This window comes from Ascaphus truei, chromosome 10, assembly GCF_040206685.1.
Source record: "Ascaphus truei isolate aAscTru1 chromosome 10, aAscTru1.hap1, whole genome shotgun sequence".
Classification (NCBI taxonomy): domain Eukaryota; kingdom Metazoa; phylum Chordata; class Amphibia; order Anura; family Ascaphidae; genus Ascaphus; species Ascaphus truei.
Window position 1 is genome coordinate 30,951,427 of NC_134492.1, and position 72,089 is coordinate 31,023,515.

A 72,089-nucleotide genomic window follows, 5' to 3' on the forward strand; every position below is an offset into this window, starting at 1 on the left:
ATCTGCTGCTTTTTTATCCCAAACCTGCAACCCAACATTACATGAATGAACGGAGTGGTATAGTACATGACAGAAACGAATTAATAGAGCTTTAAGAAAAAACACCTGCAGAAGTTTGGATATCAGCAGGTGTTATCCTGTTTTAGGCATATGATAAACCCCAACCAGTCTATAGATCTGATTCTGATGTAGTTACATTTTACAAGTGCCATGTGTGTTAGCTATGAGTTTAACCCATAATGTTGTAAATTAAAGGCTGTGTCCTTGTTAATAATCATACTATGATCTATATATTTATCAGGTCATTATGTGGCCTCCAACAAACAGAACTGGTAGAGAATTGAATTACTTTGCATTATAGCAGGAGGTAGAGTAGTTGAATGGGAATATAGTAATGGGAATAAAGTCATGATAAGGCCATGAAAATATTCAGTATTTTAATAATCTGGCACAAATAGTTAATTTGAGTTACAAGTTACATCTTAAAAATACCTCCCTGTTTCCACGATCACTCATTCCACCTTTTTAATTGCAGTTCTTGCAGAGCACCTGTGAATGACCAGTCATTCCAAGCTAGCTCTCCCTCAATAAGGGAGGTTATCAGAGCATTTTGCAGGCGCAGCAGTGTTAGGACCTACAGATGGGCCATACTGTGACATGGTTGTAGGCTTAAATGCTTTGGCCAAAGATTTGAACTAAATGACCCTTGCTTATAAACAGATACGTATTTCACTATATAATATAGATAACATGCCAAGTTAGTTGTAGCATTAGGCCTTTTTGTCTGTTAAAAATATTTGTATTTTTTTTTATTGGATGTCAAGCTAGCCTGAACCCAGTCTGTTTTGATGTGTTTATCTAGAAGTGGGGTTATCCATGAGCACACCTGGTTTGGGAGAGTGTGGTGATTAAAATCTGGAGTCACAACTCTTTCTGACAGTAGAAATAAAAAATAAAAAAACTTTTAATGCAACTTTAAATTACTATGTGTTCTGAGGAACACCAGAGGATGTGGTCAGGGAGAGCTCCACAATAGTGTGTAAATTTACTAAATATAAAGATATCGGGGATCTGACAATGATTCACAAGAATAACAAATAGATCTTGTGAGGGTACAAAGGTCAGATATCCGATTGGTTTCTCTAGCTTCGAATTTAATAATATCACGTTCAATAGCCACTTGTGTATTTTAATTATACCAATGCAACAGTGAAAGTGGCATCCTTCCAGATGTGGTGGAATTAAAGTTATGGGGTATTTTCTATATTCAGGCATCATTTTGATTTAAAATGAAAGCTATTTTTTTCTCCACATGCCATAAAGGTGTCACTGGAGATTGATATGGGGGATTAATTAATTTATTTATAAAATGTTTTACCAGGAAATACATTGAGAGTAGCCTCTCATTTTCATGTATGTCCTGCGCACAGAGGTATGATAACAATACATGGTTAAATATACACCCAAAAGGTAGTCTTAAGCTGTTCTCAATGCACAGGATTTTTAGGATAAAAAAACATGCATTTAGGATAATAATCTATAATTTAAGAGGTGTGTTCTGATATGCATCAGACACGGGAATCCTCATCTTCCATGCTCCAAAGACCTCTTTTGGGAGGAATCTGATATTGTTCTGTGCTAACGTATAGGAATCCTGCTCTTTTTGTTTTTTTTTAATGAAAATGTCTGCATATATTGTATTGTATGTTTCTTGCAACCTTATTTTCTGTAACTAAGCCATGTACTAATTTGGTATATTAAATCTAATAAGTATTGCTTTGGGCTCTAATTGAACGTTACCTGCTTTGAAGACACCGATTGCATTTTCTGACACGTTTTTTTGACAATAGATTTTTGTGTTAATTACATATTTTTCTTCGTAAGCAGAGACCAGACGCTCTGCGGGTATGGCTTGCAACTATTTTTAGTGGTGGCAGCTTTTTAAGGTGACATTTGTGACGGATTGAGGGGAGATATTGCTCCTTTGAGGGGACCCTGCTGTGGAGAAAAGTGGACCAGCTAGATAGTTGTGTGAATGAACCCTGGTCACACATACATGTCCCGTGTCGTGCTCAGAGTTGTGCTGTTGGTGACAGTAACCAAAAGAGCCAGAGACAACAAATAGGAAATAGAACAACCGGCGAGGGAATGGGCGAGGAGAGAGAGACTGCAAACACGCATGGTAATCCCTTCTGTGACAAATGGGTCAACCAGCCATTGTTTATCCCTGTAGCAGACAATGGATTAACCCCTTACCCATCAGACATGGAGTTTACAAAAAAACATATCTTGTTTCAATTGACGCTTGAATCATTGTTTAATCAAATGTGGGGGTTTTTTTTGTGTTGCTCTGAAATAAGGAATTTTGTTGGTTGGGGATTGAGAAGCCTGAACCAATCCTGCTGATTGTCTAATGTGAAGTGTATTCTATACCAGGCGTGGTCAACTCCAGTCTTCAAGCCCACCTCCCCCCCCCCCCCCTCCCCCAACAGGTCAGGTTTTAAGGATATCCCAGCTTCAGCACAGGTGGCACAGTCAGTGGCTCAGAGGGAGGGAAAGGGGGGGGGGGGGGGAGTTGAGCACCTCTGTTCTATACTTTGCAAAAACAAAATGAAACAAATTGCCAATATGTACTTATCTGTCTGTTCACTGAAGGATGACGCTGCTTGTTGGAGATTCTTGAAATTCTCGAGGGCAGAGTTAAGCAAGTCAAAGGACAGCATGCTTTAATTACAGCATCTCTCATTTCACTTCCCTTATGAGTGTGTTTAAAGCTTTTAAGATGAAAATCGGCCTTGAGCTAAACATGAAAGACTTGCCCGGGCGCTATTACTACCCTACTAGTATTCCAAAGAATCTCTCCATTAACTCACCTATACACCATATTAGTTTTAAGGGTTGCCACTGTACAAAGTAAAGTCACCCATGCAAGGTATCGCATTGCGGTCACACATTATTGCCCATGCAAATCAATGGCAGTTGATGCAGGGTCGCAGTGCAATGACCCTTATCGGCACTTGGTGAATCACGGCATATGTAGCCGTTTCCTCTCCAACACAATCCCCTGCTTTTCTCAATAAGTCGCTCTCCCTTTATACCTGCCATCTTTTTTATCCCAGGCAACAAGAATTTCAGAGTGACTTTCTCCCACTTAGAAAAGTTAAGGGTAGTTTAGGAGAAGGTAGTAGAGCCATGACTTTCCAAATAAGGCTGCGTCCCCCTTACCACGGATCGCGCTCATGCTTGAGAGTGGTGACATCACTAAATCTCCAAGCATGAGCGTTGGAGTGTCCTGCAACTTTTCCGGCAAGTGTGAGTAGGGGGGGCATGGCCTAAACCGTGACTGGTGCTGATTGGCTGAGGTCATGTGACCCCACAAAGTCAATTTCATCTGTCTCGGCAAGCGCCCGCGAGCGTACGTGCGCGCACGCTGCGTGAGCATGGCCAGACAGATTTAAATTGATTGCGCTGAGCGCACCAAGCTGTCACTGAGAACTCCTGGGCTGAAGACGGTGGGATCATATTGCTATGTACATAAACACATGTATGTTTATTTAATGTTTGTGTGTATATGTTATGCTTAGGTTTACTTATGTTTGATAAAGTTATATATATTGTTCACTCCCTCGCCATGTGTGTGTTTATTGCATAAAATATAGTTGTCTAAGAGGGATTATCCCTGTTCTTAGGCAGGGCCCGTCAGGTGGAGGCACTGCCTAATTCATTACCTCAATCTCTCATTCAGCGGAGGCTCAGGATCATCCTAATTACCACAGGTGAGCAACAGGTACACCTTTCCTCACCTCTGTGGGATTACTCGGGAAAAGGGTGTTATATATACACACAGCTGAACCCCATTATAACGCGGTGCTCGGGATCCACATAATGAGACCGCGTTATAACCAGGATTGCGTCCCTGTGCGTGGCACTTGCGTACCTTTCGAGCGCAGAGGAGGGTCACATGACCCTTCTCTGACCAATGACAGCCCAACAGTGACTACATTTTCTACAGTTCTATAATACACATGCAGGAATCGAACACATGACCTTACGTATGCTAGTGCAATTCTCTAGCTGCCACGTGTGTGTGTGTGTGTGTGTGTGTGTGTGTGTGTGTGTGTGTGTGTGTGTGTGTGTGTGTGTGTGTGTGTGTGTGTGTGTGTGTGTGTGTGTGTGTGTGTGTGTGTGTCAAAGAATCACTAGCACTCCAATAAAAATTCAATAATGAATAGGTGCATGTCCCATATAAATAATAAAAGTATACATTACCGCATAGCAGCAAAAAGGAGACAGCACTCAGGTGAATGAAAATAAATGTATTAAATACAGCACATAACTCCAACGTTTCGATCCCACAGGGGGATCTTCCTCAGGGGGGTGCAGGGACACACCATCATTCTATCAATTGTCACTTTTTTTGAGTTCCAAAAAAACTGGGTCGAAACTGAATATAAATAATTTTAATTTTATTTTCACACTTACAATTCATGTTATCTTAACTGTTTGTACATGTACTGTAATTGTAACATTCAGATGGCACCCTGGTTGAGAAACTATCCATTAGTTACCTGTGTTATCTCTGGATCCAGGGGGTCTCTGCGGCTGAAAATGGCAAGGTTCAACTCCGGTGGATATATATATTATTAAGGTTATGGTGGGTAAAAAAAGTGACAAAAACCCTCCACAGTAAAGCATATAGCAAATTGAAATATTACTGTATGCTCATTTGCATGTCTTAGGTCTGCAACCCCACCTTTCACCATTATCACTCGGCACACAACACTTCCGCTGCAGCAAGGGATTCTGGGGAATGACATGCATTGTCTTAAGGGTTGTTCATGTAATGTGAGCTTGAGACAAAAGGTGGCACTGTGTTCTCATTAGCATGTCATTCCCCAGAATACCTTGCTGCAGTGGAAGTGCTGGGTGATAATGGTGAAAGGCAGGGTTGCAGACCTGTCTGACATGCAAATGAGCATACAGTAATATTTCCATTTGCTACACACACATGCTGCTTTAATTGTGCATGTTATACTTTGCATGTATTTTAATAGATTGTGACCTATTCTTACTGGGATTCCTTTGTATGTCTCCTAACATTGTCCAGCAGCACTACATTCAAACTGTTTGCTTTTGCTCAGTGGGTTCTCTTGCACATAATGTGTTGGATGCAAACAGTTTCCTTTTTAGTCTCTGTTCTGTTTTAGTACTAAAATGGTAGCCGAATAATAAATGTAAGGTTAAGTCTGCAGTTCTAGAAGAAGCAGGTGTCCAAGTTAGAAACCACATTGAATTGTAGATCCTTTTGCTTGGTGAGAATGTTCGTACTGAAAGGTCACACACACACACACACACACACACACACACACACACACACACACACACACACGTCACCTTTCCCGAAGCTATTTCTTCCCAACTAATCTGTGCAAGAAGCCTTTTGTCCAACGCTGCATCGCAATCACAAGGGCAGCGATTCCAGTAAATCCATTAATCGCATTATTAACAATACGTGGCCTGTGCTAATATCCCATTGTTCAGAAGGGCTGAGTGTGCTGCTGTCACCAAACCGTCATCTGACACCAATCAGGCCCGGAAGAAACGGCACAGCAATTCTTTACAGGATCTTCAGCAGGACAGGAGTTAGAGGTAGAAAAATCTTTAGCTACATTGTATTCAAATTGAAACAGTTTTGCTCCACATGCGGTGGGGGCAGTTATCCGAATGCTGAAGATAAAAGGCTTTCAGATTAGGCCTGCAGAATAATTTTGCGGACCAGTGAAAGACAGCATTGTCTGATCACACATTTAAAGCATTGTCTGATCACACATTTAAAACAATGTGAAGTGATGGTGGTGATGGCGGCTTTAATGAGTTATGTCATCTTGGTGGTTGAAGATCTTTGAAAGGAAATGTAAAAAACGTAACGTGAAACCATTTGCCATCGGAGACCTGGTTTGTTCAGGCCATAAAACGGCATACACCCCACTCACACTGACCATTAGCTGCAGGCCAAGTAGGAATGCAACTTTAAAGCAACACTGTGACTACAGTGCAGTATTTAACGGAAATAGCCGTGTTAGTCCAGTTGCGAGTGCAGAATAAACTAGTTCTTCAGTATTAGGTGATACCTTTTTTATTTGGACTAACAATTTATGTCCCATCTAATTAATCTCTCTCTCAAAATAGCTAAATTATTGTAATCTAGTTCAGATTCACAATGGCTGCAATATCCTAAAGGCAAGAACAAAGAATAGAAAGCAAATACTGTATCAATAAACCATAAGGTAAAGAGTGAATATTACATAAATAGGCGTACTGTCCTGTATTGGGTGGATTCAGTCCAGATCCACTATGGAAATCACAGCAAAGAGGCCAGAAGCGCATCCTCATCCAGGTGGGTATTTGAAAAAATAGTGTAACAGTAAAATAAATTAATTGCAACAGTAAAAAAATTATAATATTACATTTTATGTGAGTAATATAGGCTTTTCGGTTGTTCAGAGTGACCAACTCAGGTAATGGATCATCCACTGGAGGAAACTAATACTCCAGGTATATAAGCAAATGTAGGCAATGGGACCCCCTGGGTCCCAGAGTGGGGGGGAAAAATCAGGAGAAGCCCTTCTTGCAGCAAACCCTCATGGTGGCCATCCACAGAAAGACACTGTATTTAGGGGTCCAAACGGCCTTGACAGTCCACAGTACCTCTGCTCAATTAGATTAGCTTGACCTCCTGTGTTGCCCTACGCATTTAGTCCAAAAGACTTCCTCAAGGGGCATAAAAATGGCTTTTTTTTTTGTTTAAAGATTACTGCATAGGAGTAAACTGCAATTGACGCTGACAGTATTTGAAGTGAATCATTCAGTATATGTCTGTAACACTCTATCATCTGAATAATGACAAAAAGATTGAAAGTATTCTTCCCATTCACCTTTATTTCGATAATAAAGCCCATGAAAAATAAGTTACTCCAATATATACATAGAAATGTAAAAATATTACTCCGTATAAACACGTCTTATAAAATCATACATATATAAATAAGAATACCCTTGATTGTTCTTGCATAAAAGTCATCCCAAAGTATGACAGCATTAAATCCGTCTGCAATAGTTCCGTTATAAAAATATAATATTAATCTGACAAGTGCTCTTTCCCCAGTATTCAAACCAAATGTTTGCTAAGTAGACACAAAAATAAAACTACTCCATACAGTATGTTCCAAGCAGAGGTATCATGTAAAAGTGGCGTCTATGAGAAGTGTAGAAAAGCAGCAAGAACATTGAATGTGTTCGTTGTAGAGAAGAACGAGCTGACTTCAGTGTGATTAGAAATTAGTGTTTGTCTTTCTATACAGAACGTCTTTTTTTTGTAGTGGTTAGTGTGTAGTGATTCTCCGTATCGCTTCAACATTAAATGAAACCCTATCACCAGTCCTAATGTTTGTACCTCCCAGCCTCTCCCGAATCTATTGGAATTAGCCGTTCTAGTATTCTCTGAAATAGATTAGATTTAGGGAAAGAAAGAATATAGTACCGTTTACACAAGACTTTACACAGTAATATACACTACAGAATTTATCTGACACACATATATTCTGTTACCATCGGATGATGTCCATGCCTTATAAGTGCAAAAATATGCAAGTGGTATATCCAGGTTTGTCTACCAAGTTGTCTAGAAGAATCCTTGTAGTTATATCACAGGCCTCTGCAGTGGGAATCTGCTACTCAGTAACCAGCTATTTCTGTCTACCTAGTACTTTTTGTACCTTGAGTAATGTACATGGGTAGTGCTTTAGAAGTTTGATAATATTATTATTACTACAACTACTGTATTATTAACCAACCCCATTCACTGCAGGGGAGGATTGCAAAGCATTGTGCTACAATGCATTGTCAGTTCTCTTAGCAGAGAAACGGGGAATGCCCATCCTGATTAATATGTCAGTCTGCTATTTAAATACATTTCCTAGGGTTCCAAAATATACATCAATGCATACCGCAGCATAAAAAAAAATTTAAGCAATTTCGACTAATAACCCAAGTCAAAATTGGACCTGAATAAAAATATTTTTTTCTTGACTCTGAAATGTTTCACAGAAACAAAAAGATTTCTTTCACTGCGCAGTAAATGAATATAAAACGCCATCATATCCCGCTAATAGCAGCCAGTGCAGTGTGCGGTCACAGTTCGCAGTAGTAAAGATAGTACAGGGAGGTTCTTGTGCTTCTCTTCAGACATCATTCAGTGGCATGTTTTCTTTTGCCTTTTCTTCTTTGTTTGCCTTTTTGCGCTTGCAGAGCATCACAGACAGAGCTATGATAATCACGATGATAACAAACACTGCTATTATCACAGCAATAAATACAGTATAGTCGTACTCTGAAAAGAGAGAACAAATGAGTTTAACTCAGCACCCAGCTATATAAATTGACATACCCTGACAAACAGAAGCATATACAGATAGATATATATGCATAATAAATATGCATATTGCATGTTATTGGCTTCCCGCAAAAGCAATGGCTATGCCCGTTGGTGCCAGAGAGGCCAGGTTATTGTGTCCGACTGCAGGTCACCCAGGAAAAGAAACTACAAGCCAGTGGCTGGAGTGGGATAGTAGTGTAACCAGCTACTGTAGTAAAGGAGAACCCAATATCCTTGCAAACCCAAAGGGAAATGTTTTTTGGGAAACCATGTTTAAAAGGATTCAAACAAAAAGTGAAAGTTTAGATTGGTCAATAAAGACAGAAAACCCTGTAGACTTCATCTATGTCTCACGTTGAGTCCCCAAATGTTTTTCCTAGATCAGGGGTGCGCAAACTTTTTCCTCTGCGCCCCCTGCCTGCTCGCCCTTGTCTACGGCGTTCTGACGTCACAACGTCATTTTGCCATAGCAACGTGCCGTAATTTGACGACGCATCACCAGCAGTCACCGGAGACATGGTAAGGGACCTTACAGAGGCCTCGCGCGCGATCCCTGGCATTTAATTTAAATGCTTTGGGGAAGAGCACAGGTGGCTCAATTGGGCCCAGTCTTTGACTGAGCCGCTGATTGGGCCACCTGTGCTGAAGCTGGGATATCCTGAAAACCTGACCTGTTGGGGGTTGGCGGGCTTGATAACTGGAGTTGAGCACCGCTGATGTAGCTCACAGAGTTAGTTTGTAGCTCACAGATTCCCTTTAAAACAAGAAATGTCCTTAAAACCCACCCTGCTGCAGTACACAGCGTGTGCAGTTGTATTACTCTGACTTATTAGTTTGTTTGGATGCAGATGGTAGTTTGGAAAGAAAAAATGACCACCTTATCCACTCCCACTGCTATTAACCCACGTAGTGCCAGAGAAAGTTCCAACACATTCCTCTGCAATGTGTTGTTACAGTAGTTAAAACCGACAAACAGGAGAAGATAAGTTATGAGAACAGTGCAGAGTTTAGAAGTATCAACACTTGTATTCTTCACCCCCGACTGCAAAGCATTAACGAGAGTGTCACACAAGAACAACCATTTCCCACATGTTCAGTAAAGTCAGACTGGGCTCAACTTACACAGAGGTACAAATATGCAATGGAGGAATACACACCACTGGGTACTGAAATGCAAAAGTAAGTTCAGACACATATTCGCTGATTGGCAAAGAGCATTTGGAATGCAAAACGTGTTAATAAAAAGGTTGCACTACACAATACTTGTGACATTATCATTAGTTGTCATTGGCAAAAACAATAGATTTATCAGGCAATTAGAAGCTTGTAAATGCTGTAATTATTTCACAGGCCCTATCGGATGCTCCTGTTCAACCACAACATTAACCCCTCTGCTACAAGGTGTAATAGCTTCAAGTTCAATCATATTGGACAGTCAGCCTTTCCAGGGGCCTATGCTTTAAAGTCTTCCAGCTGCAAACTTGGAGCAGGAAAAAAAAAAACAAGACAAACTGCACCAGGTTTCTAATAGAAAAGGGACACCATTGAAAGAAATAGGATTTATTTGCTTTGAAAAATCTGGTGCCATTTTTTTTTTTTGCTCCACATTTTCCTGGATTTGCAGCCATTTACTAGCCTCCCAGCTGCAAAGCTAGCACAAGAGAACAGCCCCAGATTTATCAGAGGAACGCACCTCATTGCTTTCAATGGAATTCTATTTCTTTGCTAAATCTGGTGCTGTTTTTTTGCACTTATGTCTCAGTTTTGCAGCGGCGCGACTTAAGCAAATAGGCCCCTTTAATACACAGTCCCCTTCTTCCTTTATAGACTTATTCCCATCATCAAATCCTAGTTGTTTGTTTAGCACAGGGGTGGCCAACTCCAGTCCTCGAGGGCCACCAACAAGCCAGGTATCAGGGATATCCCTGCTTCCGCACAGGTGGCTGTCATTCCTGTGCTGAAGCAGGGATATCCCCAATACTTGGCTTGTTGATGGCCCTTGAGCACTGGAGTTGCCCACCCCCGATTTAGCCTGTCCACCCGGCAATGTCTTGCGATACATACCCCTCCCTTCATTAGTTGTGCAGTGTGCTTCGCTTTCTTGGCTCTCGCGGTTGAGTTTACGAGACATGATTGTCGCCTGCACGTAAAAACAATAGCTCTCCCCTTTGTCCACACGGATTACAAGCTCATTACTCTGTGTTGTCGCCGACTTCTACAAACAAAAAAGAGACAGCAGTTTTATGAAATGTACTAGACTTGCAAAACAACATTATTCTCCCGCCCTCTTTCTTGAATATTGAGGTGAATTCAGTTTAATTCCACCGGTGGTATTAAATCATTAAGCCAAATCGTAAAGGGACCAAAGTCATAATTATTCCATTAAAGTGTATTTGGTAAATAATAATAGTCACGTGTTTAAACCTCTCTAGGAAAATAGACTACAATATTTCAAATGTATAGATTTCCTCTTCCTTCAGTAACATCTCTGAGTTCTTGTCCTGGGTTCTGTTAATCATTTTTATAGCATTTAATGCAAGAACCCTGTATCTTGTCTCTGTATTCCTCAATTGTTCCATCAGCACGATTTACTATTGATCCATCTTAAATTCTGTTTAGTTACCTGTTTATTTAACGTTGCTGACTGTCTTCCTTCCATTATTATACTTTTTCCCTACTAATCACTTTCTCTATTCTGTTCCCTGCACTCCTACCCCTAAAAAGCAATTGTTCTTTGACCCACAAACGTCTCCTTTTTGGTCCAATTGACAGTTAATGAGGATATTAAATGGATGTATAACTTAAAAATCAACCATTAAAAAGGCAAGGGTTTCAACCTTCAGTTTATATGTAAGGATGTATGGAATAATGTTTTATTTTGGGAAGTGATATATGGGAGAAGTGCTTCCAATAATCCTACTTTAGGCCCCCAAATCCTAAATACGCCAGTGTTTGGTTCAATAGTGTGATAGCGCAGAATATAAGTAACACAAGCAATTGAAGGGGTTGGTGATGGGGGCCTCTCAATACCTGAAGGTAGCTTTGGTTTCATGCCAAACGAGTCTCCACGTACCTTGCCTGTGCTCGAAGCTTTCCAGAAATAGACGGTATATCTCAAGTCATCTTTAAAAATGTCTCGAATACTTTGCAAACTGTTGTTGGGGAATCGATACGGTGTAAGTGGATCGACAATGGTGACTTGGAGTGTGTCATTTTCTGTGTATAACTTGTATTGTTCGATGCCTGGCTTTCCGATGATTGCTAAAGCAAAGAAAGGGGACAAAAAAAATCCCGAGATTTTAAGATACGCTAAAGACAGTGGGATCACTGCCAAGAAATGTCACAGAAAGGTCTTTGCCAATTATGGGGACTTGCAAATATCTAAGGCATTTAATGAAGATAACGAGAAACAGAACTCATGTAAATAAACCACGAAATCAGTAGATAATTCTCCCAGGGAAGCAAATTCAATGGGACACAAAACGCATAGGACCCTAATAACTACACAGTGCTATGCCACAAACCACTGTCGGCATTGGAAGACACCTTATGGCCCATTCAAGTTAATAGGCTAGAAAGTGTCCTCCAGCACCAGGAAATGTCTTATGGCTTAGCACTGCTTAGCAAATATGGCCATACTGCTTTGGTTTGGTTCCCAAATACAGAAGTTGTGTTGCAGGAATTCCAAAGTTGCAAAGAACCATCCTGACATCTTAAACCAGTTCTTAGAAAAATAGCAACGATGTTTGAATAGAATAAAACGTTTCACAATTTCACAGAAGGATTTCGCAATGAAGCATGTTATCACTAACATTGAAAGTATAGGACGGCACCCGAAACACTTTGAAATCACCAAAGTCTCATTATTTTGTGGGCGCTTTCAGGACTTTGCTAACTCAGACATGGATCAAGATCAAATCTTTATTAATTAACTTCACCCTTCCATTGACAGGGCCCCCCCCCCCCCGGAAGTTAATTGGTTTACAACCAACAAGAGCATAAGCTAAATGATGTTTCTGGACCAGCCTAGCATGCCCACCTGTTCAGCCGCCTGTTCTGTATGCTGCTTTGCGCTGTTATATACAGTAGTGTTAAAGTAGGAAATATATATTTTCTTATTAACTTTACCGTATCAGAACAAACAAATATTCTGAGAATTGGCAGGGAAAGGCCATGTTCTTGCTACAAGGATGAGATCAAATCCAATCCTTGCATTTCTCATAACGCCATGGTTTACAGGTACAATAAATACTTATATGTACCAACCCCCCAACAGGTCATGTTTTCAGGACATCCCAGCTTCAGCACAGGTGGCTCAATCAGAGGCTCAGACAAAGACTGAGCCTCTGATTGAGCCACCTGTGCTGAAGCAGGGACTGATTGAGACTGTTTGTCTAATGTGAGGTCTAACGCAGTCATGAATGCCACATCAGCCATATTTTGTGCGATTAAAAAGTATTGCAATGTTTACACAAATTCCCCTATGATGATAAAACTGTTACATAAATATCACACGCAGTAATGTGGTTAGTTTAACGCAGGAGTGGCCAACTCCAGTCCTCAAGGGCCACCAGCAGGTCAGGTTTTAAGGCTATCCCTACTTCAGCACAGCTGGCCCAGTCTTTTGAGTCACCTGTGCTGAAGCAGGGATAGCCTTAAAACCTGACCTGTTGGTGGCCCTATCGGACTGAAGTTGGCCACTCCTGTTTAACCCTTGCATCACTTCCCAGGCCCCTCATATTTCCAGTCTCTCTATGTGACTTACTCTCTTCGTAAGGTACGAACGGAGGGCTGACACTGAAAGGAAACTCCTCTGTGATGTCATCATTCACTTGTATTGTCGAGATGATTCGGGCATGGTATGTGTCCTTTGGGTTGTCTAACAAATCCGTGACGTCACACTCTGTGCTCATAGTATATATACATTTCTTTTTCCAGTCAGATTTCTTTCTAGAGAGGGAATAAAACACATACTGTTATTTATTTATTTATTTATGTTATCCATTGGCCCATTGAAGCCACATACATTACATAATAATAATAATAAAAATCAAATGCTTTTACAAAATAGCTGTTTATATTCCATGTGCAGATGACAAAGTGTAAACTAATCAGACTATGCAACGATTAATTTCCGTTAGACAGAATAGGAAATAAGTTGTCAGTTGTGCACAAGCTAATTAAGAGGCAATCCAAGCAGCCCTTTTTTAATTTTTGAATAGGATTGTAGCATGGGGTCCCCGGAGCTGAACCCCATTTATTTCAGCTCTGGGGACCCCCTACTTCCCAAAATACTTATCTCCATAGAGGGTGCCGGTGGCCCATCCGGCTCTCTAGCTGGGGTTCACGTAATGGCTGCATTTCAAAGCTCCTGCGAGCCAATAGGAAGCTGTGACGTCATCCGGTGCGGATTCCTATTGGCTCACTGATGCGGGAGCTTTAAAAATGAGGCGATACCGCCTCCCTTTCCTTTGGAGATAAGTATCACGGGAAACAGGGAGTCCCTGAAGATAAAATGAATGGGGTTAATCTCCAGAGACCCCCCCTACTTCAAGCCTACGTTGGGGGAAATAAAGGGCAGCTTGTAGTGCTCCTTTAACAAAAGCATGAGGGGGTTGGGGGCTGCAATGACATATGAGAGAACATAGGATATCAAAATATTTATAATGATAATGAATAACACAGAATTAGATTATTGTTGCTTCCTAGGAGCAACATGAGCCAAGGGCGTGACCTGTTTAATTGTTTACATTTGGGTTGTTTGCACCTTATGTACAAAAATGTTTTAAAGATAGTTTGTAAACCTGGTGAACTGACACTCTGGAGGGGTTTCATTGGCTATGGCTGTGCCGTTTGTGTGTACAGTACTGGAAAGGAGTTAGCAGAGACAAAAGCCCCCCTCCTCCCTCCTTATCGGCCCCTAGCAGGGAGGGCTAGAGTAGACTAGCTTTAGAAATCATTACATTTGTTAAAGAAGATAACTATATTGTTACATTATTGCATTCATTGCAATGTGAAGAATTTGCAGCCATTTTAAAAGAAGTCACATTTTATTTATGGCATCAATGAGAAATGTGTATTATAGAACCAAATAGAGTAGACTGTACCCTTACAATGAATAATCTCCTATATACTCTGATGCAAAAGAACAATTCCCTTCTATAACCTTAAAATCAGTGTCCAAATAGTGCGATTGTGTTTGAAATATGATCTTATACACACAAATATAGAACACATGCAACCGCTTCAGTGTAATACAGGCCTATAATGCATTACTTTGACATGGAATATTGACGCCTTCACTAAGGGGCAAATACTGCACCTCAAAATAAAGCAAAAAGGCACTGCAAATTATTTGACATAACATGGAAATATGGACCAATGTCCTCTACGGCTCTCGCGCCTTAAACCCTTTCCCCTCACTGCCCCTCACCTGTGGAACTCCCTCACTCAGAATACAACAAGCAACTTCTCTCCCCACCTTTAAGACAAACCTTAAAACTAACCTCTTAAATGAAATGTTTCATTAGCCTGGACTCATGGCTACTGTGCCACAGCCACCGTCGCTCCTACCAACAACTGCCATGTACAGCACTGCTCTTATTCCCTCTCCTGCTTGTCCCTGTAAATTTCCCAACATACCACTTAGATTGTACGCTTGGGGCAGGGATTTCCTTTCCCATTGTCTCATCTTATTTGTTGCACTTATTGTACGGTAGGGCCCTGCTTCTCGGCGATCCGCCAATAAGGTGGTACCGAGAAGGGGCAGCCATGCCTGCGCAGAATGGGGATGGCCGGGTTTGCGAATGCGCAGAAAGGGGACGGCCGAGGTCACGCATACGCAGAACGGGGGAGCGGCTGAGTTCGCGCATGAGCAAAAGGGGGACTGCAAGTCTGCGCAGAAGCCGAAAATCGCCGGTTCCGCTTTTCGACGAATTTTGCTTGGCGGCGGCGCCAGGGAATGGAACCCGCCGTACGAGCGGGGCCCTCCTGTACTATAATTCCCTGTACTGTATTGTCTCTCTTGTAAAGAGCTAAGTACAGCTGTGGGCACTATACAAAAAGATATACATACATATCAATGCTTCAGTCCCCCAAGGAACCCCTAAGACAATCCCATAGAGACGAAAACTTTTTAGTCCATATCTCCATGTAAAACATATTTATGTCAAATCATTTCCTGTGCCTTTTTTACTTTATTTTTGATGTAAAATGCAGCCTTATGCTGGGGGTGATTTATTTAGGTACACAAAATAAAACGTTTTTCTTTCAAATGGACAACACATCGCCCTTTATCATGGGTAGCCAACTTCAGCCATCAAGAGGTCAGGTTTAAATGATATCCCTGCTTCATTCAGCACAGGTGGCTCAATCAGAGGCTCAGTCGAAGACTAAATTAATCTGACTGAGCCACCTGTGCTGAAGCAGGGATATCCTTAAAGCCTGGCATGTTGGTGGCCCTTGAGCACTGGAGTTGGCCACCCTTGCTATACCATTAAAACTATATCTCCATTTCTGTGTGTGTATATATATATATATATATATATATATATATATATATATATATATATATATATATATATATATATATATATATATATATATATATATATATATATATATATATATATCTCCATTCTGTATATATATACCCTGGCTGTGCTCAAAGCAGTGACCATGTAGCAAGCTTAAGCCTATAGGAAACCATGTTAAAAATGGTTTTTGAAGCAAAAAGTGGCACTGTGTGCTCATTTGCATGTCATTTCCCAGAATCCCTTGCTGCAGTGGAAGTGCTGTATGCTGGGTGATAATGGGGAAAGGCGGGGTTGCAGACCTGCCTAAGACATGCAGATGAGCATACAGTAATATTTGCATATTTGCTTTCCTGTGGAGGGTTTTTGTCACTTTTTTTACTCACCATAACTTAACTCAGTATTATGGTTGGCCCATCCTTTAGCTTCTTTGCATACCCAGTTAATCAACCCCACACTGATGAGACCCATTAAGGTCGAAACAGCTGTCTGTGGGTGGTTTTCTGGGTATGCACCTTAACCCTGGCTGTGCTCAAAGCTGTGACCATGCAGCAAGCTTAAGCCTATAGGGAACCATGTTGTATTTGTAACCATGTATTATTTGTTTTACTCTGTGCCCAGGACATACTTGAAAACGAGAGGTAACTCTCAATGTATTACTTCCTGGTAAAATATTTTATAAATAAATAAATAAATAATAAATGTTAAAATGGTTTTTGAAGCAAAAAGTGGCACTGTGTGCTCATTTGCATGTCATTTCACAGAATCCCTTGCTGCAGTGGAAGTGCTGTGTGCTGGGTGATAATGGGGAAAGGCGGGGTTGCAGACCTGCCTAAGACATGCAGATGAGCATACAGTTGTATTTACATTTATATATGTAGGATTTATATGTGCCTGCTTTTTTTCAAATGGATTTATATGTGCCTGCTTTTTTTCAAACGGATTTATATGTGCCTGCTTTTTTTCAAATACACTTTTGCAATATAGCTTGAGTGCTGTTTTTTGTCTCCTTGGTGGGACACCTGGTTTCATATACATATATATATATATATATATATATATATATATATATATATATATATATATATATATATATATATATTTAAAAAAATATATACAATTCTTTACGCCTCTGTTTAACATGAGAATTCTAAACCTTCACAGCTCTGTGTTATGCAGAATTCTGTGCGTGCAGGAACATAACTGCTACACATCCATTAACACCATAATCAGCTAATCTTTCTGTCTGCAGTGTACACTTAAATAGAGAAGGAAATTCCACACCTGTCCAGGACAAATGCAATAAAAGAAGACGTGTTATTCTGCATGTTTAAGAATACATAGAGATTATATTGCATGTTTTTGGTATTTGCTGCCAGGTGCCCTAGCCATGGGAACATGTTACCTTTCTGACTGTAGCTGAAGGTGTCACGTTACTTTTACTACTACACCCTAAGACAAAAAATAGGTGGAAAGATGAGACATGAGGGCTGACACGGGAACAAATGTGCAATAGGTACATTTTTAACACCTTTGATGCCAAAATGATTACTGCTAGTAATGTCAATGGTGTAACTTCCAGCTACGAGCTCAACTTTCAAACGTAAAAAAAAAAATGAAAGGTGGAGATCAATAAAATAGAAGAAACTGTTTTTAGGAACTCATATCTGAAATGACTTGTCACCAGGTGAAACTATATTTTGCAAACGCATCAGGTTTATGAGAAAATTCCAAAGTTGCTAATTGCTTGTTCCAGGGTGAGTAATATTAGATACCAGACAAAGTATCAGTGGTGTTTAACCCTTTCATTGTGAGACTTTGGGGGAAGAATTGTTTTGCAGTCTATAGATATTAAACTTGATATTTTATCAATCTAATGACAAATGTAAAAGTACTGATGTTTCTGCCATGTATAAATTAAAATGTAATATTCTCAGTGAGGCACAATATTTACTATGATTAGTTGACATGGAATTACAAATCTTTTATGGAAGTATCACAGTTTAAAATATTATTACCAAATACCATTTTCACATTTTGGAATATACATTTCTGACACACCGTTTCCATTCTTTGGGTCCCTCTACATACAAAGTAAATACACTACAATACTTTTATTGCAGCATAATGTAAAATATAACAATGTAAGCAAGATCAAAGTGTGTATCTGTCCTAGATCGCCAAAGATAACAAGTCACACAAATAAATCTATAGGTGATAAACTTGAAATCTCACTCACCCAGACACTTCAACTGTATAGGAATAATTTGTAGGTTCAGGCTGCCACTCAAGTATAGTCTTAAAGTTGATAGATGACCATTTAATGTTTACAGCAGTTGTTAAGTTTAGATTGTCTGCATATAAATAAATAAAACATGACATTATTTCGATAAAACAACCCAGTGCTGTTTATACATAAACATAACCGGTTTTCACAAAGATCCCATGTTACATACATATCAGTCAGTAGCCCCCTTGTAAATCGTTTCAATCTGTGAATATTGTATTTATTTATATTATCCGGATGTGAATGCATAAAAATAAAATGCATATAAATTACAACATATTTATTTTATGAAGTGAAGAGTAAGTACACCCATTATAAAAACAAAAATGCACAACCATGCATATTGTCTCCTGGAAGAAAGTTATTTCCTGCATTTATTCGGATACATCTAATTGTTATATATTTCGTCCTCAATGTAATTATTTTTATTGCACAATCTAACCTCTACCTGCAGTTTTTACCTGTTAAAACAGCACATATATTCATGGTAGAAATACATTTAACACTAGATTTTGTTGGAGAAATCATAATTTAACCACAGTATGTACAGTGTGTGTGTGTGTGTGTATATATATATTGTGATTTGTTTTTGTAGTATATATTAAGAGGTAGCTTCAATAAACTAGCTAGTGACTAACTATTGGAAATTATTTGATTTTAGAGAACCTAGTAGTGAAATTGTAATGCATGTTACCATGGAAATCTCAATATAAGACCTTCATAATTTTATTACATGGAGAAGAACAATTCACGCTTAGAGCGAAATACAGTAGAAATTATCCTAAACATCAAAAGTCCCTCTATTAATGTTCATAGAAGACGATCCCACCAGCTAAAAGTACATATTAAATGCATTCCTTATATGTATCACTGTACTAAAATGATGTAATAAAATGAGATAGGAATTATAATTGATAGGTTGTTGGTATAGCTCTTCCAAACTGATTTGGTTACAGATCAATAAATGGCAAATAGATGATCTGCAAACTTTAAAGTCTTGCAGATGTGTACATTCAAATTCTGCTTATAGTCTGCACACAGAATGTAAGACCTTGAGCATATCTATACATCTACCATGGGCCATACACATCGGCCTGCAGTGAATACATAGCACGGTGGTACATATTTTGTAGTATTACATTTGATATCAAATACGTATTTTCCCATTTATCAGTGGGTTCCCAGTAAAGCTAGCAGGGCTGGGTACTGCTGAGGATAGATATGTGGGTTGGTTTATTGAGTAATTTACCCATGTATGTGCTTAACATTATATACACAGAGCCATTATGGAAAACAGACCATACATTTGTGTGTCATTAGCAGGTCCCACACAAAATTAGTCCCATATTGTGTGGGACCTGCTAATCATTATAAGTATACATCCTGCTGTTACACTTCTGTACTAGTGAAGATCAGACCCTGTAAGGACAATCACTACATTGGATGTGAGGGCAGAGGGCAGAGGATCTCTTACCTGAGGCTGGGGCCCTGTGCCAGCAGAGGACAGAGAAGCACACCGCAGCTTGGAGGAGCAGAGAGAGGCTGCACATGGTCCTTGTATTATCCGGATACAAACAATGTGAATTATTTCCCCCTGTTTATGACCTGCTTGCTCTTCCAAAACACCAGAGCTAATCTTCCAGACCTCCAGCAGAGCGATAATCCCCAATCACCAGGCAGTGTGTAGAAGACAATATGTTGACGGGGTCAGTGACAGTAACTCCACTCCTCTTTGTGTTACTGTCCTGTGTAGATCCGGTGTGTGCCTCCTGCAGTTTCCCCTTTCTGAGTGGTTGATCTGGAGGACTCCTGGCTATTTATCTGCTGCCCGGGCGGGAGGAAAGTCCGGGAGCTGCTCTTGTAGGTGAGAGGAGGGAGGGAGGGAGGGGGAGAGATTGCTGGGTGGTGGAGTCACTGCCAGAGACTCTGATTACATTCCTCCAGCACTCCGCCTATAGGGGCTGCTCATGCTGTACTCCGCCGCTAGGGGCCGCTCGTGCTGCACTCCTCGCACAGCCCTGTCTATTATCTCACATGCGGGCTACGTTGAACAACTCTTCTGTGACGTCATACACGCTGCACATCATTTGTATCCGTCTTGTTCCTATTGAAAATAAGAAAGATTCATATTGAATATAATAAAGACTTAAGATTGTCAGCTCTTTGGGACAGGGAGGTTCACTTTTATTTTGGAAGCTATTATTCCCACAATAGTGCCTATTATTTTGTTGCAACTATTACTGCTGTGAAGCGCTAGTTACATGGTTATATATAATTACATAGTTACATAGTAGATGAGGTAGAAAAAAAAGAAATAAGTCCACCCAGTTCAACATATGCTAAATTTAGTTCGACAGATACTTTATCCTATATTTGTACTTACAGTATTTTGATCTAGAGAAAGACAAACAAAAACCCCAGTGACATATCAACTAATGATATCTCATAATGGAAAAATAAACTCCTTCCTGACTTCAAATATTGTTATCAGATTACTCCCTGGATCAACATCCTTGTCATGTTTACTTATTTTTTTTTATATCCCTAGTTATATGGATGGCGCTATACAAATAGACATAGATATACAAGATATACATGCATACACGTCATACTACTACTATGACTAATATATGTTAATATAGTAGTTACATAATTCAGTGCATATTAATGATTACAGGTACTATGTGTCTGATCCAAAGAGCTTGCAATCTAATGTTTGATTCTGGATACACAGGGCATTAATGTGACTTGCCCACAAGGAGCTAGCGGCAAAACTCCCAGTCAAGGTTAGTGTCTTTATCACTACATCAGGTACCACTCTTCATGTGTGTGACTCTCGCAGTATTATTTTTATGTAAACTGGAGTAATATTTCCCCACAAAACTTCCCCCCCCCCTCTTTTTTTTTTTTTAGATCACTTACTGTTTTGATCAGAGATTGCTGAGTCTGGAAATATTGTTACTTTATTGTAATAAACCTTTATTCGTACATCTCCTCTGGTCAGTGCTGCAGACATGGTTGGAGTGAGAAGATACTGTATGTGCTGGGCTATGTGAACAGGGAACTCTTCAACTGGTATAAATACAGTCATTTAAATGAGTTTTCAGTCTTGCACACACGGGGTTATTAATATACCAATATGAGTATAAGTGTGGGAAACAGGGGAAGTCAAATCAATCTGACATTTCAAAGTACTGACATCAACATTGCTGTGAATAATCAGAGGTTCTGTAAATTAATAACAAGTCATATTTATTAGGGGAAATAATAATATGCAGTTTGCAGTGAAGGAAAATGTTCTTTTTGTGCAGGTGTTTCAGTGTCAGAGCTAAAAATATAAGACAACTTTACTTGTGAAGTATTTAATCAAGGAGCACTCCTAAATAATCTCATTGGAACTTGGAAAAGTAATATCACACTTAGGCGTTCAGAAATAGCTTTCTCCTCAATGGGAAATTAATTACACAAGCTTTCGTCTTTTCTTTTTTTTTTGTTTAATTCTTTATGTTGAGTTACAAGTGAAACATTTCTACAATAATTGATGTCAAACCAAAGAGACAATATACATTTGTAAGGTGAAGAAATAAACAATTCTGTAACGGTTTTCAAAAAATGTGCGTAAAGTATAAGCATAGTATAATAATTAGAAATGATCCGCGTAACTGGAATAAAAATCAATGTTATTAATTAAAATAAATGAACATATGTTAACACTGAAAATTAAAATAAGGTACATATTATTCGTGGTTGTGAGGTCGGAGGGAGGGACGATCTCGGAACAATCTCCGCCATCACCCCATTGACTGATTATTTTTTTAAGCATCAGTTCATGTGTAGAACATGATATAGTGAAAGTTGACATCTCTTCATCAGCTAAAGCACGGGCGCCAACTCCACGCCAGTCCATTCCAATATTTTTATGGCGCGCTGTACTCAATACAAAGAAAGCTGTGAATGGTGGATGTGTGTAGTCAAACCATACCGTTGTATACTGTATGTTCTCCTAACATGAAAAGTTGGTTTAACCTTTGCTGCCAGAGTTGCCCACAATGCATTGCAAAACAGTGTGTCGGTGAACTCTGGCAGTAAAATGGTTAAACGGGTTATCAGTATAGCATGGAAATAAGAAATGTCCTTATCTTTGTGCAGAATGACTTCTTCTCAACCACTTACTACCTCACCTTGCTTATCACAACTGACAAGCAGCCTGTGGATGCTTTGCATAATTTTCTTGTGTGTCTCTGAGATTCCTGTGAGTCAAAGTGTAAAATAGTCTGGTTGGTTTTTGTTGCTAGATACCAACAGGAGAATTACCATAAATAACCCGCAGTGAAAAGCTGCTCAGTCATAACGTCAATCTGCCTGCAGAAAAAGATACATAGACATATTTCAGTGTATGACGGCATTATTTATAGTATTGCTTGGCTTTTTAATACCAAACAAGCAGAATAACTGATATATTGCTTGGTATTTCTGTGCAACATGAATTAAATAGTTTGCATGTTTAAAGGGCGCTTTTAATCCTAATACACACACACACACACACACACACACACACACACACACACACACACACACACACACACACACACACACACACACACACACACACACACACACACACACACACACATATATACAGTATATATATATATATATATATATATATATATATATATATATATATATATACATACATACATACATACATACATACATACATACATACATACATACACACACACACATTAATATATACAGTTCCAGTCAGCACTCCAGGTATTGTCTTAGTTGCAGAGGCCCTGGACTCTTACCGTAGCCATTTAAATGAATTGGGGGCAGCGAAGGCCTCTGTAACTCCCCTTACCATGGCTCTGGCGGCTCCTGACAATGCATCGCCATGGCAACACAGCGTCAAATCTGAACCCCGGAGACATGGTAAGGAGGTTAGTGACGGAACTAGGGATCCGGATGACTCTGTATCTCGATAGCAAAGGCAGAGAACAGCTGTGCACATTGAAGGGACACCGTGGAATAACAGCGTGCAAAATCAATCCAACGCGTTTCACTCTAACAAAGAGTAAGCATTTTATCTAAGCACCTCATGTAAGCATTTTATATTTCTATGTCTCATATATTCACAATTTTTTGGACATTTTTTTTCACCACTAATTAGTTATTGTGTTTGCAACCCATTTTTCGTGTTTTTCCTATTTTTAAAGACGAGTGAAAACTTGGCCTTCTGGGAGCTAGCTGCACCACATTCACTTCCTATATTTATTCACCATTGCACGTCTAATATTAATTTGCACTTGTTTTCACCCCACTCTTATTGACTTAGTTGCGATTGGGTGCACACGGAACTAACGATCCCCAGCTTCAGCGTTCTTCAGAAGCAGTAAATCCGAGAGATCTTTCTTATTAGCATAGGCTCCATGTTAAGTTAGCACTGCCTGGCGATAGGCTCAGATAACATGGTCTTAAGCGCGTCTTACCTAAAGGAGGCGTCACTCCCACCCAGACCCTGAAATAAGGGGTGGGGGAGAGATACCTGTGCACTGAGAGGAGCACGCCTAAGATACCTGAGTTATACACTAATTTGGGTCTACACAGTATATTTCAAAGACTTAAATTAGCATATTTTCCATGTTTGCGCCTTTTTGTGCACAGGTGTCTCAGCATGTGGTGTTGACGTTTTGGGGGGGTAAATAAGCAACATGGGACTCTAGCAAAGAAAAGTAAGTCTCACTCACACTCACTGTCTCTCTAACTCTTACTCATTTCATCACTTCAATCAGGGGTGCGCAAAGTTTTTACCCTGTGCCCCCCTGCCTGCTCGTGCCGCCTGTCCTGTTTGGGTCCGGCGTCAAAAGTCGCTGCGGGGGTCATGTGATGCCACGTAACCCTGTGGTGTCATTTGACACCAGTTACCATGGCGATGTATCGCCGAAGATCAGGTAGGAGAAGCTGCAGAGACCTTGCGCGGTACCACACCCCCGGCAGTTAATTTAAGTGCCTTGGGGGAGAGCGCGGGACCAATGTAGCCGCTGCGCCCCCCCTAGAAATTGTCCCGCCTCCCCTGGGGGGCACGCACCCCACTTTGCGCACCCCTGACTTAAATCACGTATAGAACGTATAAGAACTGAACTAATAAGATGCATTTGGTTCGTACTTTTCATTTAATTAAATTCTTTGGAAAAACATTTGTTCCAACAACATACTAGCCCACACACTGCATTTTTTGCAGCTCACTGGCTGACACTCCCACAGATTAACCCCTATACTTCAGGTCTCAGCATGAACAGGCATAGCTGGCAGATGAAGCATGTCAGGTGCTTGTTCCTCTGGCTGAAAGAATACTTTTATTATCACCTTGATGCTTCATGGATCATGGGAAAGTTGACATTAGCTTCATCTAGTTTTGATTTTAATTTCCTCACCTGAAATGTAATAAATGTCAACATGTTGTTAAATTATAGCAATAGTGATTTATCAAACTCAATTATGTCAGAAACATCCTTTTATCATTCAACTAACCCTGCTGATGAAACGTTACTGCACGTGCACCTCTGTCCGTGAATTGTTTCCCATACTATGTAAGGCTAAGGCCCCGGTGCACGAGTCCGCACGGCTGTCTTTCGTGCCGGCGGCGCATGCAACTCACTGCACTGCGATCTGCGGTCTGCAGGAAACTTTTTCCCAGAGCGGGGTGGAGGGCGTTGCCAAACGGGTCGGGGGGGGGGGCGCGGCCATTGAGCCCTGGGAGAGGGGTTGAAGGTTGTGGGTCCGGGAGAGGGGTGGGAGAGTGATACAAGGGGACAGATCTGGTGCTGTAAAGTCTTCCTTCCGCACCCCCCCCCATGTGTGAGAGAGATGATGGGAAGATATGTGCCGAACGCACAAAACAAACACACAAGCAACTCTCCTCCCCTCCTCCCCATTGTCTGACTCGCGTACCACGTGGCGCGCCAGCGCTGAAAAGCACATGTAGGTTGTAGCCACAGCAGTCTGACGCGTCACAGTACGCAGTCAGCCCTGACGGAAGGAGGCAGCGGGGGAAGGACCATTCGGGGTCTGGTGGTCGCCGGCCGCGCGCGCCTCCGTCCGCAGCGGGTTCGCAGCCTAATTAGCATTATCTTGTCTCAATGTTGGGTTTGTAATGCAAGCTTTTTCAATCCTGCAGTTTCTCCCAAGCATTTTGGGAGAAAATACAGAAAATGAAAGAATCAACGCACTGTTGTATGAAAAAAGTTGTTAATCAACAAGAAAGTCATGTAGTAGCGACTCCCTTTTTTTATCCTCATATTTGATTGATTTTACAATGTATTCTGCGAACATACAGTAATTAGTTCACACATAGAGAAACAAAAAAAAAGGGGGGGAAGGTGAGGCTATGGGGTAGGAGTGTACAGAAACGAGGAAGTTAAGTGTGGGGAAGGTGGGGGCGGGTAGGGATTCTTAACTCAGATCAGTATTACAGTTACATTGGTGTAAAATAACAAACATAATGATTCATAGGTAGGTAGGTATTCTCCGTAAACGACATCGCTTCATCTTCTACAAGGTAGGGAGCGATGTATGTAGAGGCCAGCAGCAGGATGTTCAATACGTCCTCTAGTGTTTCCACGCTTCGGAATTGTCCTGCCATTTGGGTTCTTGGCTAATTTTCCAGTTCTGTCGCCACGGGAACCAACACTCCCCATTTTTCATCCGGGAAGTGACCGGCATTGGCCGGGTTTAATAATTCATAGGTGCAAATTACAGTTCAGGTGAGACTCCCTTTTTAATGTAATGTTGCATTAGCCAGAGAGGGCCCTTTGACAGTTCAAGGGTTAGGGGCCTCTATTCCATACGTTGTGAAGCATTCTTATCCGCACTGGAGAAGATTCTGGTCCCATTCATTTAAATGGGGCTGAACGCTTTTCCAACCCCGGGAAGCACGTTGAATAGAATTCAATATATATGAACATCTCTCACTTGATGTGTTATACATCATTTCCTTAGAGGAGGGTGATTATTTATTTATTTTTTTAAACATGGATTTATAAATTCTGCTTGCTTTGCGTACTGCTAAATGACAACTTAATGTAACTAGAAGTTTTGTTATGTGGCTTAAATGTCTGGGTAAATTAAATTCACCACAATCCACAGTATTTCAGAAGATATCACAGCCTATTAAATAATATGTACTTTTCCAGAATGAGTACAGCTGCTAAAATTCAATAACATTGTAAAACAGCGGTTAGTCCATTCATTTTGCTGTTTTTAAAAGGGAGAGCCTCCTTCAGCACTGAAGTGGTTAATTTAGGTTTTCCTAAAGTGTCTGCAAACGAGATCGGTTGGTTTCGAGAACCTTTTGTCAAAATGGGGTAAAAAATGTAAACTTCAAAGGTACCAACAAGTGGAAACTTTTTCTTGCTACCCAACCTGAAACTTGGCGCCATTTTCACCAACTTCTTCAGCAAGTCCATGTAAGTGCTGCTTCTCCTTCCACTTTTTATTATAGGTGCCAGGTCAATGGAATCTATGTATTTAGCATCACAAACAGCTTCTCATTTTAAATTGCACTCGTGTGCACCTATGTTCTAATCTGAAACGTCTTATCTGCACCATCAGCGTCAAAGAATGTTTTTGGCCGCACAGAAATGGACCGTGCTAGGTGTACAGATCGAAATCATATGTAATTTAAAAATAAAGTTACTGGGCGTAAATAAATAAAAGCAAAAAGTGTCACAAATCTTCAACTTAACTTGGCGTTAGTTAATAGTGTTAGCGTAGAATGACATTGCAATGTAGCAACCGGAAAATGTATTTGACGCAGCAAGGATGATTCATTATATAGGTTAACTAGCTGAGAGACCCGGCGTTGCCCGGGATGTGAAGCGTGAATAAGTATGTGTAAATGTTGTATTGTAAACTTGTAATGTTATGTGAATGTTATGTAATATATATAAAAATTGTATTTGTGAAAGAAAAAGAGTAGAAAGCACATGTATATGAGGGAAATTTTGTTAAGTGTATGTTAATTGTTAAGGTTGTTAGTTATGAAAATGTAATTGTTGTAAAGGCTTGTTGAAATATGTTTATGTCCATTGTTGAGAGTAGTGTATTTGATGTAATCGTGAAGTGTGTGTTGGTGAAATTGTTTGTAATAAAAGATGAGTGCAGTGAATTGAGTGAGTGATTGTTTTGTTGATGTTGGTATGATAATATGTAGAGATGATGGAAATGTACCAAAGTGTATGTTCATTGTAATGCTTGTTTGTAAACTACATTTTTGGTAGTTCCACTTGGAGCAAAGACGTACAATTGTTGTGGGGATCCGACTCTAGAGCACGCAACATATAACTGGCCGTGGGAGAAACATGGTGATTCTAAGTTGATACCAGTGCACTTTATAGATTGTCCTTGTGCTTTGTTAATGGTGATAGCAAAAGCTAGTTTGATGGGGAACTGTAGCCATTTGAAAGTAAAAGGCATGTCTGTAGGAATGAGTGGAATGCGGGGGATGAAGACATCTTGGCCTTTGGCGTTGCCAGTTAAGATAGTAGCTTCAATTAGGTTGGGCATCAATGTTTTGATGCACAATCTGGTTCCATTACAAAGGTTAGGTGTGTGGAGGTTGCGAAGTAGCATGATGGGTGATCCAACTTTCAGACGAAGGTGATGTGGTGGCATTCCAGATGGTTCCAGGGAGTGTAGGAATTCAGTTGGATAGTTCACGGCTTCATCGTTATCCACAACTGTATCTATTGAGTTGTATTGAGTAATTGTGTTTGGAAGAATGTCTTGAATTGCATTATTTAGGTCATTGACAGAAGTATTTTTGGCAGCAAGGATGGCTCTTTCACAGAGCCACTGGTGGTTTGTGTAATTGCGTAATAGATTTGGATAGACGTTATGTATGAGATCTTGAAGTGATGTCATCATGTTACAAAAATGTGTGGGAAAAGCAATTTCACCTGATGTTAAGTCAGTAGGTAAAGTACCTTCACCAATTTGAAGAAGGGTGTCTGCAAAAGCTTGGTCATTTGAGTGGCCCAGAAGTTGTACTCGCATATTGGTTGTTAATGGGAAATGTTTAACATGTCGCCATAAAATAGAGGACTTGAGGCATGCATGAAGTTCGTCTGCTGGTGTGGATCGTGGGATGACTGGAAGTGTTTGTCTGAAATCACCAGCTAAAAGAATGACAGCGCCACCCATAATTTGTTTATTGTTGCGCAAGTCTTGCAAGGTTCTATTAAGGGCTTCAAGTGCTTTTTTATGTGCCATGGTACATTCATCCCAAACAATAAGTTTGCAAATTTGAAGAACACGTGCTTGTCCAGATGTTTTGGTGATATTACAGGTTGGATTTTCTTCATGAGCAATGTTTAGCGGTAATTTAAGAGCTGAGTGCACAGTTCTTCCTCCATCCATAAGAGTGGCTGCAATGCCAGATGATGCTAGTGCAAGTGCAACATCATTGTGCATTCTGATTTCGGCTAGGAGTAAATTAATGAGAAATGTTTTTCCGGTTCCACCTGGAGCATCAAGAAACAGTATTGCACCTTGTCCATTGTTGATGTGCTCCATGATGTTCTCATAGGTGTAAAATTGTTCAGCAATTAACATAGGTTTTCTTGTTGCAACATATTCTTTGAGCAGCGAAATATTGTATTGTTTCTCTCGCATAAGGTCCGTATTGAGTACATCGTTATGCTGACGTTGTGGAGCTTGCAGACCTAATTGAAGGAGTGTTTTGTTATTTATAGAGAGACATGTATCTTCTAACAATATGAGTACCTCGTTGAAAATCTCAGGTGAAAAGTGAACATTGAGTGATGGATTGTCTCTCTGTGCTTTGGCAAGTATATCTTCACTCATGCTTTCTCGATATGTGTCCCATAGAGTGTTGGGGTTTGATGGATTGCAGGTGGTAAGGATAATGGCAAAAAGGTTGCGAATTTTTACTGGTAATGAGTGTAATGCAGCTTCGGCTAATGTAGTATTCCAGTGTTGATCATCCTCTAGTAATCCAAGTTTTTGGCAAGCTTCTCGATAAGTCTCACAAAGTTGACCGTTGACATTTTTAAGAGCGTCAAATGAAGTTGGGCCTGGAATGGTATGAAGTAGCATTCGTAGAAAGAAGCATTCAGCGTTGTTTGGGTGAACTGTGTACACACGGCCCAAGGCATCACTTGCAAGGGCATCAGTTCCGGGAACAGCTATACCCTGCTTTCTTTTCTTGAACATTTTTGTTGATGTATTCCAAGTATAATATCGTGGAGTTTCCGGATAAAGCAATGTCCTTGCAAAAGAGTCGTGTTGACATAATTGAAAGAAGGCAGTTAAAGTTGTGTTTGGTGGTTGAGCAGCAACTGCCTCTGCATTGTGAGGTGTGAAGTATACTCTCTGTCCATTTTCTAAATGAACAGTGAGGTGAACAACGGTTGGGTGTCGTTCGTGAATGGGAAAAGCTAAAATCCTCCAAACGGCTTCATTACTACTGATATATCTTCCCAGCTGGTAGAGCGTAACTTCGTCCCTGATGTGTTCATTTGTTATTCCAAAAATGGCCATGTCGCTTCCCTTGTTGACATACTTGCAAATGTATTTAATAGATTTAACGGAATTGCAGTATTCAACATTAATGTGTGCGTTATACATTTTAGTTAGAAGTGGACAATATGGAACAACCCATTTGTTGTCAACTTGGATGTTTTTGTTGCCTCGAATAGTCATTGTTGCTGTGTATCCACCGTCTGTGGGAGCGCGTCTTCGATATTGAGGATATCCATCATCTCCACTTTGTGTGTCTGCAATGAATGGTTTAGGAAATTTTTTTGTGCATTTACCGTCTTTCATACATGGTGCCTGAATATTAATGTTTCCACATGGGCCATGAATCATATTCTTTGTGACTATTGCAAATAGTATTGGGTCTTCTTCTGGATGTGGCAACTCTGCAGAGATAACTTTATCGATGTCTATGGCATGTATTTTTTCTTTGAGCCATATAAGAATATGAGCATGTGGAAGACCTCTTTTCTGCCACTCAATTGAGTACATCCAGCATCGTGTTTGTCCAAAGATATAAGTCTTAGTGATGATGTGAATTAATGTGATTAGTTTTTGTCTAAATACTCTGGCAATTAAGTCGTGTCGATCGCTGTGTGCCTGTCCATGCGCAAGTTCAATTGTTATTTCTGGCCAAGCTGGATTACATGTAAATGTAATAAAAAAATCTGGTCGTCCATACGCTCGAACATATGCCATAGCGTCTTGAGCATATTCGTGCATGTGTCGAGGACTTCCTGTGAATGTTGCTGGTAGAATTAACATTTTGCCTATGTTGTCAACGTGACCATCATTGCCAACAGCATCCTTTAGATGTATGTATTGATCAACGCGAAGTTGTTTTTGATGTAAACGTATGTATAGAAGACGCTCACTTTCAATTTTAGCATACATGTCAACAATAAACTGATGAAATAGTTGGCGACAATGTAAAATGTGGTTTTGCGATGCATCTCGTATCATTAATCTGTATGCGTAGAAGTCCATAGCGGAGACAGTTTTTTTAGTGTTTGCTTGGGAAGCTGGGTCTACTTGCATGATGTTGAAGTGATAGCCATCGTCCCCGTTCCAAAGTATGAGAGGGTATTGAAGAGCATCATATGAGCGATGTGTTTCACAAATGCGTGTGAGTGAATGAGCACGTCGCTGAAGAATGATGTCACGTGTATTAAATTGTTCCCCTGCTATAACAATAGCGACTTCGTTGATTTGTGGAGCATTAAAGCGACGTTCATGTTGGCCCACTGGTGTTTTGTCAGCTCTGATAATGACTTTATAGTCATCAGTTGGCATGAGTTCAAGTGATGTTTTGAATGTGTTAATGAGATGGTTGTGTTCATGTAACATCCTTTGTAAGGAGATGACAATATCACGTCTTGTATTGGGTATCCAATGGCATCTTTGATCAGCTTGTTGTTGTTCATCACCCATGAAGTAAATTTGCAAGAATTGTGGATCTTGTTCTGGTAATGGGAGCAGAGAGCCAGCCCTGTGGTAAACTTGACCTTGTACTTTGAAAGTACTTTTAAATCCTATTTGTTCCACTATAGATGTAGCACCAAAGGATGTCATTTGGAAACAGGAGTTGTATTTGCGTATGTTTTGTAGAAAATGTTTAGATTCTGAAGTTGTGGCTGACATGTATGAAATAAGTGGATCTGGTGGTGAGTGTAGAGGTGCTAGGTGAACTTTGCCATTGCTGCAGCACATTCCAGCTGATTCCTTGTGGAATTTCTTTGCTTGACAGTAGCGGCATATAGTGTCCATGTGTCCAATGTTGACGTTTGGATGTTGGTGGTATAGTATGTGTGGATTATATAGAAAAGCAGCGCGTAGCAAAGTGTAATGTGTTGAATGCGTTAATGTAGTATGTGTGTGTTGTTGTTGTTCTTGTACTGTCTGTGTTGTTGTGTTTAGTTGTGCTCTTGATGTGCGCCGTATTGTTCTGTCTTTAGCAAGGCGTGTTTCATGTTGTTGTTGAGTCTCTGTGGCTCTTGATGTTGTAGCTCGTAGTGTATTTTTAGCCAGCCGTATTTTCTGTTCTTCTGGTGTCTCTGCATCGCGTGATGTTGTACGACGTTGTTGTTCTTTTGCAAGGCGTGCGTCATGGTTTTCTGGTGTCTCTGCAGCGCGTGATGTTGTACGACGTTGTTGTTCTTTTGCAAGGCGTGCGTCATGGTGTTGTGGTGTCTCTGCAGCGCGTGATGTTGTACGACGTTGTTGTTCTTTTGCAAGGCGTGCGTCATGGTGTTGTGGTGTCTCTGCAGCGCGTGATGTTGTACGACGTTGTTGTTCTTTTGCAAGGCGTGCGTCATGGTGTTCTGGTGTCTCTGCAGCGCGTGATATTGCACGACGTTGTTGTTCTTTTGCAAGGCGTGCGTCATGGTGTTGTGGTGTCTCGGCAGCGCGTGATATTGTACGACGTTGTTGTTCTTTTGCAAGGCGTGCCGCATGGTTTTCTGGTGTCTCTGCAGCGCGTGATATTGCACGACGTTGTTGTTCTTTTGCAAGGCGTGCCGCATGGTGTTCTGGTGTCTCTGCAGCGCGTGATCTTGCACGACGTTGTTGTTCTTTTGCAAGGCGTGCGTCATGGTGTTCTGGTGTCTCAGCAGCGCGTGATCTTGTACGACGTTGTTGGTCTTTTGCAAGGCGTGCGTCATGGTGTTCTGTAGTGTCTGCAGCGCGTGATATAGCACGACGTAGTTGTTCTTTTGCAAGGCGTGCGTCATGCTGTTCTGTAGTCTCTGCAGCGCGTGATGTTGTAGCACGTTGTTGGTTTTTTGCAAGGCGTGCCGCATGCTGTTCTGTAGTCTCTGCAGCGCGTGATCTTTTAGCCCGTTGTTGGTCTTTTGCAAGGTATGCCGCATGCTGTTGTGTAGTGTGTACAGTTGGTGGTCTTGTACTACTTTGTTGTTGTTTTGCAAGGTGTGACTCATGGTGTTCTTGAGTTTGAGTGGATGTTGATGTAGTGGGTGTGTCTCTGTGTTTTTGTTGTTGGTGTTCTCGTTGTGTCGCTCTTCTGATTCTGGCTCTGTCTCTTTGTTGTGCAAGGCGTGTTTGGCGCTGTAGTGTTTGATTATCAGGTGATGTTGTGTGTGTGTGTGTGTGTTGATGATTTTGTGTGTTATGATGCTGTGTGTTTATTTGTCCCTTTGATGTAGCTGGTGTGTGTGTATTATATGGAAGTAGTGTGTGATGTTGCTGTGTGTTATCTGTTAGTGTTGATGTTGTGTTTGTGAGTATTTGTTGTTGAGCGATTGTGTGTTTTTGTGTGAGTTGGTTGTTTTGATTTTGTGTGTGCATGAAATTTGTGTGTGCATTGTGTGTTGTATTAGATATGGTTGTTGTGTGTGTGTGCGTGTGAGGTTCATTGTCAGGGTGTGTATGTTTAGTTTTGCGAAGGTGTTTTTTTTGGTGGCATGTTTTGTGTTGGCAAGAGGTGTTGTTTGTGTTGTTGTTTTGAAGTGCGGTATTGTAGGTGGTGTAGAGGTGTTGTGTGTGTAACTTGAGTTGTTTAAAGTATATTGTGTGTGTGTGTGTTGCGGTAGGTGTGATGTGTGATGTTAGCAAAGTGTTGCAGTGTGTGTGTGTTTAGTATACTTCCTGATGTTGTTGTGTCAACGGAGACTTGGATGGAACAGCGTTCAGGTGTAGAGGTGTTCAAGGCATCCGGCAGTGGTCTGTGAAAGGGTTGTAAATGGGTTAAGTGTGACAGTATTTATGGTTGTTTACTGGTTGTTGTGTGGTGTGTGTGTGTTTGAATGTTATGTGTCTTGGTGGTTGATTGTGAGTGTTGTGTGAATGTTGTTTGTGTGTGAATAGTGTGTGTATGTGTACTTTTTTAGTGGTGTGTGTGAGTATTGGTTGTGTGTGAGTGTGGGGTTGGTGGTTGTGCGAGTGTGTTGTGGGTATGTGTTAGTGTGTTGTTGATTGAGTGTGGTGTTTGTGGGTGGGTGAGTGTGGTGTTGTGTGTTATGTGTTGGTGATTGAGTGTGCGGTGTGTGAGCGAGTGAGAGTTGTGAGTATTGGGTGTGCGAGTGGTGGTGGGGGGTGTGATTGAGTGTTATTTGTAAGTGTTGGTTGTGTGTTGTGGGTGTATGTGTGAGTGTTGTTTGTTTGGTGCTCAGAGGTGTGTGTGTGTGTGTATGTAGGAATTTTTCTTGTGTTTGGTGCAGGTGTGTGTGAGTTATGTGTGGGTGTTGTGTGTGTTGGTGAGTTGAGTGTTTGTGCAAGAAATGACACAGACGGCTCCAGTTTAATTGTGTTCCAAATATAATTTATTTAAAGGAAGACCTGAGTTAGCGTGGCGTAGGGGGTGTGTTGCTGTACACGTTTGGGGGGGGTGGGGGGTTGATGTCAAAGGGTGTTTGGTGGTCAGCCGTGTGAATTTAAATTTAATTGAGTGTAGTGTGTCTAGGAGCAAGGTGGAGGGGAGGTGTGTTTCCAGTGTTTAGGGTGTTGTTGGGAGTTAGGGGATTGTTGAATAGTTGTTGTGTGTGGCGTATAAGCACAGGAGTGTTGTGTGTGGATGAGGTGGTGTTGTGTGGGTGTGTGTGACTGTTGTGTGTGTGAGGTGAGTTGGGGAGGTGAGGAGCATCCCGCGATGTGGGGGTGGGGGGGGGGTTGATGTGTGCGTGGGGGATGTTCGGTGGGAGGGTGGGCGTGGGGGATGTGGGGTGGGAGGGTGGGGGATGTGGGCGTGGGGGATGTGGGGTGGGAGGGTGGGGGATGTGGGGTGGGAGGGTGGGAGGGTGGGGGATGTGGGCGTGGGGGATGTGGGGTGAGAGGGTGGGGGATGTGGGCGTGGGGTGGGGGATGTGGGGTGGGAGGGTGGGGGGGTGGGGGATGTGGGGTGGGGGGGGTGGGGGATGTGGGGTGGGAGGGTGGGGGGCGTGGGGGATGTGGGGTGGGAGGGTGGGCGTGGGGGATGTGGGGTGGGAGGGTGGGGGATGTGGGGTGGGAGGGTGGGGGATGTGGGGGATGTGGGCGTGGGGGATGTGTGTGGGCGTGGGGGATGTGGGGTGGGGGATGTGTGTGGGCGTGGGGGATGTGGGGTGGGAGGGTGGGGGATGTGGGCGTGGGGGATGTGGGGTGGGAGGGTGGGGGATGTGGGGGATGTGGGGTGGGAGGGTGGGGGATGTGGGCGTGGGGGATGTGGTGTGGGAGGGTGGGGGATGTGGTGTGGGAGGGTGGGGGATGTGGGCGTGGGGGATGTGGGGTGGGAGGGTGGGGGATGTGGGCGTGGGGGATGTGGGGTGGGAGGGTGGGGGATGTGGGCGTGGGGGATGTGGGGTGGGAGGGTGGGGGATGTGGGCGTGGGGGATGTGGGGTGGGAGGGTGGGGGTGGGGGATGTGGGGTGGGAGGGTGGGGGATGTGGGTGTGGGGGATGTGGGGTGGGAGGGTGGGGGATGTGGGGTGGGCGTGGGGGATGTGGGGTGGGAGGGTGGGGGATGTGGGCGTGGGGGATGTGGGGTGGGAGGGTGGGGGATGTGGGCGTGGGGGATGTGGGGTGGGAGGGTGGGGGATGTGGGCGTGGGGGATGTGGGGTGGGAGGGTGGGGGATGTGGGCGTGGGGGATGTGGGGTGGGAGGGTGGGGGATGTGGGCGTGGGGGATGTGGGGTGGGAGGGTGGGGGATGTGGGGTGGGGGATGTGGGGTGGGAGGGTGGGGGATGGGGGATGTGGGGTGGGGGATGGGGGATGTGGGGTGGGAGGGTGGGGGATGTGGGGTGGGAGGGTGGGGGATGTGGGGTGGGGGATGTGGGCATGGGGGATGTGGGCGTGGGAGGGTGGGGGATGTGGCCGTGGGGGATGTGGGGTGGGAGGGTGGGGGTGATGTGGGGGGGTGATGTGTGCTGGGGGGGGGGGTGGATGTGGTTGTGGGTGATGTGTGGTGGGGGGGTGGGATGATGTGGGCTGGGGGGGGGTGATGTTGTGGGGGGGGGGTGAGGGGGGGGATGGGATGAGGGGGGGGGAGTGGATGAGGAGGGAGGGGGGGAGTGGATGAGGAGGGGGGAGGGGATGAGGATGGAGGGGGGGGAGGGGATGAGGAGGGGGGGAGTGGATGAGGAGGGGGGGAGGGGATGAGGAGGGGGGGAGTGGATGAGGAGTGGGGGGTGAGTGTATGAGGAGGGGGGGAGTGTATGAGGAGGGGGGAGGGGATGATGAGGGGGGGAGTGGATGAGGAGGGGATGAGGAGGGGGGTGAGTGGATGAGGAGGGGGGGAAGAGGGGATGAGATGGGGGGAAGAGGGGATGAGATGGGGGGGGAGGGGATGAGATGGGGGGAAGAGGGGATGAGATGGGGGGGGAGGGGATGAGATGGGGGGGGGAGGGGATGAGGAGGGGGCTGAGTGGATGAGGAGGGGGGTTGAGTGGATGAGGAGGGGGGGAGAGGGGATGAGATGGGGGGTGAGTGGATGAGGAGGGGATGGAGTGGATGAGGAGGGGGGGTGAGTGGTTGAGGGGGGGGGAGGGGATGAGGAGGGGGGGTAGGGGATGAGGAGGGGGGGTGAGTGGATGAGGAGGGGGGGGTGAGTGGAGGAGGGGGGGGGGGTGAGTGGAGGAGGGGGGGGTGAGTGGAGGAGGGGGGGGTGAGTGGAGGAGGGGGGGGGGTGAGTGGATGAGGGGGGTGGGTGAGTGGATGAGGGGGGTGGGTGAGTGGATGAGTATGGCCCCGGATGAGCACCATGCGGTGGAGGAGAGGAGCGGTGGAGCGGGTGGTGGTAATGTTTTTTTTTTCTCCGGATGAGCACCATGCGGTGGAGGAGGGGGGCGGGTGGTGGTAATGGGGTATTTTTTGATCCATGTGGTGGAGGTGAGGAGCGGGGGGGGGTGTTAATGGGTTTTTTTTTTGATCCGGATGAGCACCATGCGGTGGAGGAGAGGAGCGGGGGGTGTTGTTAATGGTGTGTTTTTTACTCCGGATGAGCAGGATGCGGTGGAGGTGAGGAGCGGGGGGGGGGGGGGGGTTAATGGCGTCTTTGTGGCTCCGGATGAGCACCATGCGGTGGAGGAGAGGAGCGGGGGGGCGAGTGGTGGTAATGGGTTTATTTTTTACTCCGGATGAGCACCATGCGGTGGAGGAGAGGAGCGGGGGGGGGGGGGTGTTAATGGGTTTTTTTTTTGATCCGGATGAGCACCATGCGGTGGAGGAGAGGAGCGGGGGGGCGAGTGGTGGTAATGGGTTTATTTTTTACTCCGGATGAGCAGGATGCGGTGGAGGTGAGGAGCGGGGGGGGGGGGAGGTTAATGGCGTCTTTGTGGCTCCGGATGAGCACCATGCGGTGGAGGAGAGGAGCGGGGGGGCGAGTGGTGGTAATGGGTTTATTTTTTACTCCGGATGAGCAGGATGCGGTGGAGGTGAGGAGCGGGGGGGGGGGGGGGGAGGTTAATGGCGTCTTTGTGGCTCCGGATGAGCACCATGCGGTGGAGGAGAGGAGCGGGGGGGCGAGTGGTGGTAATGGGTTTATTTTTTGATCCGGATGAGCACCATGCGGTGGAGGAGAGGAGCGGGGGGTGTTGTTAATGGCGTGTTTTTTACTCCGGATGAGCAGGATGCGGTGAAGGTGAGGAGCAGGGGGGGGGGGGGGGTTAATGGCGTCTTTCATGCTCCGGATGAGGACCATGCGCTGGAGGTGAGGAGCGGGGGGTATGGGTGTGGATGAACACCATGCGGTGGGCGTTGTGGAGGTGAGGAGCGGGGTGAGGACCGGGGGGGGGGTGGTGTTTGGGGGGGGTTAATGGTGTCCGTGGTGGAGGTGAGGAGCGGGGGGGGGGGGGGGGTTAATAATGGTGTCCGTGGTGGAGGTGAGGGGGGGGGGGGGGTGTTAATGGCAAGTCAGTATGCCTCCGGATGAGCACCATGCGGTGGAGGTGATGAGCGGGGGGGGGGGGGGGAGGGGTGTTTAATGGTGGTTAATGCTGAGTCGGTAGCCCTGGAGCAGAGTGTGGGGTGGGGGTGTGCGAGGGTGGTGTTTTGAAGAGGCGGTGTGTGGATGTGGGTGTATTTATAGAGAGAAGAGTATTTATAGAGAGAAGACTCTGTACCTGATTGTTAGAAGGTGGTGAGGTAGCAGGTGGTCAGGGTTGTCCCAAAAAAGTTTCAAATCTGTCAGTTGTGCAAATGTCTAGAGCAGTTAGGGTTAGGTGCAGCGATTCCCAAAGCTCAGTGAGGGGTGGTAGAGTGTGTCAGTGGTGTAGCTCAGTGAGGGGTGTGACAGTGTGTCAGTGTTGTTGGCCTTAGACCAATGAGAGGTGTGCGGGGGCGGGCATGGTGCGGGGTGCTGGCCGCAGACCAATGACAGGTGTGCGGGGGCGGGCATGGTGCGGGGGGGCGGGCATGGCCGACCAATGACAGGTGTGCGGGGGCGGGCATGGTGCGGGGGCGGGCATGGCCTGAGGCGGAGTGACAGGCCAAAGGTGCAATGGCATTGTCCCTAGGGACACCGGACATCCAGCAGGCAGGCATGCATGCATGCAGGCAGGCAGGCAAACATACAGTGCTTTCACTAATATAGTATAAGATACGACCATATTATTTTCAGAGCATGGCTCTCATAAATAATATTACTCTAATTATATATATATATTAATTAATATTAGTTGTAAATAAATAAATACACAAGTCTGTTTCCATTTAAATGGTGTCAATCAGGTATTCAACTAAAGGATGTGAATAAAATAATTTAAAACAACATATTTTGCATCATATGTATGAAGTCTTCATACATACCATGCACTTTTTATGAAGATTTATACTAGTGTTTAACACTGAAATTTTGACCCACCATTTTTTTTAAATATAATCATAGTACATCGGCCCAAATGTTTAATTCTGTAGAGCATATCAAGTCTATGTTAACTATAAGAAATGTTCCACTGTTTGGCAAGAAACATAGTCTGTGATTGTGTTAATCTCACCAAATAAAGTATGTAATCACAGTTCGTTTGAACAGATTCACGGTAAATGAATATCTAATAGTCAAAAACAGTAACTGCTACAGAAATGTGACACAGAAATGTAGATGCCATCCAAACGACGTATTTATGATAATGTATACAAGTTGCGCGTAAGCCTTTCAAATGATAATAAATATTTTATTTTACTCACTGGTCCCATAAGAAAATTTCTGACTTGGCATATGTGCTGTTCCAAAATAACATCTTTTATGAGCAGTGTTTATCCATGGGATAAATCTGTTAACATTGGATGTAGGACAGACATCACAAGGGGTTATTTATCAGTCTATTGAAGCATCAGAATAAAACAGCTTCCTCTTTTTTCTGTTAGAAAGAGGAAGGCTCCAGAGTCACGTGACTAATCTAAAAGTGATTGCGAAGGTAAGGGTCGATTTGGCTGCTTTTAAATAAAGGTTACGCCCGTCATTACCCCTACCTGTCAATGATATGATGTAGTTATTTATGTATGTACAGTTTATTGTAGCAGTCCGATATATGTTCCTCTTAAAGTATGTGAAACAGTGATGTATGGACCTGGGGGGTGAACTCTCTCTTGCCAAATGAGCTGTAATCACACCAGAGTTTGGTATTGTAGGCCTGGACACTGTGATGGGACTGGGCCCATTGTTGAGGAACCAGTGAGAGGTCGACCACCTGCTTAGTGGACTTGCTCTGCAAGAAAGCTGTAAACCCTGGGGTTGTATCTGTATTGTTTGCCTGTCGAAAGGGATGGTATCAGCATTGTCCTGGCCCACCTTCAACCCCAGTAATCTCATCAGCATGGTCTAGGGCCATGTACAGAGACCAGAAATATTGTTCCTACCCAGACTAGCTGGCATCTCCCTGATTGGGACAGGGGTATAAGTACTCCTTCTCCGCAGCCTCAAGAGAGAGTCATTCTGGACTTGATATTCTTTAAGAAGGCCGTGTGCTGACAGGGGACTGGCAGAGCCCCTGTAAGGGAAGAGCTGACAGGGAGTCAGCAGAAGGAAACTGAGGAGACCCAGTGCATGGGTCTGGAGCATCCAGTGTTGCTGCGGTCTGTATGTGCAGCGTTGGCTGGAGCCGTTTTGAGTGAAGCAATGGTGGGGAATGTAAAATTGCTAGCCAGTGCACAGCAAGGCAGTGCTGCCCATACTACAGAGGCACAAGTTGGGACTGTGTATCCGGGTAAGCTTCCAAACAGTGGTGCCCATACCTAGGACTTTAAGTTTTTCCCCCTGTTACCCCAGTTGGGTGAATGTGTGTGTTTTATGTACTGAACGTTTGTGGAAACTTTTTCCAATAAATTCACTTTTATTCAACTCTGCAGTTCTGTCTAGTGTATTGATCCCTCGTGTAAATTGTCCCGGTCTCCTGTGACAGTGATCACATGAGCTCAGAAGCAATTCCTTGGTATCCCTGTGGTAGAAAAAAAATCCAGTGGCATAAAAGGAGTTAGGGCTCCAATGCCTCAACTATTCCTTTCAACAACCTGAACAGAAGAGTATGACCACATAGAAGTGAACCACCATGGCCCGAAATGGCTGAGATTTGGGGGTTGTAGACTAAAAACTGTAATTTTAATGGAAAAGTTGTGACTTTGAAGTCCGCCGGAACCACTAATGTTGAAAATCAGCTTGATTCATAACCAGTGTGTCTCAGAAGATCAGTGAGAGTTGACATGTCTGTGACCATCCTGTCATATCACAAGGAGACAACTGGTTCAATAGATATATTTTCCTCTCCTGCTCCCAGCATATTTGGGAGAAAAATAATAAGCTGATCCAAAGCTTTCTAATTATTTTTTGGTGCCCTGAGCATTGCAGTGTGACTTGCACATAACTTGTGGGAGCTAATTCTTTCAAAATGTACATATTTAAAAATGTATCTTTTTTACGGCTATTAAAGTCAATAACAAAAAAGACGATGATGTAGTTGGTCTATTAATCCAATCAAATGTATAGAAGAAAATATATAATCACACCTGCTGTTTATGATATATTTTAAAGCACCAGTGCAAGCTGCGTTTATTTTTTACATTATATATTTTTTCCCCTTTAATATGTGCATCAATGCAATCCACACCATGAGAAGTAATTAGCTAAGTTGTCGATCGATCGGTGAAGATTCGGCTCCGGGATTCACTAAATGGCTGTCAGTGCAGCAGAAGAGGACCAAAGCTGCAAAGTTCTGTGGGGAAGATCATGTGACCAGGCAGCCACTAGTTACAATTGGTGCACAGCTAGAAAAGTGCTTGCCAGAGTCTGTTTCAGAAGAGGAAAGGGATGTGATTTTGTAAATGGTTGCTATAGAAATAAAAAAATGCTTGTTACATAACAATACTGTACATTAAAAATATAATTCAGAATTGTTTTGAAAACATGCTACAAGTATTTTCTCATAGTACAGAACTAATTTATTAAAAAAAAAAAAAAACACATGTAGGATATTGTTTCGTCTGCAGCTATAATGAAAAACAAAGCTTGACATTAAGTCTGTGGGAGCCAGCCTTCACTTTTTGTCCTTTATTTAATTACTTGAATGGTACAAACCTGGGCTTGTTAATGCTTAATTTTGTTTGTCCTCAAAAAAAGGGTAAAATATGTAATAATATTTTTCCTGCTATACTGTACTTTAAAACAAAAACCGGAGTCAATGAAGAAAGGAATGTGTAGCCCCCTATGGGGCTACTATTGAGTTAATGGTTAATAGCCCCGATGGGTTAACTGTGGGCTCACAAAGAGTATTGCCCCTTTCCCATCACATGGTAAAGAGTGACTTGGGGTAAAAGAAGCCACACCCACTTTATGTCTGGTCACCAGGGTATATAAGCCTGTCCTGATCCCTATGTTACAAACCCACATTCAATATTTGTGTATCACGTGGAGATATATTTGTTCTCTGTCCACTATTATTTTTCAATATTGAATAAAGTTATGTTTTAACTTACTTATCATATCATATACATCACTTTGAGTGCTAGTTGATAGGAGCTTCTGTCCCTTGCACCTGCACGTTTTACTGTATTGATGCACTATTGCTCCTGGCACCTACCCACTCCTAGACTGTAGAAAGAGCAGCTACCTTCCTCTTCCCCTCCCCCTTTCCCCTTCTACTTGATATTGTCTAGAAGTAGGCTGCGTTAATAGATGGGCAGACCGTGCGGACGCGATCAGACTGCCTAAAGGCAGTAATCGCATCTATATGGCGTGCTGGTGCATGCGCGCGGAAGCGGGAGGGGGCGCGCGATGCGTGAGAAATCAGTTAAAACTGATTTCTCGCGCGATATGGTGGTCACGTGAGTGGTTCGCCCAATGAGGATGAACCAGCTCCATGATGTCACTGGCCCGCCCATAGACACGCCCCCAGATGGTGCACGTACTAAGGCCAGGGAAGGCACCCGCTTTCCTATGGACGCAGCCTTAGTAGTACAGCTATCAGGACTGTGTCCGATAAGGAAACTTGGATCATCCTTATTCAGATTTGCAAATGTTCTTGGTTCCGGTTTACTAAACGCACAGTAAAAATGACACCATCGTGTACAAAGCCTGGTATTTAGGATCGCCGCATAGATGCAGAAGCAGAATTGTGATTTTGAAAGGCTAATTCTTTGAAGCACAAGGTTTATTTAGTAAAGCACTTCAGCTCTGGCCATGCATGTTAACTCGCTTACAATAACGGCCACTACACACACAACTAACACATTTACTACAAATGTATATATAATGAAATCCAAGACCAATGTTATCCAGCGAAGAGAAGCTCATTGTCATTAATTATTTATAGGGTGCCAACATATTCCATAGTAAAGTTCAACGAGGCATGGAATCCAGTGTTTAAATATGATAATTTACATATAAAATAATAAATACCTAGGACATATTGATACTATAGGTAATAAAGTCAAAGTTATTGGGAGCTTACACTCCAAGGGGAAAAGAGGTCGAGCACAAGGCACACTGGAATTCTTTCCTAATTAAGTCTGGTTACAGGTATTTCTGTAGTACGAGTAGTACTGTTTTTATTCTAGGTGATGATGGTGATCAGGTTCCAGGTCACACATGCTGACATAAAACAGAGTGTTGGCAAAGCTCACGGTCTCCTACAACATCTTAGAAATCTCACGAAGAGTGATGGGAGAACAGCGCACAGAGACAAGCTTTGTACTACAAAAAAAAAAACGATAACGTAGGTACCAGCCAGGGATAGTTTCTGAATGAGCAGTAGGAATGTGCTTCTAGAGACGGAGGCACTTATAAACCAATTTATGCTGTGCTTTTAGACTCCCCCTCTTCTCTGACTCTTCTGCTCAGCAAAAAAATATGTAAAAAACACACATCATTAAACTTTTCACTCAAAACAGTGTCTGCTTACGCACCTGTGAATGAGCAGTCTATTAAGACAGTTCTCTTTCCTTATAGAGAGGCCAGGAGAGCTTTTTGTGGGTACAGGAGTGGTAGGACTGGAAAAAGAGGGAATACCTTGGCATGGTTTGCAAGCTTAAAATACTTTGGCCAAAGGATTTAACTAAATGAGCCTCACTTATGAAGAAAAACACAAGAATTTAACTATATAATTTGTCATATTGGACGTGGCACTGAGGCTTTTTGCCTTTTGTTGTATATATTGGGTCACACTACCAGTAGCAGTCCCTTTTGACAGAGATATATGTGGTGTTTTGGGTTTGGGTTCTGAGCTTGCAGGGATTTTGTGTGGTTCCACTATAAGGCTGCGCTTATAGTGCCGGCGACGCGACCATCGCGTCAAAACAAATGCATTGTCGCCGTCGTCAGCGCTTATTGTGCCCGCGACCGCGAGACGGTGCGACTGGGCTACCAAAAATCTGGTAGTCACTGATATTTGATTTTTTGGAGAGACAGTCGCCCCGTGACCGTCTCTAAACCAATCACAGAGCGCCTATTGCACTCTGCCCTCCCCCTTGGTGACGTCACTGGCCTTGTCGCCAGCGACGTCTCTCAAACTTGAAATACAACTTTCGCCAATGGTAACGGCGATGCGTGACGTCATCGGTCGCCGGCACTTTAAACGCGGCCTACGCATTAAACAAGATATGCGACCCAATTATAACACTGTGGAGTTATCACAAAGAGATCATTACCATTTATATGATCTGATGTGGACACAGGGACTAGTGATGCTATGCCGTAAGACAATGAACAAAAAGAAAAAAGAAAACCCCAGTAGATTGTTCCACACTAAATCAGAAAATATATTTTTATGTATATGGTGCGAGTAGGACCTGCATTATTTTGGTTATACCTTGACGTTGGTATGCAGGCTTATGACGCCTTTGGCCAAAGGGTTAACTAAATAACCAATTATTATTATTGAAGTATTTTACTTTATATGTTTTGTCAATTGGATGCAGCATTGGGCACCCCCTGTCTCTTGTTATATACAATTGCCACGCTCAGTAGCTCTCTGGTTGACATAAATATATATTCACTTTGTGGTGGGTGTGGGAGTTTGAGCTTGCTGGGTATCTGTGTTAACAGCTTTAGTTTTGAAAGAACTTAGGGGGTTATGCACTAAGCAGTGATAAGTGCTTTTAAGTGAGATAAATGCCTTTATAGCGCGATAGTGCCTTCTGTGAGATTCACAAAGCAGTGATAAGTGCTTTCAAGTAGCCATTATAGCACGATACTGCACTGTTATCACTGCTTTGTGAATCTCACAGCAGGCAGTATCATGCTATAAAGGCAGTTATCTAACTTAAAAGCACTTATCTATGCTTTGTGCATAGCATCCAGAAAACCCACTTATCACTGCTAAGTGCATAACCCCCTTAGACTGGTGGTGAAATCAGATGTGAATGGGTTGATCACACAATAATAATAAAAATAGCTATGGTTAAAAAAGAGACCCCAGCCCAGGAGGCGGCTCATAGGCAAATAACTACTAAACGAGGAACAGAATTGCTCATGAAAAACAAGCGCAGACTTTGATTAAAACAATGATGAGATATCCTCAGAGACACAGTAGCAATTTCAGTTCAATTAGTAGCTTCTCAAGGCTGAACTAATATTGCTTAAGTGCCCTACAATAGATAGACACCAGGAATATCAGAAGAGGAGAAAAGGAACTAGTCAGGATCCCCATAAGGCTGCGGCCCCCGCTGTCAGCTCCTGCACGCGCGCCTGCATGGTTTAAAGCTGAGATCGGCTGTCTGTGCTGGAGCTGCAGGGGGAAAGACGGGGTGGCGGGGTCACGGCCATGACGTCACGCGGCTGGTTCGTCCTCTTTGGCTGAACCGCCGCTGTGATGTAGCCAGTGCCACTAGCAAAGACAAAATTCTTGTGTTTACTAAAATATGGTCGCGCATCGCGCATTGTGCCAGGGCGCGCAGACAGCTACTGGGGCCGGCCCCATAGAGTGCAGTACCTTCTGTGCGCTGCGCATGCTGTCACAGCCGCAGACGCTGGGGACTCAGCCTTAGGAATCACCTTCTAAAGTTAAATCAACTCTCTCTTTGAGGCTCAGCATTGACGAGTGTGAGAGAGGGGGGGGGAGAAAATGTGTATTATCCTCTTGTTCTACATTACAGCTCCATATTTAAGCATTATGCAGTTTAGTATATGGCAATAAGAAGTGTACAAAGAACAAGGCGCCGCAAACCATTAACATGCACTAAGCAGCTGATATCAACGCGCCCCTGGTTTTTTTCCATTTGTTCCTTCAGCTGTATTGGCTTCAGAGGCTACAGTTTGTGTAGCTGCTGTTTAGCTAACATTCCATTTCTGGTGCGCTCAGATAGACTTTGCTGGGATTAATAACTGCTCCCTTTAGAATTAATACTGTACTTACACTGTTACTACTGCGTGCTATTATCATTATACAGCATAGTTCTGATAAAGCACGCTACTCAGTGGAGTGCAGTGTGTGCTAATCGGCAAACTGCTGTGCATAGATTTTGCATTGGCGTAAACCCCAGCATAATGTTCTGAAATTCACCGAAAACCATTGCATTTGTTTAACCATTTGGCTGCCGGCAAAGCAATGCCTTGCTGGCAACCAATGGACTAAAGGGGCAATCTCGCCTAAGACCAAAGTGTACCAATAACAAACCGGTGCCTAAAAATGTCCAAAGATAGTCTATTGGGGATCCAATTGGACCAAACACACAGATCCACCTCCAGTCTTGTACTTCCAAAGTTGTGACCACGACCAGATGAGACGTAATATGTGGAATCAAGCAGAAAAATAAATCATAGTGCAAACTGCTACTAAGAGGGACATACAGTACAAACACTAAACAAACAACAAATAGATCATAGAGCAACTGCTACTAAGAGGGACATACAGTACAAACACTAGACAAACAACACTGACAGATAAGGCAAGGCTGACTTAAATGAAGGAGCTAAATTTAATACAAGAAGTTACAATTGAGAACACAACAGCAGGCAGCTGATCCGGTTGTTCTAAAACCAAAATCCTACTCACGACAAGTCAGAAGTAAATGCGCGGTGGATTGTGGACTTAAGAATGTAGCAGCTTGTCCACCAGTGGTGTTGGGCTGATTTAGAAACTGCTCCGGCGCTGCAACACCTCCTAGTTCGATCGTCCGTCGCTGGAGGTGCGCTTGGGGGCAGATCCTTCTCTCACTTCTAACTGCTACAAACCGGATGCGCGTGACACGCAGCCTGCAAGTGAGAGAAGGATCTGCCCCCAAGCGCACCTCCAGCGACGGACGATCGAACTAGGAGGTGTTGCAGCGCCGGAGCAGTTTCTAAATCAGCCCGACGCCACTGGTGGACAAGCTGCTACATTCTTAAGTCCACTATCCACCGCGCATTTATTTCTGACTTGTCGTGAGTAGGATTTTGGTTTTAGAACAACCGGATCAGCTGCCTGCTGTTGTGTTCTCAATTGTAACTTGTTGTATTAAATTTAGCTCCTTCATTTAAGTCAGCCTTGCCTTATCTGTCAGTGTTGTTTGTCTAGTGTTTGTACTGTATGTCCCTCTTAGTAGCAGTGTGCACTATGATTTATTTTTGTGCTTGATTCCACATATTACGTCACATCTGGTCGTGGTCACAACTTTAGAAGTACAGGACTAGAGGTGGATCTGTGTGTTCCGGTCCAATTGGATCCCCAATAGACTATCTTTGGACATTTTTAGGCGCCGATTTGTATTTGTTTTTTTGTGTATTGTAACTGACTTTGTTTTTGGGTCAGCATCTCTTGGCAGCCTTACCTTATTATTCTAAGGGATTTAAGTGTTTATATTATTGTACACCAATAAGTATTGTTTCGTTCTTAGCGCTATTATCACCAACTCTTTTTTTCTTTTCAAAGTGTACAATGCCACTGACATATTTAAGGGGATACATCTGGGTAATTGATCCCTTTTTTTTAACCAAAATCCAAAAAGATTTGGGAGGGGTTTAATTTTCTATTGCTACTTCCTTTTGTCTCTTTTACTGTGTGTTCAACAACAGTTTTCTCTCTCCCCTTTCCCCCTTCCCCCATTGACTCTCTGATAAGGACAGGGTAGGCTAGGGTTAAAGAAAACGCTTGATTGACAAACACTTCCCCATTCACAGGCCCTTAACAAACAAACATTTAGCATTTATTAGCATTGATAATCAAATCAACAAAAGCAGCCTAATATTAGTTGTTGTTTTTTGCATGGTAACATTTCTTTGAGGAAACCATGTACACTCTTAAGTTGTATACAACATGTTGTTTTTAGTTGGATGTGGGGAGCTGCCCTTTTAAGACAGAGTGTAATCATAGAGTGCTAAACAAACATCAGTTTGCTTCAGAACATATATCAGAGATTAATAATGAATGAAGCGAATCCATTGTGCAAAACTGCTTACTAGTGTGTGCTGCCTGCCAGACACTGATTGTTAATTGTGACATTTAAGTGGTGAACACTTGGAAAATGTATAACTTGTCAAAGTTTTTGCCAACATTTACCTAATTTTCTTCTTGAAAAAACTTGATTATTAATTCTAATATCCTACAATTTAACGGAAAGTGCTGGTATCTTTTGCACAGAAGCAGATATTTTAGAAATATCTGCTGTAAAAGCTTTATAACATTTATAACACAAATGGCCTTATTCTATACTGTCCAAAGCTGCTGTTTGGGCCGTTTCTGGCTGAAAGTCGCAATTGAAGTCAATGTGGTTCTTCGTCCAAAGACATCCCGAACGACTGGTTCATACAATATAGAATTACCTCCATTCAACATGCTCTAAAGCAGCGTCTACGTGTCAAGGAAGCTCTGAGCTACAGTTATGTGAATGGAGCTCAGCGTCTCTCTGACAAAGAAAGATAAGCAGCTTCCCAAAACATTAAATAAGGGCCATGTTTTTAGGACTTGAGGAGACATTGACTGATGTTATTTTTGATGAAGTCTTCTCTCATCCAATGAGTCACTTGTTAAAGATGAAAGTAGACTTACCATAAGAATCAACTGTTTTGTGACTTGCATTAATTAACTGTTGTACGTATCTGGGTTTTCTCTCTGGTCTATTAATTGTATTGCTAGTTCAGTGGTTGTGTAGAATGTGATTCATAGGACAAGCATTAAAGATCTCCATATACAATCATTTTTTCCTACATAGAGACCAGGAAAGTGTGCTTTTTTTTTTTATAGGTTTATAGCATACATTAGAAACTTTAATTTTAAGTTTAAACTGAAATCTGTGTTGGGGGTCACTTAATGTATATACAGTCTTCTCTTTTCTGGTGTCGCAGGCACAGGGAGACAAAGTGTCTTTTCCAAGGTCACAAGGAGCTGACACCGGGCTCCCCTGGTCCAAACTCAGTGTCACTGTTGAGTCAGTGCCTTTACTTACTGAGCCGCTCCTTCTCCCCATTTTCAATGAAAAAGCTTAAAGTCGTGGCTTGGACCCCAGAGCGATAACCCTCTGGCGCCGGAGCAGTCATGGTCCTGGTCCCACGGCTTGCCACAGTGCTGAAAACAGTCTTGCTACAGCTGTATGACAATGTATGCAGCATGGTACGTAGCATTAGGCTAAGGCCCCGTTGCACGAGTCCGCATGGCTGTCTTGCTTGCCGGCGGCGCGTGCAACTCACTGCACCGCAATCTGCGGTCTGCAGGAAACTTTTTTCGGAGCGGGGGGGGGGGGGGTGTGACCAAACGGGTCGGGTGGGCGGGGCCATGACGAGGGGGGCGCGGCCATGACGTGTGTCCGTGTGCTGGAGTGGAATATCCATTGACATATCTGCACAGTTTAATCGGGTGCTGTAAAGTCAAATCCCGTCACGTCCACCCCCCCCCCCTTCAGTTTGCCCTGAAGCCGGGCCCCGTCCCCCAGGCCCTGCATGTAAATGCGTGCGAGGACATCAGGCAGTAGTAAATACATGTGTCCCGCTCCCCGCAGCTCCCCGAAGCCTCCCCTCCTCCTCTCCTCATTGCCAGGGGTTCCCCCCGTGCATCTGCTTACACTGCAGACTATGAGGAGAGAGTCTGTGGGAGGGAGCAGGGGGGCTCCCTTGGTGCTGCAGCTGCTTTCCCTCTCCCCGAAGCCTCCCCGCTCCCCAAAGCTCCCCTCATTGGCTCACAGCCACACAACGTGACGCGTCGCCACTTGGGATTACAATTCTCTGGTATCCCCTGCCGGCTGATGCGTCACAGCGTGTAGCGAGCCGTGCAGGGAGGAGGGACTGGGACTGGCTCGGGAGGGCACCATCACATGATGAGTGGCGCTCACGCGGCCGCCCGCGCCGCCGGGCGCAGCCGGTCCCAGCCCTTAGAAGGCACAATGAATCAATACCCTAAGAACAATGTAGGGTTTGATGCCCCATCCACAGGAAGATAAAGTGACTTGATTGAGGTAAAGAGCTGATACTGAGATTTAATTCTGTGTCACACTTCATAGGTGATGACTTTACCAAAAGACCTCTCCTTCTTCCACCGTGACAATTTGATGTTGGAGGAAACATATTTTCCAAGGAATACTCCATGAGACACTTTCATTTGATCTAGATCTACCTCTCCTGTGACTGATGTTTACTGACACACCTTAGTTTGCTTCTCTAAGGGAAATGAGTCAGTTTATAGCTCTGTATAATAGGCTCCCCTGTACTGTTGATTTAGTGGGAAGTGCTCACCTTGTTAATAAGGCTCATCTATATATATATATATATTTGGGAACAGATTATGATGATTTAATACTGTTATGTACATAGCTGGACTATATTGGTAAATAATGACTACTATTTAATGTATTCATCATTTGTAACATAATCATCTGGATTGATTTATTTGTTTCCAAAGTCTTTTATGTATTCTATTTTCTATGTGTACCTGTTTTATATAAACCAGGGACTATCAACATCCCTTTACAATAAACCTTTTACCAGTGTGGCAAAAACATAATTAAATTACATTTGTGTTACTAAAACTCCAAGTGTCTGCTTTTATGTAGGGATCTACAAATATTGATTAAGGTTGGATGTGTACATAGGTGAAATAATATGGTGGTGAGGGACAGGGGTGCAAAATTAGTGTTGCAACTTTATATTTAGCAATCACAGAGAATCAGTGATGGGGCATTGCAGAGGATTACTTTGCTGTTCTATCCAGTACAGTATTAAGCTACGGTTGCCAGAAGTCCTGTGTATAGAGGATTGTCCCTTTCTTCAATGAACTGTCCCATTGTCCCGGAAAGATCTTCCAGGATGCATAATTGTCCCATATTTCAGGGGCAACAAGACAAATCAAGGGAGCATGACGGTCCAACCTGCAGTGACGGAAGAAAGGTTGGCAGAAGAATGCATAGGATAATGGCAGGGGTGGAGCCTGCCCCAGTGGTCCGACTTCCCGGTGTCTGCCGCCCGGACGGGCTACCTTCCACGGGTAAGGCCTGTTATATAGCAGGCACTTGTGCACCTGCGGGCGCGCGCCCAGTGTTGCGTATGCACGTGGCGTTTCATTTACATAGTTGTAAGTGGTGGCGTGAAGCAGAGGTACAGTTCACGCCCCCTACTATGTCACCTTGGATAAAAAAATACAGAACAAAAAAACTGTTCAAAAAAGAATTTGGAACTGTTTTAAGAGGGCCAGAGCTTGATACATGCTTTTCTAATAACATAATAATATAGCATGAACTATTTGTTATGCACTATTTGCTCTCTAGCGATTAATCACAGTACAACTAATTTTTTACTGCACATCAACCACTGGTAGCCATAAGCTGTCAGGTAGCACCCTACCACACACATGGTAGAGAAAGAAGAATTGTACCCAGGCACATGTTCTGGATTTGTTGGGGACAGGCTCACCCATCAGACGTTACAGCGATAGCCGGGCTGTGATTGGCTTGGCAGCATCACGTGTTGCGGCAGCAGCGTGAAAATACATTTTTCATGTCTTTCCTCCGATTTGCCGGGTTAACGCTCGCTGCCGTACGTGTCGGAAGTATAGAAGGTCAGGTTTAAAAACACTCGATTATAATTGACGCACTATATTACACGCCTGAGGGCTTGTTCAGGGTGCCAGAGGCAGGAGTTGGAGGGCGGGCGTTCGCGTGTGCGAGCGGCAGTCTGCTGGGTGATGTGTGCACATCATCCCCAGGAGACTTTTTCAAGAGTTGAGGAGGCAGGGAGGGGGCGGGGCTACAGACAGCAGCTTAGGGATCGAAGTTGCTGTCTTGAAATCATTCTCAAGAATGATTTCATTGGCTGCCGAGGTCCCAGTGACGCTGCTGCAGCTTCAAAAAACAACTTGGGTTGTTTATTGAAACTGTAGCCAGCGTCAACTCCGTACTTCGGAGACAGGGCAGCTGCTACCCTGACAACCACAATTAACTTTAAATACATTGTTTCGGACGGCCGCTCGCACGTAAGCACACCCTCCCTCCGAAGCCAACACCCTGAACGAGGCTAAGAGTTGTGGACTGCGACTGGGCACTTTTAGCGAGGAGGGGGGCTGAGAGATGGAGGGAGGAATGGGGAAGAAATTGATAGATGGAAAGGGAACAAATGGATGGAGGGGGAGAGATAGATGGAGGGCGGAGGAATCAAGAAATGGATGGGGGAAGAGAAAGGTGGGGGGGGGAGAGAAACAGTGTGTGTTTTGTCACTAAAACATACAGTAGGAAATGTATGGCTTTAAATAAAATTTTCCTCGTGGATGTTGGCATCCCCTATTATAAAAACTTAGATGTGATAACCCTACACTAAGCAGCTATCAGGACATGGTGCTGCTCTCGTTAAGTGGTCGCAATGCACAACGTGTTCCAAGTTGCAGCAGAGTCATGTGTTGCATGACACGGCTTGAAACTACGAGGCACATGTCCCCTTAAATGGCAAAGCACGTTGGAATCAAACGAGGAACAGGTAATAATGCAATAGACCAAATGCCAATCACTTGTTGTAATGGATTTATTAAAGAAAACGGGCCCATCTATTATAATACAAAAAAAAAAAGAGATTTGTTTATTTGGACATTAACGTATAGAAATGTTATCACAGCAAAACCAGAACAAATACAAGGAAGACAATGCACACCATCAGCTGGCTAAGGGTTTTTCCACCGTAGACTCTTGCACACACTTTATTATTATTATTATTATTATTGTTGATGATATCATTTATTTTCGGGAGATGTTCCTTTTTCCATATTTATTTTTGTGATCACAGCAAAATTGAAATCTTCATCTTTTTTTTGTTGCATTATAATGGAATTCCAATTCTATTTCTTAGAATAAACACGATCATAATATCAAAAAGTTAAAGTTCAAATACGTTAGATCCAGAGAATCCGAGTAAAAAAATGTAACAGAAAAATCGCAACTTCTAAGACTGAGACCCATTTTATTCTAGAAGTTAGTACTGTAATTCTGGAAATGGCTGAGGCAGACTTCACATGAAGGGGACATTTGAGGCCTGTATTGGGAGAGACATGCCTTCTTCAGATAAGGAGAATCAGGACTCTGAGCTGAAGAGTGCTATTATTTGGTTTTGGTTTTCCCATCTTGGGCCTCTTTGCGACCTCGGTTATATCTCCTCTGCTCTTTATTGTGTTTGCTTTCACATTCTTTTACCCTAAAAGTCATGTCCTTTCTGCCTGCAGGTGCTGCACCCCAGTTGGGTGAAGGATTGGTAATGAACACAAAAAGGAACTTTCTATTGAGAGGACAAAACATAACATTACACTGGGAGCACAAAGATATGCAAATATAAATCGATTATATTTGAAACTTCATGCTGCAGTAAACACACACACACACACACACACACACACACACACACACACACACACACACACACACACACACACACACACACACACACACACACACACACACACACACACACACACACACACACACACACACACACACACACACACACTCAAACATACTGTACAAACACACAAACATACATAAAACATGCATAAATTGTATTAAATGTTATAAAATAAACAAAACAAAAATCCCAATAAAATTAATGGAGACTTTTCTTTGATTTACCTGGAGCCTATTTTTTTATGCAAAATTCTACCAGTTTTTCTTGATAAATGCACCTCATAAAAGAACGTGACCGGCATATGGGACAAGGGTTAATACACAGCTATCCAGCTGTCCCACTTTTGATCTTATGCAAAGGTACCTCAAATAAGTAATATGGCCCCTTACTCCATCCCAATATACCATCTATCACGAACAGTGCACTTGTGAGCACGTGGCTTAGATATGCAACCAGGGTTAATACACACGGCTACTCTAGCCAACTCACCTTTCTCCTGCACAATGTACTTTCAATAAGTTAATATTTACCCTTTACTCGATTGCAATCATACCAGCTGCCACCACCCCAGAAATATGCAGACAAAATATGTAATTATATATATATCTGCCAGGGTCTAAAATCCCTGTTTATTAAAGAAAACTATGCACTTTACACACACAAATCTGTTGTAGTAAAATGTGTCCGAAAATGTACATTACTCTGTACAAAGCGTGCAAACAGTTAATTAAATTCCCCAAAACATCACTTATTAATGTTTTGTTTTAATATATATATAAAAATACAGTGCTTAGTTTACAGAAAAAGATTACTACAAGAACATACAGTTATAATAAATGCAGACCAGTTTCGCAAAATAAAAGGATTAAACATAAACAGAAATCCCTATACAGTACGTTACCATATGTCATATGTTTTTCTCAGAGAGGTCCCTGGTGTAGAAAGATGAAAATTCATGTGTCTGATCCCAAACGTTCAGGAGAGTTTGCTGAATGTAACAATACTCATTTTGACCGTCTTGCTCCTAAATTTGAGTGACAAATGGCCACTTCCTAAACCTCAAGTGTTTGGCCTTATTGCATCCGTCTCCTTGCAACGATGACAAATATCTAAATGTTATTCTTCAGAATAGATGTCATCCCATGATATTCTCATTTTTAATATAGTCCTTAGACTAAGTGGTGACCTGTTTGTCACCTCTCTCTGTGATAACCAGGGGATATTTCAAGAATGTTACGGATTTCATTGAGGCTGACAACCAACGATCTGGCTTTCGTCTATAGCCTTCTAAACATTACATATTTCACTTTTAGTGCGCCATCAGTGATCGCCAATTAAGCCCTCTTTGTATATCAGCACAGACACAGGGAGGGTATTAACCTGTCATAAAAACTATGTATTTGTATTTTAAAGTCAAACTGTAGCCACATTAACCCCTGAAGCACCAGATTGATTACTTAATATTTTCTGCCATTTACATGACACACGTCATTACACAAATAGGAGTTAATGCCTCTGGGGTAGTTGTGTGGAGAGAGGGGAAGGGGAGATTTGTGTCCCTTCCCTTAAAATCCCTTAAAATCTTGCATTGATAAAACATCCCCCTACTTCATGCTCGACAGTACATTTCCTCCTACAGTTTGTGGTGTAATACTGTATGTCAATAGCGAAACCAAACGTGTTTGAAAAGTGCAGTGAATAACACTGGGTTATGTTCTTTAATATTTGCTTTAAAGTTATTTGCCGTCTTAAGAGCACATTTGGAAAAAAAAGACCAATTCTAGTTTAAATAAAGGTGTGTTTTCAAGCACTGTGAGTCATCTGTTCTCACTCTGTGCCACTGCTGGAGACCTGTCTGCGTAGGAAAGAGGAAACATGATTCTAAAGGTAAAATAAAAAAATACAGAACCTGATAAACTAGTGCTGGTTAAAGCCTACAAATTCAACGCATACCTAGGGTGAAAGAGCATGAAAGCAGCAATACTGCATTCCCTCTTTATGTTTTTTTTTCTTCTTATTTTTATATGTAGAGCATGTGACAATGTATAATTCTACATTCTTACCTAAGCTGGCAATTGTTTGGTGCTCCTCTTATAAATCTGTAATAAGTCGGATTGTGTGCCTAACGAAATGGCCGCCTTCTAACCTCTGTGCTGCAGTCTGTGAAATGCTGCAGCTGATATGTAACATTATATTTCTAAGGGTAACACATTAATGTTACAGCTTTACTGGAACACAGCGACAGATGTGTTTGTGATACTTTGTTGCCAAAGAGCAGAGCTCAAAAAAGTGTGTGTCAGAGCCCGTTTCAAAAGAGGGAGTGGATGTGACATTTTGAATGGTCGCTGTAGCAACCAAAGGTTGATCAGTACATTTAAAAAAATCAATAAAAATGGCAAGAGTTAGACAGTTTTATCTAATACCAAAGAACTGATTTATTTAAAAAAAAAAAAAAAAACATAGTTTTTTTTTTACGTTTGCTGCTTGAAAAGAAAGGGAAAATCACCATAGTAGGGCTTCCAGGCGGCTTCTCCAAAAATACTGTACACAATGGTGAAAGTTGCAACACGCTCGAGACACACACACACACACACAAACCCACCCTCTCTCCCCTCCATGCTGTTTCCTCATCTCCTTGGCCCCAGGCTCCTGCCACCTCTCCTGATTGGCTGCTGCTGGGTAAAGCCTTGCCCCCGCTGCCTACTACAGCGCCCGCTGTGGCGGACGCTGCATGGACTAGAGCCCTCCCCTTAATGGCGCCGGGCCCGCTGCGAGGGGGGGCCGCAGCGCTGGGGCGAGAGTTGCTCCTGCTCTCAATAGAATTGAGCGCAGGACTCGCGTCGAGCGATAAGGCACGCCCCCCGGCAGTTCAGCCAATGAGGGCGAACCTGCCGGGTGACGTCATGGCCGCGCCCCCGCCACGCCCCCCCCCCCCCCCCCCCCGGTCTCTCTTCCTGCAGTGAGCTGCAGACCAAGGAATCGGCTGCACGCGCCGCCAATCTCGCGGGCGCGCGTTGCAGCGGAGTTACCGGGGCCTTAGCCTAATGCAGCCAATCAGGCTGGAGGAAGCTGTCCAGCCCCCTGGCAACAGCAGCCCTGCTCTCTCCCTGCTCGGGGAAATCACGCGGTCCCCCAAGCTGGTCAGGCCACTATGTCCAGAGAGGTAATACTGGACACATACATGTCCAGAGGGGTAATACCGGTATACACATACATGTCCAGTATTACCTCTCATTTTTTACTGGACAGTGTCCAAATACAGGACAGTCCGGTTCAATACCAGACTCCTGGCAACCCTACACCATAGACAATTTGAGAAGACTTGATAAAAGACTGCATCAACAAATAATGTGTATTAGCCTGGGGGCAATGCTTCCATAACAGCTTCTGTAACCTGTCTATTATACACCTCTATAACCTGTCTATTATACACCATGGACACTTTCACATTCAACCCGACATTTTATAACAGCCATCCATCCAGGTGCACTTTTTGTTTCTTAAGTCAGCGGTGCGCAAAGTGGGGGCTGTTTGTTACTTCATGGGATGACTAATTATGCACATAGATCATATACAAATAGATAATTAATCTAATGCTAATCCTTATAGTTAGTCTGGTTACATCTGATGTGGCCCAAACCGGTGTTATCTACTGAGCCAGTAATGTCCAAGGTACCAAGTACAGTATGCGTATAATTAATTACCTTTATTGACCCGAGTACAATATAAACAGGTGTATTCATTAGATTTAAATGCAGGTAGTGGTGTGTGAAAGAGAGAGGTCGGATAGAAAGAGAAAGGGACATAGCATGAAACAGGCACGGTTTAACATACAGATTTACCCAAGTCTTTTTAAATTGCACTGCAAGCTTGCACTGAATGGTATACTTATTCCTAAACCTAAAATATAGCCTACATATTCATTGTAAAATTGAAGGACCATCCAAATGATTTATTTGAGCTGGTACTCAGGACCCCCAACAGGTCAGGCTTTCAGAAAATTCCTGCTTCAGCACAGGTGGCTCACAGTCCCTGCTTCCGCATTGTTGGCTCAATCAGTCTGTGCTTCAGAACAGGTGGCTCAGTCTTCATTGAGCCACCTGTGCTGAAGCAGGGATATCCTGAAAACCTGACCTGTTGGGAGGGGGGGGGGATCTTGAGGACAGGAGATGAGAACCCATGCCCTCCTGGCATATCTCATACGGGGAACACCCAGATCACAATGTAACTTCTTCCACATTTGCACAATACGTTTGATAATACGTACATTATATTCCAATCATACATTTCTTTCTTAACCAAAGTAGCGATATGATGCAAGGGCCGGTCCAATAAACTTTCTCTGAGCGCTGCGAGAAATCAGCATTTTTGTTGCCTTAATCACTGCCCCACCCACCTGGGCAACAGAATTCTAACAATTACAAAGCACAGGCAGCATTCCAGTCACTGACAGAGGCAGCCGGAGCTGCTTCCGTGTTGGATGCTTTCAGCCCTATAAGGAGTGGTTTCATTTATTGAGAGAGAATTTGAGTACATTTGTCATTGGAGTAGTATTGTTTCTTGACTCGAAACTGATGACAAAATCGTTAATCCCGAAACCCAAGAGCGTACATGCGTTTGGGGGAGGAAACTGCCCGGACCCTTCAATATTGGGCCCTTAAAAATAGGTACACTTTATTCGCCGCAGTATGTCAATGTGGGATAAAGCCGCTTCCAGGCAAGTGACCCCGCTGAAGGAGGCACAATAACACTCACCCAATTTACTATATGAAAAGATCGTATTAGCAATAAAATGGCTATCAATTAATTTATTTGTATACACACACACAATAGAAGTGGATTAAAAGCCCCATAACCGGCTGAACATTAGCAGATAAGTCGGCAATCTCCCCAATGCTTTAATTAGCTAAAACATCAGCAGAAATAGGTACAATAGGTACAGCTGATTTTGTACTGGACATAAAAATCAGGAACAGTACTTCCTAAATAGGCACAGTTGGAGGGCATGACCCAAGCTTGAACACTGAATGACCTTGAGGAGGTGACTCTAATTGTGTTTTCGTGGCCTATCTAAAAAAAGGCAATAAATAGCTAATTAGCTTTATGAAATGTTACTTTATTGACCTGAAGCACTTTAGATCTGGAAGGCCTTGCGTTTCCGATCTTACTCAGAGTTAATGGATTAAAAGGCCTTTCAACCAAAATGTCATTCTGTAAAGTGCCAAATTCAGAGACTCAGTATCGTTATACAGTTAATTTTCTCTTCGTTGTTTTCTTTAATTTAATTATGCTCCCATGATTAGCCTGAGAGATGAAAAGAAACGGAAAGAACATTTTTACTTTGTGATTAAATCTTTATTCCAAGTACATTAAGTTGTTAAAAAAAAACTTTATTTATTTTACTGCTATTTTGGACTGCCCTGTAAGTGCCCAAAGCTTCCATTCACGCAATCTCATATGGATTGGTCCATTGGGCCATATCTCAGAACCAAGGGGTGGTCTGGACAGGCTGCTACATAGAGAACATGGGTTACATCCTCACCACTATCAGTGATTTTATGTATGTGTAACGCTTTATTGAGCTCTTTGTACAGGGAATTGCAAAACATAGCAGGAATTGACAATGAGGTTTTGCAACTATTATAATTGCTTAAGCAGCGTTAGGAAGACATTAGCAGTCCTTCCAAAAAGTCCCCCCCCCCCCCAGTTGCTGTGCAAGGGGCTCCCTTATATAATGCATACCTCAGTCTCACCCCTTGGCGATAGTCTTGCCGTTTTTTGCTTGTGTTGCTTCTGGTATTTTCAGAATCAATGCCTTTCACTTAAAACACAGTATCTATTTGCCATAGGTGCGTCCAGCACTTGATTAGTCAAACAGCTCATCTGTCCTGCACTCAGTTAGTAATCTGGCCTGAATAAATAAAGAACATTTAGCTAGAATTATGTTCCTGCATATAATGTGTAGGTTACATTTATGTTGGTTTGTTCCTGTTCAACAAGACACTTTGGGCCAGATCCATGTGCTCAGTTAAGTGACTTAACGAGATGTTTAGTACGTCTTAGCATTACTCCGTCCAGACCCTGAAATAGGTGTTTACTTCAAGGTGAGAAATATAGAGGGTGAGGAAAGGGCAATAACGCTGAGAATAACACTATGTTAGTTAACCTTTGCCTAAGTGTGCCATTACATTTCAGGGTCTAGATGTGAGTTAATCTCCTTTAAAGATACACGCATTGGATTAATGTGATGTTGAGTTAGGTTAAGCTAACCCATCCCACACCTACAGTATTTGCATCAACAGGTTCCAGTACACACGTGAATGTAATATTCCAATGAGGAATGTCTTCCCCAAGAGAAAGTGGTAGTATCTTTACTGGTAGCAATAAGCATAGGAGATATATATATATATATATATATACATACATACACACACACACACATGAAAAAAAGAAGAAAGAAAAAGCGCCCGATCCTAGTGTAAATTCAGATTTAAAAGGTTTTAATTAACATGAACAGACGATTGCCAACTCACACTTTGTCAGTTTAATATAAGCAATTTATGGGACAAGCCCATGCACCACGCTGACGTCCAAGTTTCAGAAGTCTTCCATCTGCATACAAATGTGGCTGCTGTGAATCAGCTCTGCTGTGGGATATGCTGCCGGTACAACCTTTCTCCTCTGCAGGGATGGTAGATGTTTCTGGCTGTATTCAATCACCCACCGAGCGAGTAGCAGGATGCAGGAACTGACGTCTATGCTCTGGAGCTTGAGCTGCTTGGCCACCGTAGTTTCCTGTACCACGTGACCCGCGTGACCAGGATTTGTATGGACATCATTTTATATTGATTATATATTTTTGTCAACAATACAAAAGAGACTTACACACAATTTTTATAGGTATTTTTTCTTTTTTTATTGTTTTTGTTGCCAACATACATTTTTTATATTTTTAATTTTTTATATATTTTTTCACAATTTTGTTAATTTATTTTTTATATTGCAATTTGCTTGGTTTCCTGCTAATCTAGATATATTGTCTTATATCTGTGCTGGGTATATTATCCTGCAGTGTGAGGTCTGTTTTGCAGGGTTATAGGTGTATGCTAATAAGGGCGCTGTCTTTTATTTTCATCATATATATACACATATATATACACACACACATACATACATGTTCTTGCACTTTCTTTTGATTTTTTCCCCCACTAGTTTTATCATGGCACGTCTGTTTTTGACCAGTTTTAACTGCACTGTATCTCACACATAGCACAGTGTGCCTAAATGTTAACCCCTTAGGCACTGCACACATGTCACGTATCCAATGCTATTGACTATCCTTGTTTTGTTTCCTCTTCTATCTATGCAGTGGGGGGAATACAAAAGGCACAGTATAAAATTGGCAGTGTAGGAACCTTGATGTGGTTGCAGGCTTGATATGTTTTGGCCAAAAGATTGAACCAAATGGCCCATACTTATGAGAAGATTGTAGAAATTAACTAAATAATTTGTCATATTGGATGTGCATTGGGGTTTCTTTGTTTACTAATGTCACATTGAGTCACTCATTATTCCATTGGATAACTCCTATGGTATTTACCTATAAGGGTTTTGGCACATGCAAACATATGCACAGTTTACCCATTATGTCAGTTTTAAAGGAATCCGCAATGAGTATTTCCGATGGTGATTCCTATAAGAAATTCTTGTGGTTTCTTAGGTAGAGTCATGCTACCCATACATATAGTGCAGTGCTGCTGGTAATTGCTGCATGATGAGAGTACACAGGAATTGTAGGTATATATGAATGTCTTAGCATATCCCCAACATGTGGTGCATTGTATGCGGTCACTCACTGCAGCTATAAAATCTTCTGTTTCATTATATTAACATGAATCAGTGAAGAAATCCCAGTAATTATATTTGGTCACCTCCTTCACAGTGCAAGTCTCTTGAACGGCTTCTTAATCCATCTTGAGTCAAGCTCAGCACCATTATTTGTGACACCTCTCTGGAGGGTTCCAGAAAATGCCAGTATAGTCGCCCCCCCCCCCCCTTTTCAGTTGGACTACGTATGGCAGTTAAAGGGTTAATGACCCTAGAGGGTTAACTGGTATAGTAATGCCCACCCGGTATAGGCTGATTTTGCAGAAATATAGCCACGCCCACCTTCTGGAAGATGTCGTGTGACATCACAGGAAGCTATATCTAGAGGTATAGAAGTTTCTAGAATAAGGTCCCTGAAGGTAACAGAAAGTGGAGGAGCCTCGCAGTTAAAGTGTAAGTCCTGTTTAATTGTATTGTTATGTGTAGTAAGGATGTCCTGTCAACTTTATTGTTTTTATCTAGGGAACGTGCCCCTGTATCTAGGTCCTCTAGTAGAGGCCAACCTTGGGTCTCAGCCAAGTGAGGGGAAAATGCATGGTGCTCCACAGGGGTTTTTTAGCGCAAGGATTCTGGAGCAACTAATTTGGATCAGTCAGGCAGACTCGTCCTAATGCCAGCCTAAGTTAAATATGTAGGGATGGGAGGATAAGCCCACAGCTACTGGTATGATAAGGGTACTCTGAACACAAGGCAAATAAGCTCTTCTCATAAGAAACTATACTGAAAGTCTTGACAACTATTATGGGTCTCAAAAACCATGAATAAATACATCTGTTACATGATATTTTTGCAATAATCACAAATATATGTTGCAAGACGAGGTTAACTGGAAGGCTGTACAAAGTTGCATTCATGGTTATGCTACTACATAGGAATTTGAATGAAGAGTATTACAGTAAGTATCACTCTGTGTAATCCAAACACTAATTAACAGATCGCTGAAGAACTCCTCGAAAGAAAAGTTTTTACATTTGGAAAATGTGATCTATAATTAATAGCCTGATTATAATTCAGGATTATCATTTTTATGAAATTCATTTAACTGGAGGGAGTTCTGTGCAACATATTTACTATATTCATGTCATTATTCGTGACTTTCCTACTTTGGGATTTGCACTACTCTATCTGCACTTTAGTATATTTCATGCCGTCTTGAATATAATATATCATTCATATATTAACTTTTGTGTAAGCTTTTGTCATAAGTGCATTTGTATGTGAAACTTATACATTTCTATTAAGCTTATTTAGGTCATTTTCTTTAATTGCAATGCACTATCATTTTGTTTACTGTAACGCCTGGATGCCCGCAGACCTGGCCAGTCCCCAATACTGAGGTGGGTAAGGGTATAACACGCACCCACAGCAGTGAGGGCGTGCCCGGAGTGTGGTATGATGCGTTGCTGGGCCTGGTGAGAAAGGGTTAACTTGATACTTGCTGTGTCCGGGGTGCCAGAAGTCCGAGGGTAGAGATCCGAGAGCAGTAGGTCAGGGGCAGGAGAGAGCAGCGTAGTAAGGTCCAAAGCCGAGTCTAGGGAGTAGCGAGGTACACGAAGTCAACGAGAGCCAAGATCAAATCCAAGGGTATCCAACGGGGGCAGGGACAGGAACTAGAGCTGTAATACAGAAGAGAGCCAGGCATAGACGACTGAACAACCGAAGCCACAGAAGAACTATGCAGAGCGAGGAATGAGAGGGCAGACTGAGGTTATATATGCAGGAGGACCAATGAGAGCAAGAGGTGGAACGGAGGCCTGTCTCAGCGAGCCCGGGGATAGGTTCAGGTGCCCAGAGTGGGAGTCAGCCAGGTGAGTGGTGGAGACCGCCAGTAGCTGATGGGAGGCGGAGCCAGCGGTGCGGGAGGACGGCAAAGAGGATCAGGTGCGCGCGCGCCCTGTAAGGTTCCTGTACGCGCGCCCGGGTCCCATGTGGGAGGATGCGGCATGCGCCGCAGAGGAGCGGCATGGCGTCCAACCGGATGAGGTAAGGAGCCGACGGGGAGGGGGTCTGGGACGTGTGGCCGCACTGGGAACCTGGGTGACGGGAACCCGCTGAGGGGCGCGGGTCTCCTGATCCCTTACACTTACACTGTTATTTGACAGAACAGCATCACACACCAGCCTTGTATATAACGTCATGGCCATAACAGACTTCAGACCCCTGCTGATGTAAAAAAAAAACAACAACAAAAAACAGACGTCCAGATGTATTAAACAGTGCAGTCTTTACGCACCTTATATCATGCCTCAAAGCTGCAGTTCAAGCAATATCCTACATGTCTGTTTTTTTTTGTTTTTTTTTAATAAATCAGTTCTGTACTGAGAAAATACTTGTAGCGTTAAAAAAAAAAAAAGAAAGAAATTCAAGACATTTAAAATATATTCTAATGTAACAAGCATTTTTGTTCCTATAGCAACCATTTGCAAAGTCACATCCCCTTCTGAAACAGCATCACCTTTTTGAGCCCTGCTCCCTCTAGCAGTGAATCAATTGAATCCAGTGCCTGCCTGGTCACATGATCTTCCTCACAGAACTTTGGCTATCAGTGCAGCAGAAGAGGACCCAAGATGCATGTAGTGAACCCTGAGCAGAATCTTCAGCGATCGATTACAGGAGAACGGATCGATCAGCAACTTCGCTAATCACTTGTCAGTGTGCAGATTGTATTGACGCACATATTGAATGGAAATTTGGCTTTGACTAAGCCACCTGTGCTGAAGCTGGAATATCCTTAAAACCTGACCTGTTGGGGGGTCTTGAGGACTGGAGTTGAGCACCCCTTCCTTAAGGGTTAACTGGTATAAAACCTAGCAGCAGTTAGTACAGCTGACCTCTAAATGGTAATCATGTACACGTTCCCTGCTAGTTAAAAAAAATTGTTGTCTTTTCTATATTTTGTATCTTGATAAAAGTATACAAATAACAAACCATAATAACTCATTGTTAACCCTTTTGCAGCAAAAGGGTAAATCAAAACGATCTGGTGTTATTGTGAAATTATTCTAAACCGATTTAGGAAGTCGTGGACTGAGATATAACTGGGTCACAGGAGTACATCTTGGGGGAGAAAAAAATAGAATCGGGGGGAAATGACAAACCGCATATTAGTAAATAGGGATTAAGGCAGTGGAACTACAGTGGGTTCAGCTGCCCTTGGGACCACAACGTTTAGGGGCCCATCCTCCCACAAGGCCAAAACAGTGTACAGGCATCCCCCGCATTAACGTACGCAATAGGACCGGAGCATATATGTAAAGCGAAAATGTACTTAAAGTGAAGCACTCCCTTTATTCCACTTATCAATGCATGTACTGTACTGCAAACGTCATATACGTGCATAACTGATGTAAATAACGCATGTGTAACAGGCTCTATAGTCTCCCCGCTTGCGCACAGCTTCGGTACAGGTAGGGAGCTGGTATTGCTGTTCGGAACGTGCTGACAGGTGCATGAGTGAGCTGCCGTTTGCCTATTGAGCGATATGTCCTTACTCGCTAGTGTACTTAAAGTGAGTGTCCTTAAACCGGGGTATGCCTGTATGGAAGTTAGGCCGCACAAGAAGTCAGACTCAAATTCAGCAATAGACCGCCTGGGTTGGCTCTCTCTGCCACTGGAACCACACGCCCATCTACACAGGAAGGGGCACCGAGCGGGAGGTGGGAAGAGGGGGAGGGGGCCTGGTGCATATACTTCCCTGGGGCCCACAAGTCCCCTGTTCCGCCCGACTACAGGAAAAACTCAGTGGAGGTCACTGGCCAGCGTCGGCTCTCCTTGTGACCTTGAGAAGGTAATACCATTATGATTCTTTTTAAGCGTACAGAAAAATCATATTAAAGGACAATGTGGTGAATATATTGTGGAAACTGGAACTCAAAGTTAATGAGAAAAAAAATATGTACCTGAAACACACTGTAATCGAAGGTAATTTCATTCTTTAAAGTTGCCATCTCAAACATAGTCATGTTATTTTATGCAAAACAAATATATGATCACCTGCGCTTCATCCATGTAAGGAGCATGCAGCTAGGTGAAAAATTGGCCATACAATAGTGAAAAACGGAAAGGGAATCCCTGCGCTTCTGCCTAATGGGTTAACAATATATGTGAAATAAATATATATAAATGATGTGCAAATCTATGAAATAAAGGAGACTTTTAGTTACATCCTTTGATCAAATAATGCCTAAGCCTGCCACCAAACGCCAAGGTAAGTCTCATAGGCAAGAGAGTGTATCCACGTAGGAGCCGAAGCACAGCCACACCAATGGAGAATAGGACACGAAAGTTCTTTCAAGAATGTATTAGCTAAAAAGGCATAAGGACAGACATCCTAGTAGCAGTCTGACATGTTTCACGCACAGGGCGCTTTATCAAAGAGTCTCATAGGCAGGTTCCTACACTGACTGCAACTAGTGTATGTGAAAATGCCCCAAATGGGGTTAAAATGTCCAAGCATGTGCTTATATATCTAGTGCAGTTAAAAACTGGTTAATACCAGTGAGAACACTTACATGTGAAGTGAATGGTGGTAATCCAGGGACCATACTGAGAAAATACCTAGAAAAGGGAGTGGTTAGTCTCCCTCAAGTTGCTTACTGTATATATGCACGTGCACGCAATTAGGCCAAATATATTTACACCTTAATAGTGGGGCCCCCATAGGAGCGTGCACCTAAGGGGTAAAATCGACCTAACAGAAATGCGAAACAAATATAGGAGAAGGAGCGGCTCAGTGAGTAAAGACACTGACTGACACTGAGATTGCTGCAGGGGAGCTTGGTTGAATTCCCGGTGTCGGCTCCTTGTGACCTTGGGCAAGTCACTTTATCTCCCTATGCCTCAGGCATCAAAAACATAGATTGTAAGCTCCACGGGGCAGGGACCTGTGCCTGCAAAATGTCTCTGTAAAGCGCTGCGTACAATTAGCAGCGCTATACAAGAACATGCTATTATTATTATTTATTATTATGATCACCTGCGCTTCATCCATGTAAGGAGCATGCAGCTAGGCGAAGAAGCCTATGAGACTTACCTTGGCGTTTGGTGGCAGGCTTAGGAATTATTTGATCAAAGGATGTAACTAAAAGTCTCCTTTATCTCATAGATTTGCACATCATGTATATATATATTTATTTCACATATATTGTTAACCCATTAGGCAGAAGCGCAGGGATTCACTTTCCGTTTTTCACTGTTATTTTATGCAATGGATACCTTTCACTGACTTATTATGTATGTATGTCTTTAGTTATATAGCAGAAAAAAGGGAAAAGGGGGAACACAAATTGGATATGCCCCCTAAAAGAATTCACTTAAATGCACACCAACAGAATATAAAAGTTAACTTTTAATAAATTCCTTAAAACATATATTACCAAAGTAATGTGTAATGTGAATTAAAAATATATTAAATCAACGCTATCAGGCATCCGTGTCGTTAATTATAGAATCATACTATCCCAATTAACCAGTTAACTTTTCAGTTCACAGTTTGCACCCACCATTTGATTACCTCACTTATGTACTCAATCACTTTATTCAATTAGTATGGTCCTGTGATCACTCCCTACCCTTTTGTTGTTTCCTTTATTTATATAGCGCCATAAATGTGCATAGCGCTTCACAGCAGTATTTGATACATTGGTTAAATCTTTCTGGGTTATGGAATAAATGGGAGCATACACATCAATAAACATGTATGTGATTCTTCTGACCCCTATAATGTAATATATTCTCTAATGAACTGGAATACAGCAATAGACAAGACATCTAATAAAAGTTTTTGTGATGTAGGAGTAGCTGGCATCACACAATAAAGTGCAAGCCCAGCTAGCTACACCTAAATCCATGTAACTTGGCCATCTATGTAAGGCTTATTTCGGCTAAATGTACCTTAATATCTGAGGAAGAACAGGGAATGTGTAAATGTAACCCATGTCTGTAAGAATGTATTTCAAAGCATGTACTCTTTATTCCCTGTGACAATCCTTCCCTCAGTTTAGAAAGCCGGCATTGTCTTATGATGTGATTTGTGGTCTGTGTGTAAATCACTGAAATGTGCTTTGGGTATCAGCCCTGCAAGAAAGTTAATGAGATATTCCACTGTTACTGTCATTTCTATGGAGATAGACTCAGCAATCCACTTAGTTGAAGCTTCCCACAGAAATTATAGGATTAAAACAAGGGGTGGGACACCTAGGTGTCAGGACTCCTGGGGAGAGGTGAAAGGCTGCTGATCAGATCTGGGAATAAAAGCATTATACTGCCCAGACTCTGTGGCTCCTACCCAGTTGGAGGTTTTGAGTGCCTTAGCATGCCCCTCCCCTAGCTTTTTTGGCACCATCTCAATCCATAATCTGATGGCCCAGCAGCCCCTATCCAATGTAAAGGATAGCCACTGAGGGCTATATAAGGGGTGCTGCTGATCAGAGCATTGGAGACTATCTGAGAGACATTCTGGGAAGGAGTTTTGATCTTGACTGTGACCAGCTGGAGATGCATATCAGAGTGACTGCTGTGTGTCCAGCACACTGATATCCTGAAGCGGACAGGGTAAACCTATTTGAAGCGGGTCCCTGCACCTAGTCGAGGCTAGAGTCTTCCCCCAGACCCCCAGTTGGTGAGTGTATGTCATAACTGTGTATTTGCTGGTTCTGCCAGAATAAAACCCGTTCATTCAATTACTTTGTCCTGTGCTTGGTGATAGTGATCCCAGAAGGTTTCCGGTGTTAAAAGTACTGTTCTCCCTTGACAGTTTTAATTTAAAAAAAACTAAAATTCTCGGTGGAACAATGAGAAAAACGTGGGACTTCCGATTCCGACAAAAGGGAGTTCACAACAGTGAAGAGGTAAGCTCGCCGTCTGTGTGAGAAGGTCAGTGATCTTTATATGGCTGATGCCTGGATGAGTTGTCCCAGAAAAACATTAATCTGTCAAGTCCTCTGTCTGGCAGGGAATCAGGGACTAAACATTGCTTATGGTGACAGATGCATAACATTAATCGCACTGTTTCTACATTTTTCCATTACCAGCTCCAAAAATCCCAAATCATTCTCTTTTATTGGAAATTGGACTATTGGGAAACTGAATACACGATAAAACCACAGGCGCAGTGAGCTTTAAATAGAGAATATGGGAAACCCCACATTAAATCTCATGATGTAATTTATAATCTAATAATGACGTTTAGTGGACGGATGTGGGGATTGAACAGACATGCATCTTATTGCAGGCCTCACTTTTGAAAGCAGCAGTCGGTGCTGATTGCCATTATTTTGCATTTTATTTTTTCACTTACTGTAATCTGCATGGTCTCGTCCTTTCGGGAGCTGTTTTTATTTTATTTTTTAAAGTTACATAATAATATTTTTAAAGGAGCAATCCAAGGCTGGAAATGTTTTTGCAAAAGTTTATTTTTTATATATAGAATTAAAGCAGAGGGTCTCCGGAGCTGAACATTTCAGCTCTCGGCTTCCGGAAATACTTACCTCCAAAGTAGGTGTTGGTTGCCACTATGCCTGTACAAGCTGGGCTTTAAAGCTCTCGCATTAGGCCTCGTCCATAGTGCAAGATACAGAGCGACCTTCATAGCTCGCGCTACAAACATGTGTATTCCAAAGGGTATGGCCATAGTGAGGGTGAGCTTCCACGTGAGATACAAGGTTACCAAAAGCAGAGGAGACAAACTTGTTTGCTATTGCAGCGAGACAGCCTGGTCCTGTGAGCGGCTAAAATCCAATGAAAATTTTGTAAGCTATTCTGCCTGGATACTATTCAAATGACTTTTTGTCAGTGGAGTTGTGCTTGCTGTGAGAATATGGACAACTCAACTATTGAAAATTTGATTTCTGAGGTTTACCAACGTGAACCTTTAATTCATGCCATGACAGAAATATCAATGATAATTTATGGAGAGACATTTCTGATGTATTGTCCATTACTTGTATATAATTGTTAATTTAAAAAAAAAATTGTAGTGTACAATGCTTATTTCAATGCATCACATTTCAATCAAAATTTTTTTTTCAACAAGGCATTTTTTCCTGTGTGTGTGTGTGTATATATATATATATATATATATATATATATATATATATATATATATATATATATATATATATGTGTGTGTGTATTAGCAGAATACTTCTGTAAATTGCATGGCTTGATGCATTTTATTATTTGCAAAATGTGTGTTCTCATGCATGACACGTTCTTGACACGACCGCGCCCACCCCCTCGCTCGTTTCCCAAAAACCTACAGTCCACACATCGCCGGAGAGGAAAGCTCGCGCAAGGCAAGTAGCACTGTACCGCTCTCGCTCAATTTCACTATGGACAAAGCCTTACATGGGCCAATAGGAAGCTGCACCGATTACATCATGGCTTCCTATTGGAACGCAAAATCTTTGAACAGCGGCCATTACGTCATCCCTGGCTTTCGAGGAGAGCGGCTACAGGCACCTAATTGGGAGGTAAGTATCTCTAGAATCAGGGGGTCCCCGGAGCTGAAATGAATGGGATTCAGCTCCGTAGACCTCCTGCTTCAATCCTACATTAAAATAAATAAATCAAAAAGCGTTAAAAATTTGCATTCTTGGATTGCCTCCTTAATGCAAGTCTTGTAAGCTCTGATAGTGTATCTAAATAACAAGTATTTCAGAAGAGGTTCAGTAAATAAAAATATCACTTGTGCTGCATTTGCATGTCTCAGACAAATTCAACAGAGGTATGTTTTGGGATCAGATATGTGAATTCTCATCTTTCATACTCCAGTGACCTCCCTGGGAAGAACCTGTTCTGTGGGAACGTATAGGAATTCTTTGTTTATCCTTTTTTATTTGAAGAAACTGTCTGCATTTGTATACTGTATGTTCTTGTAATAATCTTTTTCTCTAACCTAAGAGAGTAATTTACATTTCGGACACATTTTGCTACAACAGATTTTCTTTTTGTGTTAATTGCATAGTTTTCATAGTAAACAGGGACCAAAACACTCTGCCAATTACATATGTGATATTTCTTTGGTGGTGGAAGCATGTTAAGATATATATTGTAACAGAGTGAGAGTAGATATTACTCATTTGAGGGACCTTGCGTTGGTGAAATGTGAGGCAGCTAGTTAACTATGTGTATTAACCCTTGTCACATGCAGACGGGTATGCTGTTCATGACAAATGTGACTGATTGAGGGGAGATATTATTCATTTGAGGTACCTTGTGAGGTGAACGATGTATGAAGTGGATAGCTGTGCGTATTAACCCTTGTCACGTATACAAGTCCCGTGCTCACAGGTGTGGCGTACGTGACAAGGTTCAAAAGGGATCCCTCTGCTTTCAAAACTTCCGTCTCTATCTTCCACTTCACCAAATGTCCAGTGCAGATTAGCTCCAGAGTCTATTGAAATCAGTGCAACTGGGTGTGAAAATAAAACCTATTCAACAAAGGGATTGTTAGAAATCCGTCATTGTTCATGGTGAGACTTCATGGCCGGGTGTATAAAACAGTTGGTAAAACGTCACCATCCTGACTTCATTTGCACAATTTAGCAAAAATGGCCGTATATAAAGAAACCGGTGACCTTGCACATTCATTGACTTTTTTTTAGTGCTTGTGATTTTGTTAGGTGATGATTGACTAATATGGGCCCATTTCTGCAAGACCAAAATGGTTTATGAGAACTTTGAACAACCTATCCATGCTTACAAAGGTGTGTCAATGTTACCCAGCATGAAGAGGGCATGAGCAACTACTCAACTCTCCAGCGTCAAGAGCATTTCTCTCTAAGGTAAACCGACAAAGAATGTTTTCAGACTGCTGCTTTGATAATGGAGCCCACATAGTTATCCAATCTACACTAAATGATCTCTGCAGAACATTCCTGTCTGATCTAAAGGGCAAAGAATAAAACAAAATTATGAAATGATATAAGAATTAGTAAAAAGCACTTTACTGGCAGTTATGCAATCAAAATGTATGTAAAGAATTGCTCTGGCCATGTGCATGTGTGTCTGCTAAAAATCTAAGTAGGTGGGTATACAGTAGGTATGTGATAAACAGATTCTCTGACCGTGAATTGCTCTGATAACAGGATACGATCCCACACAGTTTGAGGATAACCAGAAGCTTGCTCAGGATCATGGATTTATTTTAACATCTCAGAACAGGGTAGAGTGCCTCAGATGAGAAGAAAATTGACTTCTGCGTAGTGACCGTTTTGGGGCCTTTCAATAGAAAATAAAAGGCTATAAAGTCTTACTTGAGAAGTATGGGTCTAGCCGGGACAGGGGGTGAGGAGTGCAACTGTTCGGGGGCCCGGTGGCAGAGGGGGGCTAGTTGAGTAGTCCAAACCTGCAAGTTAGGGCAATCTTCTGCTATTGGATGACTGGCGGGCCCGGACTCCTCACCCAAAAATTGGGTCTAGAAGGATGAGAGAGAGGTAAGGGGGGAGAGAGGTAAGGGGGGAGAGAGGTGGGAGCAGTGGCAAATTTCCCATTCGGCCAGGGGCGGCAAAATTTGGGGGCGGCACAAATGTCAGCCCCCATATACTTTTGCCGCGCTCTCGGGCCTGATGGGAAGTCACTTAGCTGTTGTGGCTGCCTCCTTACCTGCCGCCCTCCTACTTCTGATCCGCAGCGTCAAATGACGTCACGGACATCACCAACATGGCGGCACAAGGCATCTCGTTGCCATGGCAACATGATGTGGCAGCGTCAAATGCCATCATGACGTTGCATTGCTGGCTATGCAAAAAATTAAGCAAGGATAGGTTTTACCATACTTAGTTAAGTTTTGGTGGGTAAAAAAAGTGACAAAAACCATCCACAGCAAAGCATATAGCAAATGGAAATATTACTGTATGCTCATTTGCATGTCTTAGACAGGTTTGCAACCCGGCCTTTCACCATTATCACCAAGCACACAGTGCTTCAACTGCAGCAAGGGATTCTGGGAAATGACATGCAAATGAGCACACAGTGCCACCTTTTGCTTCAAACCCATTAAAATGGTTCCCTATTGGCTTAAGCTTGCTGCATGGTCACCGCTTTGAGCACAGCCACGGCTATATGCTTTGCTGTGGAGGGTTTTTGTCACTTTTTTTACCCACCATAACTTAACTAAGTATGGTAAAACCTATCCCTGCTTCATTTGGCAAAGCCAGTATAACCAACCCCACACTGATGAGACCCATTAAG

At 42.7% G+C, this 72,089-nt stretch overlaps 1 protein-coding gene and 1 long non-coding RNA gene across 3 annotated transcripts; one reads left to right on the forward strand and one right to left on the reverse strand.

Moving 5' to 3' along the window:
• Positions 1-6,919: 6,919 nt before the first annotated feature.
• On the reverse strand, positions 6,920-20,137 carry LOC142503773 (tissue factor-like). 2 transcript variants are annotated; one of them, XM_075616451.1, is made up of 7 exons: positions 19,728-20,137; positions 18,206-18,320; positions 13,200-13,384; positions 11,508-11,695; positions 10,499-10,649; positions 9,557-9,600; positions 6,920-8,389 (listed from the first exon to the last, which is right to left on the reverse strand). In XM_075616451.1, exons 1-7 carry the CDS (start codon positions 19,801-19,803, stop codon positions 8,360-8,362), a joined length of 789 nt encoding a protein of 262 aa, XP_075472566.1. In that variant the 5' UTR covers positions 19,804-20,137; the 3' UTR covers positions 6,920-8,359. The 2 variants fall into 2 exon arrangements, with proteins under 2 accessions (XP_075472566.1, XP_075472565.1); XM_075616450.1 differs by lacking the exon at positions 9,557-9,600 and having other exon boundaries at positions 19,728-20,136.
• LOC142503774 (uncharacterized) lies at positions 19,729-53,228 on the forward strand. Its single transcript, XR_012804081.1, has 3 exons — positions 19,729-20,117; positions 50,463-50,616; positions 52,834-53,228. It is a non-coding gene; the product is annotated as an uncharacterized LOC142503774 (long non-coding RNA).
• The last annotated feature ends 18,861 nt before the right edge of the window (positions 53,229-72,089 follow it).

Coding starts and splice junctions, on each gene's coding strand:
- LOC142503773 (XM_075616450.1), bottom strand. CDS start 19,803: ATGTGCAGCCTCTCTCTGCTCCTCCAAGCTGCGGTGTGCTTCTCTGTC. Junction 13,385..18,205: donor TATACAGTTGAAGTGTCTGG/GTGAGTGAGATT, acceptor TTCCCTCTCTAG/AAAGAAATCTGACTGGAAAA. Junction 11,696..13,199: donor GTTCGTACCTTACGAAGAGA/GTAAGTCACATA, acceptor TCTTTGCTTTAG/CAATCATCGGAAAGCCAGGC.